This window comes from Hemicordylus capensis, chromosome 1 (genome assembly GCF_027244095.1).
Source record: "Hemicordylus capensis ecotype Gifberg chromosome 1, rHemCap1.1.pri, whole genome shotgun sequence".
Lineage (NCBI taxonomy): Eukaryota > Metazoa > Chordata > Lepidosauria > Squamata > Cordylidae > Hemicordylus > Hemicordylus capensis.
In genome coordinates, this window is record NC_069657.1 from 70662485 (window position 1) to 70734573 (window position 72089).

Below are 72089 nucleotides of genomic sequence, written 5' to 3' on the forward strand. Positions count from 1 at the left end.
CTTTGTAGGTATAGACACGTTACGGCATCTAAATATCCTTTCCAAGGCCTTCATTGCAACCCTAACAAGTGCTAGTCTGTGGCGTATTTCTTGACTGCTGGATCCTTTACTGTTGAAGGTTGATCCTAAAAGGCAGCAGCTATCCACCACTTCAGTGTCTTCATTATCAAATCTGAGGCTGGTTGCTGTACCCGTTGTCATTAGTTTGGTCTTCTTTACATTTAGTCATAGTCCCATTTTTTCACTGTGCTCCTTGATTTTCATTACTGGAGCTTGTAGATCATCCGTATTTTCAGCTATCAGAGTGGTGTCATCAGCGTAGTGCAGGTTATTGACGTTTCTTCCTCCAACTTTAAAACTACACTCATCTTCTTCCAATCCAGCTTCTCTCAGTATATATTCAGCATATGTTGAATAAATAAGGAGAAAGTATACAACCTTGTCTTACTCGTTTGCCGATCTGGAACCAGTCTGTTTCACCATGTTCTGTCTGGACTGTGGCTTCCTGTCCACTATATAGGTTTCTCATGAGAACAATGAGATGTTCTGAGACGCACATTTTCCTAAGGATATTCCACAACTTGACATGGTTGATGCAATGGAAGGCTTTTCTGTAGTCAATAAAGCATATTGATTTCTTTTTGGTATTCTTTGGCTTTCTCAGTTATCCAGCATGCATCAGCAATGATGTCTCTTGTTCCTTGGCCTTTTCTGAAACCAGCTTGAACATCTGGCATTTCCTTTTCCATATAGGGCTCTAATTTGTATTTTGAATGATCCTGAGCATTATTTTGCTAGTATGTGAAATTAAGGATATTGTGTGATGGTTTGCGCAATCTGTTAAGTCTCCTTTCTTTGGTATGGGTATGTAGACTGACCTCTTCCAATCTGTTGGCCACTGTGTTGTTCTCCAAATTTGCTGGCATAGTTTGTTTAGAGTCTTGACTGATTCTTCTTCTGTTGCCTGCCATAGTTTTGTAGCTATTCCATCAATTCCTGTAGCCTTCCAACTTTGTAATAAGATGTGGTATTGGCTATTAGTTTGGAAGGCTTTAAGAGGGGTTTGGATAACTTCATGGAGGACAGCTACTTAGTTGGAGGGCTATAGGCCACCTGCAGCCTCAGAGGCAGGATGACTCTGAATACCAGTTGCAGGGGAGTAACAGCAGGAGAGAGGGCACGCCCTCAAGTCTTGCCTGTAGGCTTCCTGTGGCATCTGGTGGGCCACTGTGTGAAACAGGATGCTGGACTAAAGGGCCTTGGACCTGAACCAGCAGGGCTGTTCTTATGTTATGACCAGAGTGCTGATCTAACTTTGTAGTGATCAGTCACTGAACAGCTCCTCCTTTCCTCTAAAGAGTGAACTGGAAGTGAACTCTGTCCTGACTGACAGGTGGTAACCTCTAGGGATCAGCCACTCTGTACACGGTGGGTGGGACCTAGAGGGCCGTGAGGCAGGAAGTGAAGCCTGTCTTCACTGAGAAGCATCTAGGTGGGAGGTGAGAGGGGATGGGCAAAAGGCTTAGTGAGGAGCAATGGAATTTTGCTCCCTCATGGTCAACAGCTAACCTGGAGAATTCTCTCATGGAAGGACATCTGCAGATCCTTGACAGACAGGATTGCAGGAAGCTTGAATTATCTCCTGGAGTTTGGGGTGAGTTCAAAGGGGGAAGGAACCCAGGGCTTCTGGCAATTTAGTCTAGGGAACCATTTGCTAATCATTTTGTGTCAGAAACTTATTTTTGCATTTGTATGCCTTGCATATCCTTACAACTGTTCTCTGGTGTTTTATCTGTAATGCAACTAAGCTAAGAAATGCTGAGCCTGCACCATTCCAACTGGCCATTGCAAAAGTCTCTTAAAGGTGCTTTTTCATTTTCTTACATCTATGTACTTTGCAACTGGGTAACCACAATTTTTAAAGTGTGCCATCCCAATATCATCTGAGGTTGCATTTAGAAGTATTCTTGCAGCTACTGAGTGTTCCTTTTACCTGTAACTAAAAGCTGGGAAAGCCTCAGACAGAAACAGTCTGCAGTATTTTGAATAAAGTTTATTTTTATTTTTTTGTTCTTTACAATTTTATCCAGCCTCTTTGAGTGGATTTTAACTCAGGAAAGAGGGCTGGCAATGGGTTTTCTCTGGTGCAAACACACCTCAATTTGATTGTTCGGCAACTCTACCAAGTCTTCTCATCATGTGTAGGCTTGCACATGGAGGTTTTTGTGAACTTTTCCAATAGTAAAGAGACGGAGAGTTTCCCTGGAAATTCACCCAAGCCAGGGGGGAATAAACTCTTGATAAGTGGGTGTGGTGGCAGCGTATTATCTACCAGGAAGGTTTTGAGGAGCAGTCTTTATGGGTGAAAGCAAGAGAGAGGATGATTCAGCTTTTTTCTTCCCCTCACGTGAGCTTGCTCTAAGACAAAGGCTGGGTTAAATCTGCTACAAACTTCATCTTCCTGTACTAGAGGTTCTTGCAAGTAGGGAATATCTTCTAGAGTATCTTGGATGTTGACGTCCCTGCTGTACAGATTTTCAGTATATTCCTTGCATCTCTGTGTGATCTTCTCTGAGTCAGTTACTATCTGTTCTTTGGCATCCCTTACCATACCAATTTGAGGTTGGAACCTCCTTCAGAGATCTTTTGGAAAACTTCCCTTGTTTTTCCGTGTCTATTTCCATCCTCAAGGTCTTTAAAGATGCCATTGTAGTACTTCTCCTTGTCTCTTCTAACAGCTTTCTGAAATTCCGTATTAAGTTTCTTCCTAAGGTCTTTATCTTTCTTGACTTTGGCTTCTCTCCTCTTGGCAACTTCCACCATCTGTTCTGACATCCATTTTGCTTTCTTCTGTTTCTTGGTCTTTGGCAGTCTCTTTTCACATTCGTCCTTAACAACTTATTTGATTTCATTCCACAGTTCCTCTGTTTTCCTATCAATCCATCACAGAGACCTTTAAAAACATGTGTCACATGAAAGTGTTTTATTCTGCATTGGACCCTTGACCCATTAGGGTGAGCATGGTCTGTCATAACTGGCAGTCACTCTCCAGGTCTCAAACTGGCTCTACAGAAGAAGGGCTGTAGCTCAGTGATAGGGCAGCTGGGCCCAGGCTCAGTCCCCAGTGTCTCCAGGTAGGGCTGGGAACAGAGGTGCACATACAGTAGGTAAGTTCGGAGCCTAGACCTGAAGGCCTTTGGAGGCCCCCCTGATGCAAGGTAAGCATCATTTTTTAACACATAGGTTCTTGAGAGCACAAACCACACCATCCAGAACAGACTAAAGAGGATTTGAGGCCCCCCAGGGTGTGTGGAGGCCCTGGACTTTGGCCCCATAGTCCAGGGCTAATAGCGCCTCTGGCTGGGAAAGACCTTAAATTGGGGGAAAACACATCATTTTACACTTGCTTAAAACAGAAATCATTTAACTATTGAGAATAGTTAACTTGTTAAGTTGGCAAAGAGACACCTTTTAATGTGGTGATTCTCTTTATTTAGCAGGGGGAGAGTAACTGGCCCTATCCACCCCTAGCACAGTACCTCCAGTGACTGTTGCTGGTGTCTATCTTATGTTTCTTTTTCGATTGTGAGCCCTTTGGAGACAGGGATCCATCTTATTTATTTATTATTTCTCTCTGAGCCATTTTTGGAAGGGTGGTATAGAAATCAAATAAATAATAATTTTAAAAAATTAAAAAATAAAATATGAAGATTCACTTGTAAGAAGTGTTTTTAGGCACCAAACAATACACAGAGTTCTGCTGGATCATATAGAAGGTCCACTGAACCCAGGATCCTGCTTCCACAGGGGATAGCCAGATGCCTCTGGGAAGTCCACAAGCAGGACATGATGTCAGTAGCCTCTCCCACTGTAGCTCTGCAATTTCGTTTCTGAACCTGGATATTCTGTAGAGTCATCATGACTAATAGCCATCAATGGGCATATCCCCCACTAATAAACCAATTTTTAAAAAATCTACACATTATTTCCAGGAAAGGGAGGAAAGAGCAAGACGGGGCTAAGGTGTCAACGCTTTATTATTTTCTCTTCCCTTCCCAGCCTGAAAAGGTTTTCAAAGTTCAAACATTTTCAGACTGGGGCTTTCTCTCTCCCTTTATAGGAAAGCCTCTTTCAGCCCGAGCCATCCCTTTTTCTCTCGCCTAGTCAAAGTAAATAGGCGCAGGCAGGGCTGTGTCAAAGAGCCGGATTTCACTTCCTGCCACCTGGAGTCTTCTCTTTTCTTCCTGGACGCGAATGAAGGGCGCACCTGAAGTTCAGCAGGCTGCAAAGGCGGAGTTAAAGGCAGATCCGTTTCAGCGGAAGGGCAACACCTTGACGACTACAGAGTGGCCTGTGAGTCAGTTTCACCTGAAACTCTACAGGTAGTGAAGAGAGGAAAAAAAGAAAAGAAGCGTCGGTCTTTCGGAAGGGAAGCAACAGCAGGGCTCCTGGGGAGAAAGAAGCCACGCGGAACCCGAAGGAACCGTGCGGGGAATCTCCGGTGCGCAGCACCTCTTTCTCCTTGCCTCTCCCAGGAAGCCAGAGGCGGACGCTGCGTGAAACAAGGAAGCGTCCCGTGTAGCCACCTGGAACTGGCTTTGGGAACAGGCGAGTCAAATCTGAGGGATTTGGAAAGGGTTTATTAGGGTCACTTAGGCGTTTGCCAGAAAAGCGTTCGAGTTAAAGGGAACACAGCAGGCGAAACCCTTTGAAGGAAGCCGTTCTTGAACCAACGACCTTTCCCAGCGCCTTCGATATTCTTTAGTTTATTTGTGCATCTCTCCTTTCGCGTTCTTGAACTTTAGAACAAACGGCAACAACTGGGGAGATCTTTCGCTTGGAGCAAGAGGGCTGGGCGTGTGCCAAGATGGCCAGAAGCAGACACCACCTCCAAGTCGGCCTCCTGATGCCCCTCGTCTTGGCTGTGCTGGTTCTTGGACAAGAAGCGGGGCCAGAGGAGCCCTCTTTCGGAGAGGCCTGCCTGTCCCACTTCACGAGGGGTTTGCCGGAGTTTGTCCTGGACCCAGACGCCTCGGTGCAAAACGGAGCCACCTTCCTGGGCTCCCCGCCTCTGGAAAGGGGCAAGGACTGCGTGAGAGCGTGCTGCAAGAATCCCCACTGCAACCTGGCCTTAGTGGAGCAGGCCCCAGGAGAAGGCGAAGACAGCATCCAGAGCTGCTTTCTCCTCGACTGCCTCTATGACCAGAGATTCGTCTGCAAGTTTGCCCGGAAGGACGGCTTTCTTAACTACGTCAAGAAGGATGTGTACGATGCCTACAGCCGACATGGTAAGGGGACGCCGGTAGTAGGCCAGGAACTGGCTGACAGGGAGACTAGGCCTAGGCCCTAAGGCCTGGCCTGCCAATCCTCCAGGCTTGGTCTGGAGCAGCAGGGGTGGCTGGCCACCCTGAGGCTCTCCAGTCAGGGGTGTAGCTAGGGTAGAGGGAGCCCATGTTCACCCCACTCCCTCCTCGTGGTGAGGGAGATAGTGGGGGTGGGAGGGAGGGAGGGGGGAGTTGTGGGGGGTCCTCAGTAGCTGGGGGTCTGCACTTATGGCTGGGGATGATGGGAGCTGTAGTGCAACAACAGCTGGAGAGTATTACCCCTGCTTTGGGGGTCTCAAGGTGTTGATCGAAAGCAATCTTGGAGATGTTAATAGCCTGATCGTGTGAAAAGTTTTTAATTGGGGGGGGGCTCCAGGAATACATCCAGTCAGAGTTGGCATCTTTAATTTAGAGATGCCAACAGTGATGAGTGGAGAGAGAAGGCAAACATCCTGCTTTCACAGTACTAAAGCTGGGTAGGTTCAGCCGGGAGGGGGGTGTTGTCACCCAGTGAAGCTGATTGGCAGTATGCTTAGGGCTGTTTACATTTATATCCCGCTTAGGGCTGACAAAATACATACTTAGGAGAAGCTGGGATAACCTGGTTGTTGTCAAGCTATCGGACAAACTAATGGGAGCCAGCATAGCGTAGTGGTTAGAGTGTTGGACTAGGACCAGGAAGACCGAGTTCAAATCCCCATTCAAACATGAAACTCACTGGGTGTCTCTGGGCCAGTCATGTATCTCTCAGCCTAACCTACCTCACAGGGTTGTTGTGATGATAAGAATAACCATGTACACTGCTCTGAGCTTCTCGGAGGAAGAGTGGGATATAAATGTAAACAATAATAAAAAATAAATAATGGAGAACAGATTTATCAATAGTTATTGATTTCAATAGCTAAAGAGAACCACTGTGTACACTAGTGGTTCCCAGCCTCGGGTGCCCAGATGTTTTTGCTGGACAACAGCATTTGTGGCTGGGGGTGATGAGAGTTGTAGTCCAACATCTGGGGACCCAAGGTTGGGAACTCTGGTGTATAGTTCATCACTGAGAAGCAGGTGCTGGGGACAGATGGGGAATACGAATATGAGGAGCATTTATATACCTCTTTTCAACAAAAGTTCCTATATGTTTACATAGAGATAGATAGATAAATAAAAAGGGCTCCCTGTCCCCAAAGGACTCACAATCTAAAAAATAAACCTAAGATAGACACCAGCAACAGTCACTGAGGGATGCTGTGCAGGGATTGGATAAGGCCAGTTGCTCTTTCCCTGCTAAATAAAGAGAAACACCACTTTTAAAACATGCCTCTTTGCTTAGTTAGCAGTGGGGCTGTATCCTTTGTATCTTGATCATGAGCACTCAGAGGCAGCTGTCTGGCTATTGTTAGAAAAAATGGTGGAATACATAGACTTTGACTAAAGTCGCAAGACAAAATGAGAGAGGTTCAAATATTACTAAAGCCCTATTTACACATTATGTTCAACGCACATACAATCTATGTACAGTTATTTCATGTTAATTAAATACAGGTACAGTAGTACACTTCCTGTTTATACTTTTAGTGTAAATGCAAGTCATTAACAAAAACATGTATATGTGTGCAAACATCTATGCCTGTACAACATCCTGTCTTAATGTGGCTATTTTATATTATATAAAATACAGGAGTAGCTATAACCCTGGGTTGTGAAGCTGAATTCTTATGTGTGCTTGCTTTGGAGTCAATCCCATTTAAGTTGGTGGGGTTTACTTTGGAGTAATGATTCTTAGGATCATGCTGTACAGCAGTGATTTTTCAATGAGAAATGCTTCCTTCTGCATATGTGGGATCCTGGTCAGTTCCTTTAAAATCCCTGTATACTTTTGCGAATCAGAGTGAGTGAAGAAGTTGGAGCCTGCAGTCCATTTTTGTCTCAGTAAATGGTGGCCTTGTTGCTATGCAACATTCAACATATTGCCTATCTGAAGATCCTATGAAAGCTATAAAACAGCTTCTGCCTGAGCCAGGATGAGGAGTGGCTGGCTGTCGCACTCTTCATCACTAGTTAATCATTCTCTGGACTCTCCCTGGGAGAGAGCAATATTGCAAGAATGTCCCCAGTTTGCTTTAAGTATGAAACTAGTCACCTCCTTCCATGTTACTACTTTTATCTGTGTGCATATGTGCAGATCCATCCACATGTCACATGAAGTGAACATGGCATGGAAGAGTAGATCTGTGAATGAGATGATCATATGAGAAATAACACTAAAGCTGCAATTCATGCTCGGCTACCTGGAATAAGCCTATTAAACGTAGTGGGACTTCTGAGGAAACATGCATAGAATTGTTCTACAAAGGTTCTTCCATACAACTTGGTCTCTAGCACAACATACATGCTGCTGTTGCTCATTTGTTGTGCATTGTCTAGGCATCTGCCCTGGAGTTCTTCTACTGCATTTTTCAAGCACTAAATGGACTATATTTTGTATCTGGGCAGAGGTGATTCTTCCCTCACCGCAAACAGTGTTGAGATTGCCTATTGGATATAGTCTGTGATTTTAGTTAGGGTCAGGTGACATAACTAACCCCTTATTTTTCTGTATGTATCTAGTGGCTGTATACTCCATGTTTTTTTCCTTAAATGAAGAGCAGCCTGGCCATCCCTTGCCTGACGAGCGATTCCCCTGCAACTGGGCCAGTCATGTATCTCTCAGCCTAACACACCTCACAGGGTTGTTGTGAGGATAAAATAACCATATATACCACTCTGAGCTCCTCAGAGGAAGAGTGGGATATAAATTTAAAAACATATAAACTAAAACTGTACTCCACAAATTCATCCATTAGATGGGATCTTGTGCCACTTGCCCTGGATTAGGGTTGGAGCATCATGTTAAAGATAAAATGTGATTCGCCACGTAGCCATGTGAAAAGACCATGGCTATGTGGATACTAACCTGAGCTCCTCAGAGGGAGGGCAGCATATATATGTGATGGGAAATTAAAGGTAAAGTGTGCCATCTCCCGCACAGTATGAGAGGATGCCTTTCAGCACCTTCCTATATTGCTGCTGCCCGATATAGGTGTTTCCATAGTCTGGGAAACATACCAGCAGGGATTCGAACCGGCAATCTCTGGCTTGCTAGTCAAATCATTTCCACTAAGGTGTCATCCAACATGGCTCTGGTAACAAGGCACCATATGGATTGGCCAAATGACATGGTTCTTTCTTCCAGATGTTGCTGGAGATACAGAGGTGTGATATTGGGTCATTGGAAAGTGCTCTGATAACATATATTTGGACCTGATCTGTGTGATCAGCAATGGCATGCTGAAGGGTCAATGAGATCTAATTTAACCCATCATCATTCTTCTGATTTCCTTTAGCTGAAATGTGTTTGACTCTGTCCGGAGTGTGGTGGGAGAGAAGTTATTTCTTCAGATCTCGTGCTCTCTCTCTCTCTCTCTAAAATAGCCTTGATATTTAAACTACTCCTTATGCATAATTTTAAGTCATTGCACTTTTAATCCTGGGTTTTAAAGCACAGTTTTATGCACTCATTGCATGGAAACATCTGCCTCAACCTATTTCCCTTTAAACTTGTATTCTAACTCTGTCAGCCTCTAGCTCCCTCCCTGTGCTCTTTGCCTGGCAACATAAGTATTTCAAAGTATTTAAAGAAATGTAAATGTAGGGTGAGAAAAACCACAGGGCTGACATCTGAGCCATCCTGGAATGCATGATCTCCTGTTGAACCAGGAAGGTTGGAGTGGAGGAGGAGAAAAACATCCTGGGAAGTTCTTTATGGATTGCCATGGCTGCCTAGAAGGCATTTAGTGCGTTTCCAGGCTGTGAGGCCATGCTAATGATTGTAAGAAGATCTGAAAGATTGCATCTTCCTCCTTTTCATTCCACACCCCCCAAGTTTTGTCAGCAATACTTCCACTAAAGAAACCTCCCCCATTTCTATCCTTAACAAAACACAAAACTCTTGAGGTTGTTTACTGTTATAATGGCTGAGTCCATACTTTCCCCCTACTCCAAGGTAATTACTGTATATCTATGTCTACTTTGGCCTTTCAGTGTTGTCAGCATGCAATAATTATCTCCAATGTAAATCATTTTCCCCTTCCTGCACTTTGTGCTGGGAATGGTGAGTTCGTTGGCATAAATGGCTCCATAAGGTGATGGATCAATTTGGAGGTGATCATCCTAGGCCCTGCTCTGAATGTCTACTTAGTTGTGGAATACTCTCCTTTAGTGCCTATTCTTTTTTTCTTTTCTTTTTTGCACCACATTAAACACTTTATTTAGATGTGCTTTTGGATATAAGTAACATGATAATTTCTCTCTCTTTCTGATCTACAATTCTTGTGTTCACTTGTGCTATAGTTTGAGTTGGATTTTTATTTATTTTTACATTTATATACAACTTTTCCTCCAAGGATCCCAGAGCAGTGTACATGCTTTTTTACATTTATCTTCACAACAACCCTGTGAGGTAGCTTAGGCTGAGAGAGAAGCAGCTGGCCTAGAGCCACACAGTGAGTTTCATGACTGAATGGACATTTGAACTTGAGTCTCCCCAGTCCTAGTTCAGCACTAACCACTACACTACACTCATTGCCTTGGAGATTAAGTTGTAGGAAGATGGCATCAAAATACTTTAAGTAAAATAAGAGAAGAAAGGGGATGGCAATGGGATCAGAGCCAGAAAATAAATGAATAGCTATTGGCATATGAACTAGGTTGGGAAGTGGAAATTCTCCATTCTATGGAGAATGCAGGGCTTGTCTGAGCATGACAGGCGGGTCGGGTGCATCATTTCCACTGAATGGCAGGAATGAGTGAGGTTCTATAGGTATGTTCCTAAGAGAACTGATTAGCAAAGCTCCTGTGCAGAGAGTTGACCTCACCTCCCTGGCTGATAGCTTGACATTTACCTCATTTTCTCTCTCTGACCTTCCTGGGACCTCTGCAGTTGTTCTCACTACAGTTTGACTGTGCTGTAGGCCCTGGAGGAGACAAAGTTAAATATTTACCTTTGGTCTGTTCATATCATTAAAACTGGGCTTGGCAGACAAGGTGGTATGGTTGTCTTAGGCAGTGCAATACAACACAGCTATTCAGCCCAAAGAACACACAACCCAGGAACAACAGATCCTGAGAACTTGTACATGGATTGTATTAGCTGTCCAGTTTTCAGGGACGGTGGGTGGGAGGACATTAGAAACATGTGCCCTAGACAAGATTTGTTTCTCAGTGCTGTTGTGGCTGAAAAGGTATGCAGGAGAAGCTCCTGTGCTGAGACCCAAAGCATATTTAATGAATTCAAAGGAAAATGCTGTTTCCCCACTATGGGATCCCTCATGGGATATGAAATGGAGGGGAGAGAGGTACAATTAAAGCAACTGAAAGGAAGTAGCTGAAAAGGAAAAGACAGGAAGTGGACTAAAGAAGCTACCAGTGCCAGACTGGTGAAGGTGACGGAATACTGTTTGTTACAAAGTAGCAAGCTCAGGCACTTGATTATCCTGGCTCTTAAGCTGAATGTCCTGACTTAAAGATTTTATAAGTAATTTATATAGTGCTGCCACTAACCCAAATGTATAGAATACTAGATATTGGAAAATACAGGGTATGATTGAAAATGTGGTGATATGCAAGGCTATGACCAGTCTTCTATCTCTAGGGACTTGGAGCATAGGGAAAATAATCTTAAGGAGGTTTTCTCTCCCCCACCCCCATCCCAAGAGGCAACAACCAGTCCTTGCTCATGGACTAACAGGCAGCCTGCTTGTCACTGAGGTGGGTGCTATCCTGTGTCTGGGATGCCCATTTCAATGCAAATGTGGGCTAGCATGCATGTAGAAAACTAGGCTTTCAGGGAGAGAGGTTCTAGCCAAGTATTCTTCTAGATACCTTGCTTTCTGTATGTAGGAATTAACTTGTATGGGGAAACAGTCAGCCTTGAGAACCCTGCTTGAAGTCTGACATGGCCCAGTCCGGACACAAGTTTACCATTTTGGTGAGAACTGGGCTGAAGATGGAGATTGATGGCTGATTGGATCTCACAGTTAAGAGATGCACTAGGCTGCTTGTACTGTCTCTTTGTGCTTCTCCTTTTGCAAGGAGGCTGTGGCTGGCTTTTTTCTTTTTTCTGTTTGGTTCTTTATTCTATGTAAGTGTCCAGTGGGCCAGCAGTGTACCTCCCTGCCACCACCTTCCCTCGTCGGACTGGAAGTGACAGGAAGTACCCAGCACTCAAACTGATGGGCACTGGTACTTCCTGTCACTCCTGGTCCGATAAGGGAAGGCGCTGCCAGACCCTTTTATAGTGCAGCGCCGGCGGTGGGGGGGAAACGCAGCAGGAGGGATAAGAGCACCCCCCTGCCTTGTAGAAGACATGTAGAAACAGAAAGGGAGGCAATAAAGAAGTAGGTGGCTCTGCTGTTTTCATGGCAGGTAAATGGACCACTGGACTGATCTGGCGGAAGGCAACCGTAGATAGATAGTTTGGGGTTAAAGAGTTCCTACAGTTTAGCAAGTGCTGTTCTCTGCAGTATGTCTTTTGTAGTACATATGATAGAACATGTGCACCTGACTCTTGAGCCTGATTCTTGGATGCATGATAAATCTGTAATGTGTACAGTGGCCTCAAGAGCAGTAAGGCCAAAAGAATTGCAGGAATGGGAAAGTGGGTTTGGGAATGGGAAGCTAAACAAGGATGTCCTTATGTATGGAAAAGGCAGGTTCTCTAGAAGGTACTTGTGCTTCTAGTAGGGATGTGCACGGAACCGATGGGAGCCGGTTCGAAGGCAGGGGGGTGCTCTTATCCCTCCTGCTGCATTTTCACCCACCGGTGCTGCACTATAAAAGGGTTTGGCAGCGAGGCAGCAACCTTCCCTCATTGGACCAGAAGTGACGGGAAGTACCCAGTGCCCTTCAGTGTGAGTGCTGGGTACTTCCTGTCACTTCCAGTCCAACAAGGGAATGTGGTGGCAGGGAGGTACACTGCTGACCCACTGGACACTTATACAATGCAGCGCTGGTGGGGGAAATGCGGCAGGAGGGGTAAGAGCACCCTCCCCCGCCCTTAAGGGTCTCTCATAGTTAACGTCAGAGCCCTGATAATGACCCGGTGTGTGGTTTGGGGCATGTCATTTTCTTTTTCTTCTCCAGCCTTAGTTTCCCATCTGTAAAATGGGGACACTCATGATGACTCCCAAGGCTGGTGTTAAGCATACTATAGAGATAATTGCTAATGACTGGAGTGATGTAGCCCAGGGTACAAATATGTCATTCTGGGAAGTGGACAAACCTGATACGCTTGAGCTAATAAAAACACCAAACTTGTGAGTTTGGTGTAACGTTATCTGTAATTGAACAATTCATCATGTCTGAACAGGGATAGGCACGGTAGCCCATTGGGACAATTTACTTCCTTTTCCTCAACCAAATGCCCCAACTGGAATGTCTAGTGTGACTTTAGCAGAGTGTTGATCATGTCATGCAGCACTGCAACATTTCAATATCCAATGTATTTATTAGTGATTGCTATTGACCATACACAAAACCCAGACTGCCAAATAAGATTATCCAAGAATCCTGATCCTGCCATCGATCAGTTCCAGGCATGAAGTCTCCAGTCTGTGCATGGGATTCCTCTTCTTACAAAAGCTGCCTGTTTGGCTTCCTCTGCTGAAGTTTGTTTTTTGAGTGCATTCTATAAATCTACTTCCTTCACTGAAACTGAGCCAGCGTGGTGTAGTGAGCCAGCGTGGTGTAGTGGTTAGAGTGCTGGACTAGGACTGGGGAGACCCGAGTTCAAATCCCCATTCAGCCTTGAAACTAGCTGGGTGACTCTGGGCCAGTCACTTCTCTCTCAGCCTAACCTACTTCACAGGGTTGTTGTGAAAGAGAAACTCAAGTATATAGTACACCACTCTGGGCTCCTTGGAGGAAGAGCGGGATATAAATGTAAAATAATAATAATAAAATAATAATAATAATAAATGCCGCTTCTTCCCACATCATGTGCAAGCTAAAGATCCATGTTTCTTCTGTTTAAGTGCACATGGAACTGTATATTGGGATAAAAGTGGAATATGGATATAGTTGTATAATAAAGTAGATATAACTATAAAAGTAGAAAAATAGGTACCCATATCTACTACCAAAGAAAAATTTACTTTTGCTCAGTAAGAAAGCCATGGAACAGAAAGAATATAATTTGTATACTTTGTTGCTATTAATTAATCCCTGCTAACTGGGCAAAGAGGCACCTTTTAACGTGGTGATTCTCTTTATTTAGCAGGGGGAGAGTAACTGGCCCTATCCACCCCCAGCACAGTACCTCCAGGGACTGTTGCTGGTGTCTTTCATGTTTCTTTTTAGATTGTGAGCCCTTTGGGGACAGCGATCCATTTTATTTATTTATTTATTTCACTATGTAAACTGCTTTGGAAACTTTTGTTGAAAAGCGGTATATAAATATTTGTTGTTGTTGAATGCACCCTTGAATCTTTAGTGATGGCATTTTTAGTTGGGAAGCATTAACTTGTTATGTTTCTTTCACCGTAAGATAGGAAGTCTCATGTCTGAGTTACATTGAGGGCAGGCCCCTGAGGATTTTGCTTGCAACCATATACTACTGTTTTAAATAACTACTTCATACACTTATTCTAGGTCTAGACAAACCGGTTCAGTGTGTGTAGAACAATAACCTTCTTGAACTTTTGCCTGTAAGGGCAACGCCTAATATTGTGAAATCCTTGGAAGCACAGTTCACTTCCAGTTTCCAGTTAATGCCATAGGAAGAATTAGTGCCCCAGACTGGCACAACTTCAAAAGCAACTACTGATGACTTTGAGGATGTGGTCCTAAACACCTTAACTCGAAATAACTTTCTGCTGGAATCAATGGGAATCACTCCCAAGTACACATTCTGGCACTGGTGTACTGAGTGCTTTACGTTTTTGGTTACTTAATCCTTATAACAACATTCTGAGGAAGGTTCTTACTATCCCACTTGTATAGAGGACTTGCAACACAATCCTTTGCTTTGTTACTCAGAAATAAGTCTCGCCAATTTTAGTGGGGCTTATTCACTAGTAAATGTGCAAAGAACTGTAGCCTTAAGCTGATAGTGAGAGACTCCTGGTCCTTGGGGAATGAATGGCTTTGAACTGGGCTTCCCAGGTCCAAATCCAGAACTCTGGTACTCTCTTGCCCACTCTTCATTTGAATCCCTGAAAATGTGAATTCTTTTTTTTTTCTTTTTACTGCTTGAGATTCAAAACTTCTCTAAGCTTACTGCAGAGATGGTATCAAGAGCTTTGAATTTCAGAATAAATATAGCCAGCTTTGATCCTGAAAGCAGGGCTGCTTCTCCCCTCACCCTTGCAAAAAGGGGTATGCTGCTGGCAACAGATCTTGCATATTTTCTGGATCTCTCAAAACCAGAATGTTAATCTGTGTTTGTCTTTCCTCTCTCTGCATTCTTGCCCAAATGACTGTAGATAGCTGAGCTGGAACCCCAGGTAATTACCACCCTTTCAAGAATAGGAAAAGGCTCAAGACAGAAATTCCTCAGTTGTCTCCTCAGTCATTAGTTTTTGTCTCTGCTCTTAACTTCTGCTCAGGATTGCTGCTTTAGCAATTGGCATGTGATTAAGAGCTTGCAGGCAAGATGCAAGAGGAGATAAGAGCTTTTCTTCTGAATTGGTCTTGGATACACATACCTGCATACCTACCTGCACTGCTCCGCAGTCTCCTCAGCAGTGGAGGCGCCACCATTTTGTGCTACTTGCTGGTACTTTGGCCCATGAAAAGATACCCTAAAGTACATTGTAGGGCATTGTAGTCTCTCTTTCCTTCTGATTTGTTTGCCCTGGGTAGGGTCAAGTGGGTTGTCAAATTTGTTTGTTGGGTCCTGGGGCAGCTTGACAAGTTTTAATTTTGATTTAGCAAGGCTCAGTGTAACACAGAGACTCTGCTGTTGCTTTATTGGAGATGTTCTGATGCCTTCCCCAGTATTTTTGCAGGACAGTTAAAATTCACTTACTGCAATGACATAAGATTCAGATACTGATTTGTTTCATAACAGTTAAAACCCTTCAACATTATGTGGCCTCTGGCTTTGGTAGATTTACAGAGGAAACTGCAGTATTTCCCCCTGAAAACCAAATTCATAAAGCACAAGCTAAATCCTGAAGATATTATTTTTCTGGCCAAACTAGATGTTAAACTTAGCCAAATAGTAGCTGGGTCAGTACTAGGGTGGAGGTGTAGCAGGGGCTTTAAGCCTATTCTTGGTTACAGTCCCAGCTCAGGTTGCAAGTTCTGGCTGAAACTATTCCTGGAGACTCCACCCACCTCCAGTATTTCCCCCCAATATTTTTTTCATGTTATCAAGCCATGAAAAATGGCTATCAAGCCATTAACATCTCCAGGATTGCTTTTAGTTGTCATTTGAAGACTGACACCAGCTGATATACAGCACAATGGTATGTCAGCCTAGTAATGCTGCATGCACACAAGCTGAACATATTGTACAAATGTTACACAAAAGTAAGTCCATTTTCAGTGAGCTTGCTAACATGTAACACTATTTGCCCAATTTTTGCATTTGCATAACTTGCATGCATGCAATGTTCCTAGGCTGATGTACCATTGTACAGTATGTCAGCCAGTCCTGGAGGGAGGCCGCCCTAGGTTGAGCTCAAATTGGGTCACCACAAAACTGCCTTTTGCCTGATTGTGGGGGGGACCTCTAATTGGTGCCAACAAGGTGTTGCCTCAGTGAAACAGTGCAAAAGAAATAATAATTAAACCGTTCCATGAGTTCAGGTACATGTTATACAAATGCTGGGTTGGAGAGTGCAATGAGTAGATAAAGGTAATTCACTATCTTCGCTTGCCAAGGGGAGTAAGCACAGAACTGGGGATTATGGCAGTCTGGGTTTGTATAGACTTTGGTGCGGGTGTAGGTCCCTGTTCAAAAGAGAAAACTATCTGCTATGTGGAATGGAGTTGTAGCTTGTTGGTAGATCGCATACTCGTATAGAAGACCTTAGGTTCAGTCGTTGCCATATCCAGTTAAGGAATCTTGGGTCACAGAGCAGGTCAGTCGGTTTAAGGCAGCTTTTAATGTCCTCATTTTCTAAAAAGACTTTCTGATATATATCTAGGTTATAAGCCTTTCATAGTTTAACTGTCATGGATTTACCCCTCTCTCTCTCAATGGACCCCTGAGAGTTCTGGGATCAGGCTATGGCTTTTAAACAGAATTAATTCTCAACACCTTTGCACAACTAGAACAACAGTACGTTTTAGACATTAGTTGGTTCCGATAATTATACAGACCTCTACCCCACTCCTGCTGGACTAACACAGCAGGCAAGATGTTTATTTTCCGTTGTGTTAATTTCTGTTTTGCAAATGAATGCTCCTTCTAAAGTAAAAGTCCAAGTTCTTTTGTAATGCTCCTCCTGTCCACAAAGGTGAAGGAGTAGACTTGGTGTGCTCAAGTGCCATCAGTGTGAATTTATTTCTGTAAAGGTTGACCAGATGTGGAGCTGAATGTGTTTTCAAAGATGAGATTTATGGCTATGCGTTCTGGTTTATGTTCTTCCTAGCATAACTTGAGCAGAGTCCATTGCCTGGACTCATGGGTAAACTATATTTAGTCAGTCAGGAGTGTCTGCCTCTGAAAGGCAGGACTCTCAGGGTTACCAGTCTATAGCTGTACTGTGACAATCTTCAAAATCTTTGAAAATAGACAGTTTTAACTGCTTGGTCAGATTAGCCATTTGGTCTGACCATATTGGGCTTCCCTTTCCAGGTGGGTGAGTGAAGGCAAGCAGCAGTAGAAAACTTGTTATGACATCTTTTGCTGTTACTTGCCTTGACTGCTATGTATCTTGATGACCACAAATACATTTCTGGCATGAGAATAAAACACTATTGTGAATTTGTCAGAAGGCTGGTATATGCATTGGGGATAATGAACCTAAGCCCTCCAGCCGCTGTTGGGCTATAACTCCCATCATCCAACAGCTGGAGGGACTCAGATTGGCCACCCACAATAGATGAATGAAATTCTATATTAGCTGTTAGAGCTTCCAAACAGTCATCTGGGGCAGCCTTGCAGAAACAGTGTTACAGCAGTATAGACTCAGGGTTTTAGACTGGTTTTCAGCTTGGTCTGGAGATGCAGCAATGGTGGTGACAGAGATGGCTCCACCAAGATAACTTCTAGAGATGTAGGTGTTTTGAAAAAAAAACTAAGTGAAAATTTTTCCCCCTCCTTTGTATAAAATTTGATAACTTTTTTCCTTGCAAAATTACAAACTTTCCTGATGCCCTAAACAGATTTTGATCTGATTTGGCACATTGTTTGATCTGTTTATACAGGGGGTGGGTGGGAACATACCTCCACCATATTGATTTCCCCTCACTGTGTATCATAAGTTTTTCAAGTAACAAAGTAGAAATTCTAGAAATGGAAAATTTTCCTCAAAAATAAAATTTATTATTATTATTTATTCAATTTCTATACCACCCTTCCAAAAAATGGCTCAGGGCACTTTACAAAGAGAAATAATAATAATAATAAAAAGATGGCTCCCTGTCCCCAAAGGGCTCACACTCTAAAAAGAAACATAAGATAGACACCAGCAACAGTCACTGGAGGTACTGTGCTGGGGGTGGATAGGGCCAGTTACTCTCCCTCTGCTAAATAAAGAGAAACACCATGTTAAAAGGTGCCTCTTTGCCAAGTTATCAGGGGTTATCTAGGGAAAAGAGCTAGAAAAATTTCCACTGCACATCTCCAATAACTTCCTACCTCTACTGGATATAGACAAATGCCTTGGAAGATTTCTCATTTCTAGGAGACAGTAACCTGGACGTACATGTATTCCTATGCTTTTTCTGGTTTTATTATGAAGATTATTATGGAAAGTATGTTTGTACTTGTTTTGCAGTGAAATAGTCCTCTGGGTATATAAACTTATTCTGGGAAGTTATTGGGGGTGGATTTTAATACGAGATGCCTACAAACAAAAACAAATGCTTCCCATGTTAAATCTAGTAGCAACCAGTGTAAGTGCAGCCTCCAAGCTCAATGTGATGTTGTCTAGGTTAGTATTGAAAGTTGGCTCAGGCCCAGTAACTACAGGAAGCTAATAGAATAATTTTACTACTTGTAGCACTTCCTGTAATTAGGGTTGAGAAAATGACCCTTAGAGGTTGAGGTTACCTACTGAATACCCTTAAAGAATGGTTCCACACTTTATTTCACCAGTTGTATTTGCTGCTGGTAGGTAGTGTTGCCTTTGGATCTCATGTGATGAACAGTAGGCACACTCCCATAAATACCAGTGTACACTTATTTGTACACAAAAATATACATGTAAACTTATATTTAGCAGTGGGAGAGCAACTGGCTCTCTCCAACCCCAGCACAGCATCCCTGCCATGGCTGTTGTTGGTGTCTATCTTATGTTTCTTTTTAGACTGTGAGCACTTTAGGGCAGGTAACCGCCTTTATTTATTTTCTACGTAAACCACTTTGGAAACTTTTGTTGAAAAGCAGTATATAAGTAGTAGTAGTTATCTGGGAACCCTGATTGGGCTGCTGATTGGGCACCTTTGAATGGGAACATGCGTTCATTTGCTGCTGCATGTAATGCTGGAACATTATTGTTGCCTAACGTGAAGCTGCTCAAACTGTACCAAATGAGCTAGTGTAATATTGACGTCCAGGGCTGACATCAAGACTAATGCTGCTCTGGTATTATGTGAGGAGGAACGTTTTCACACACACACACACACACACACACACACACACACACACACACACACACTAATACAGTGCAGCATTTGACTGACATCCAGGCTGTCTCTTTAGAGGTTATTCTTAAAAGTCCAGATTTTTTTCCACTGGGTCTAACTGTTTCTTCCCAACCCAAGAGAGTTCTCTGCTCGGCTGTAGCCTGCTTGTGGCTGAGAGAGCAGCTGGCAAGCCACAATTCCATTCCGACTAGGCGGCGGCTGCAGTGGGAAACCTGTCCATTCCCATGTTGTCCTCCTTCTCCAGCTTTGGACTGAGTGGGCTGTCAGCAGGTCACATGATGCTCCCTGCTGCTGTGGAACCTCCTTTCTGGCTTCCTCATTAGAGGATGCTACCCAGGAAACTGTAAGTTTTGTGGAGTACAAAATGTACTGTGAGGTATTCCTTTCTTTTAAGCCATTCGCTTTGTTTAAAGGGGGGAAAAATCCACTGGCCCCAGTCCTGGACAAAACCCCATCTTGGACAAATTCCAGACAGGAATTTTTAAAAAGATGACCGCAGTAAGAAGGCACTTGGCCACCCCAAGCTTGGTATAAGACAGTAGTTTGGTTTAAACTACACATAATGTGGAAAGATCCATGACTTCTCCCCTGCCCTTTTGCTGACATACAGGAGGTACAAATTTGAGCACAACTCCAGTGGTTGAAAGGGCAGTATCAGACTTTTACCCATGCACAACTTCTGCAATCAAAACTGCTTTCTATCTGCAAGGAAAAATATAAGGGATTCCTATGGTGCGGGACTGGGAATACTGGAAGACTGATCACCCATCTCCTGGTGTTATGTGTAGTTTGAGCCTCTGTATGAGACCACATCATGTGTACAGATCTCTCCCTTTGTGACATGAGAACAGCCTGTTGCTATGGCAAAACTGATCTAATGAGCTTCAGGATGGTATAAACACAAATGCACCCAGGGAGTAATTTGTTGCTATGTTTGCTCCAAGTGTTGCACAGTCAGAGCCAATTTAATGACAACTGTGATGTACATCACAGATATGTCACGTCTGTGTTGTTACATCATATGTACCCATGGTGCATCTGTTCAACATCCCACACAATGATACCTTACAAATCTACCTCTCCCCATTTTTTACTTCCTCTGCTGCTTAATGCTGTTAGAACAGAAGTTCATCATAACTATTCAGTGCTATTTTCATTCGCACTGAATTCAAAAGAAACAAATTTTGGCTTTATCCTTTGCTTTAAAAATATAAAACAAAGCAGGATTGCAGTGCTTGCTGCGAAGAGTCTTTTGAATTGCGTGTGATTTGTGATGTAATCCAGAAAATGATAGAGAGTGAAATAAATACAACTTATTTATTTAATTGGCAATGTTGGTGAGGATGGCAACCCTTGCTAACTGGGCAAAGAGGCACCTTTCCTGTGGTGGTTTTCTTATATTTTGTAGGGGGAGACAGGGGTGTAGCTATAATTGAGCAGATGGGTTCAAAGAACCCGGGCCCACAGCTCCACCACTCCCTATTTTCTTATCTCTCTCACCCCAAGGGGCCATCAGGGAGAGGGGTGAACACAGGCCCCTTCTCCCCTAGCTATATCCCTTGGGGGGGAGAGCAACTGTCTATTCAGCCCAGCATAGCATCCCTCTTGTGACTATTGCTGATGTCTTTCTTGTACACAGGTGGACAAATGTGTTGGTACCCCTCCACGAAAAAAGAACCCACAATTGTCTCTGAAATAACTTGAAACTGACAAATGTAATTGGCACCCATCATTGTCTACTCCGCATTTAACAAAAATCAGACTTTGCTTTAGAGTTTTGATGCAACAGAATATTTCAAATAATAACACAAATGAAAATGGCATGACAAAAATGCTGGGACCCTTAACCTAATATTTTGTTGCACAACCTTTAGAGGCAATCACTGCAAACAAGCGATTCCTCTCAATTAGACTTCTACACCTATCGACAGGTAGTTTGGCCCACTCTTCCTGAGCAAATGGCTCCAGCTGTGTCAGGTTTGAAGGGTGCCTTCTCCAGACTGCATGTTTCAGTTCTTTCCATAGGATTCAAATCAAGGTTCATTCAGGGCTAACTGGGCTAACCTGGCTCATTCGATAGGATTCAAATCAGGGCTCATAGAAGGCCACTTCAGAATAGTCCAGTGTTTTGTCCTTAGCCATTCTTGGGTGCTTTTAGCTGTGTGTTTTGGGTCATTATCCTGTTGGAGGATCCATGACTTGCGACTGAGACAGAGCTTTCTGACACTGGGCAGTATGTTTTGCTCCAGAATGTCTTGATAGTCTTGAGATTTCATTGTTCCCTGCACAGACTCAAGGCACCCCGTGCCAGACACAGCAAAGCATCCCAAAAACATAATTGAGCCACCTTCATGTTTCACTGTCGGTATGGTGTTCTTTTCTTTGAAAGCTTCATTTTTCGTCTGTGGACATAGAGCTGATGTGACTTGCCAAAAAGCCCCAGTTTTGTCTCTTCTGTTCAAAGGACATTCTCCCAGAAGCATTGTGGCTTGTCAATATGCATTTTAGCAAACCCCAGTCTGGCTTTTTAATGACAAAACTGAAGCTTTGTCATTTTAAAAAAAATTCTTGTTCTCTTTGTGAAGTCAAACTCTCACTGTACACTGTACTTTTTACCTTGGAAAGCCCTAAATGGGTTGGGCCCTGGGTATCTTAAGGACCACTTTCTCCCAAGTGAGCCTACTTAACCATGAAGAAGGTCCTGCTCCATGTGCCACTTCCTACAAAAGCTCTATTATCATGCATGCAGTGCAGAACCTTCTTGATAGTTGCTCTGGAGTGGCCTGGAGAGAGTCGTACAGCCTCCTCTTAACCAGTACACCTCTTAAGCAGTTTTAAACTCTCCTGTTTATCACTTCCTGAAGACCTGGATATGGAGTGGTTGCTTTGTACTAGATTTCGCATTGGATCTCCTGTTGGCTGTGTGTGTGTTGAATTTGACTTTCCTTTCTATCTTCAATTCTGTCTAGTTGCTGTGGTTTATATTTAATTTTTACTGTTTGTTTATGATGTGAAACATTTGGGGGTCTTGGGACAAAGGCAGTCTAGAAATATAAAAATCAATAAACTTTCCTCAGCAACCATTTAACGTCAGGTTTATATAATCAGTAGAATCGAGCTATAGTATTTCTTTCAGACTGTATCACTGTGGCTACAGATAGGGCATTGAATGCTTCAGTGTTCCTTTGGAGAAACAGCTCCCTGCACTCAGCCTTGCGTTTTCCTTCACAAACTCTTTCTGTGCTCAGAGAGCCCCCCCCTTTTTTTAGTGGGGAACTGTACTAAAAAAACACTTCTGCATTTTTAAGTAGTATTAAGAGAAAATGTTGCCACTGACATCTGAATCATCTTCATTTAGATAGCAAGTCAGGAATGTAGGCTTGGCAGCCCCTTATAGAATGAAGATTTCTGTAGAGAGAACGCGCACACACACACACACACAAATATAAACCGCCCCAAACCTTTGTCTCTGGGTCATTTACAGCAACATAAAACACAATTTTAAAGGAATTAAAACCTTAAGACAATTGAAAACCACAAGTCTAGTGTTACGCTTTGGTGTTAAGCTTTGGTCTCTAGAGACTTGCAACTGTAGACAAATCTCCAGAAGATCTCAATAGGTGAAGGGTCTCATAGTGAAGTCATCATCCTAAATACCCTGGGCCTAAGCATTTAAATGCTGGAGATCTCAGTTTGACAGATGAGTTGTTACACTGCAGAACATTTATTGTGGTCAACTGACCAGGCATTTCTATAATGTCCTGTACAGTGTGAGGTCAACATGGGGAACTTCAGTGTTAATAAGCTGTTCAGGAAATGGAGAAACACTTCAAAACTTTGCTTTGTAAGATGTTTGGTACGTTCCTGAATGGACTTCTGAACCCAAACAACTGCACAAACAGCTTGTTTTACAATGGAAAGTCCCTGCAGATAAGCAAATCCAGTATTTGTACCTTCTGTAATGAAGTGTGGCCACTTAGTTATAACTAAAGACTGGAGAGCAGGTGGAAGAACTCTGTATTGTGCTTTTGCTAGATGTGGAAAGTGGCCAGTGTTGAATCCTAGCCCTTAGCAAAAACTGCAGAAAGACTTGGGCTTAGGGCCTATAGATATTCAAGATACACTGGCTTGTATTTGTAGTTAACAAATACAAATCCACAGAACATGAATGACTCTGCTATTAAGTAGTCCCATGGACATTTATTTTATGAGCATATTTATTTTGGTTTTTTATTCTTCTCAGCGTTTCTTTGTTTTGCTGCCATCATTGAATGTCTCTATATGACTGTACAGGATCGAAGTGTATAATGGTCTTCTATTGAGGTAATGCAGTGCTGAAGGCATGGGAGTACAGATGAAGTTACTCATAGATTATTTACTGATCAATAAAATAGAAGTTTATTAATTATGAGTTATGGCATTAGCTTGGTTCTCTTTGGAAGTAGGGTTGCTGGTTGGCTTGGTTACAAATCTGTTTTGAATGTTACAGAAGCTTTTCGTACACTTCAGGCATATAAAACTTTCATAAGAATCTTTGTTTTTTAAACTGTTTCTTTTCACAGGTGTCAGGGTCCCACCCTGATGCAACTCTCAATTCCAGGGAGGAGATTTGTGTTTATTGTTCTATGACAGTTCAGTCTCCAGGTTCTGGGAATTCATTCAGCTTTTACTTTCCCTCGCTGCCACCATATAAATTCTTCTGCTCTCAGTACTCAACACCTTTGGCTGCATAGCTTCGCGTGTGCAGGATTGGTGTATGTGTTCAGGATATAAAATGAAACATAACTTGAAGTATAAAATGAAAAACGAGAATAAGTTTATTATTTACAGATTAGTAACTTTAAGCCCGTTAAATTAACGGGCACTAGTAGACCGCTATTGCGTTCTCTGGTCCTCCTCTGGGTGCGGCCGCGGCTTCGCCGCCGCCTCGCCTGCTCTGTGTCCTGTGGCCCTCCTCTGGGTGAGGCCGCGGCGCCGCCGCCGCCGCCTCGCTCGCACTGCGCGGCACCGCGTGCTCTGGTCCTCCTCTGGGCGAGGCGGCGGCTTCCCCTCCCTCCCACCCCACTCTCTCGCCCTCCCTCCCCTTTCTACCCCCCTCTCTGGCCCTCCTGTGGGTGAGGCCGCGTCTCTGCCGCTGCCTCGCCCGCACCGTGTCCTCTGGCCCTCCTCTGGGTGAGGCGGCGGCTTCCCTCCCCTCCCACCCCACTCTCTTGCCCTCCCTCCCCCTTTCTACTCCTCCCTCTCAGCCTCCTGCCCCAGTCCCTCCTGCCCTCCCCTGCCCCACTCCCTCTTGCCCTTCCCTTCTCCCTCCCCCTGCCCCACTCCCTCTTGCCCCTCCCCCTCCCCCTTTATTTTTAAGATTAGTAAGTGGCCGGGCCGGACCCGCTGCCGCCTTTTCCCCCCTCCTCGCGGTCCGGCCAGACCCGCCGCCGTCGCCATTGCCTTCCTGCGGGCCGGCCAGACCCGCCGCCTCTGGCCTCCTGGCCGGGTGGAGAATTCCACCGCCGCTGTCAAGAGTGCCACCCGCCCCCGCTGTCTTTCCCTTCCCTGCGGCCGGTCCGGACCCGCTGCCTCTGCTCTCCTTGCGGCCGGTCCGGACCCCCCGCTGCCGCCGCCTCTCCTCTCCCCGCGGTGGGGCTGGACCCACTACCGCCTCTGCCCTCCCCGTGGACGCCTCTGGCCTTTCCGTGGCTGGCCCGACCAACCGGCCAACATGGCCATCTGGTGCCGGCGGTCGTGTCTCCCTCGGCGCATGCCCAGAACAGCCGAGGGAGACACAGACGCAGACACCAGCCTTACAGACACGGACGGACACGCCAGGCACTTTATTATATAAGGATTAGAATAAAGATCTCTGCAAAGCAGGGCACACAAGCTTCTTCACTAGTGCATTAGCTGTTCTGGATAAAATGTAACATATAGGGAGGTGAGATAACTGGGGCAGAGGTAATTAAACTTGGGCTGGTAAACTTAGTGAATTCCTTCAGACCTTCTTGTCTGTTACTAGGAGCTGCCCAGAACACTGCTGATTCTCCAGCCTCCACACATTCACCCTTCAAGTTCCACACAACCCCCCTGAACAATCTCTCCTGCTCAGAACACACCAACCGATCTCTTAACCCTCAGCCCAACACACCTCCTACTCCCATGTAACTCAATCCAACTCTCTCTCTCTCTCTCTCTCCACTGCCTTTCTTTAAACCCCTCCCACTGTGAACTTTCTGTGCCTGGTTACTAGGGTAACACGCACACACACTCACTCACTCACCACCAGCTCCTATATACCTTCCACCACAACAGCTCACACAGCTGATCCTCTGTAAACATAAGCCACACAAACCATACTTTGTTCTTTACCCCCCAACCTTTTAACTTGTCTGTACATCATACATTTGTATTACAATGAACCTTCAGTTCCAGTTGCTCACTTCAGCAACTGAACTCTATTTGCTTTCTAACTGAACATTTTTAAAATGCCCATGACTCTCTCTCCACAAGGGTTTCCCAGTCTTTGCTACAGGGCTTTTCTCTGTTGGACTCTTAGTATGGGCTTTAACCGCTTCTTGCCCAGATAACATTCCAAGCTCAAACAACCATGTAGGACTATACATTATTTAAACATACATCAAACTTCGTATCATCACCAGCATTAAAATTGCAACAAATGTATTGTGACGGGAAAATAAAGTCATTGTCAGAATGGCTAGAGATTATTCAAGTGGTCTGTAAAAGTGCATTACTATTAATTCCCTAATGTAGGCGTTTTCCATTTGGCTACAACTAACTTCAGCAGTGTTTAGGTGACGTTTAGTGATCTTCCAGCTGATTACATCAGATGAAGAATTCTTCTATGTTGCTATGCTGTGCTGTTTGTATGAGATAACTGTGTGACTAGGAATTAAGAGCTTAGCAATCCAAAATTAAGCCCAGCGATTACTCTTGCCTCGTTGATGGTGAAGAGACCACTTTATCCTTTGCGCAGTTTAATTGAAGTCTAATTGATACCACTCTATCCAGGGCTGGCCTGTGTGACTAGTCTGTGTCTGAAATGGGGTGCCAAATGCCATTGTCCCTGCTTGGAAGTATACAGCACTCTGGTCTTTCTCCACCCTCCAGCAATGCACAGCACCTTGCCACTGCCCCCTACCTGGTGACCAAAGCAGGAGAAGCTGCCTTCTGTGCTCCTGCTCTTCCTGCCACTGCACTCCCTCTGTTTAAAGGAAGAGGGGAGCAGGACAGAGGTGAAAGTGTGGAGTAGAGAGAACTAGAGTCCTCTACAATAAATGCTAGCTGGGGATGATGGGAGTTGTAGTTCAGCAACATCTAGGGTACCACACATTGGGGGCTACTGCTTAGTCCTCTCCTCTGCTTCATTCTCTTTTTGTAAACATAGCAAATATGGGAGGAGTGAGAGACAGCTAGCAATGGTCAGTGATCCCTAATCCACCACCTCAAATGACCGCCTCAACTGGCCTTATGGATAGCTACACACCTGAATGATCCAGGAGAAATGAATACCAGTTGCTGGGAAGCAACTATCGGGGAGGGCTATTTACCTACATGTGCTTCTTGTGGGCTTCCCACAGGCATCTGGATGGCTGTTGTGGGAAATGAGATGCTGAACTAGCTGGACCTTTGATCTAACCAAGCAGGTCTGTCCTTGTGCACCTAAACCTGCTTTCTTCCCTTGGTGACCCCAATATTTGAAAATGAAGTGTGCTTTTGTCTCCATGCCCCAGCTTGGCATCTCTCCATCTTAAGTTGTTTTTTGGTCACACTAGAATGTGACGTATGGCTGAGACTTTGCTTTTGTATAATCTTATGCAAGTTATTTTATACCCTGTGGAGGACCCAGCTATCCCATCAGACTATCAAGTGTGAGGAACAGCCCTCTAGTCCTCCTGACTCCTTCACCGCTGCCACCAAGTGGGGTTTTAGTAAGGCTGAGTCCATTGCAACAGCTCTTCCAGGAATTTAAAAACAGAGGCGTAACTAGGGAAAACAGCGCCTGGGGCAAGCACTGAAATGGCGCCCCCCGCCCCCCCAACACATATGACATTATACTTAGGTTTTTCCTCACAAGCGCCCGCCGCCGCCGCCAAGCCAGGCCACTGACTGGCTGCCAGGTGCCAGCAAAGCAATGGGGGGGCCGCAGGCGGCGCGGAAGGGACCGCTCGTGGGGAAGGGGGCACCGACGCGCTCCCTTGACTGCTGCAGCGCTGCTGCACTGAGCAGGAAACATTTGTATTAACAAAAAATTTAAAAAAAAAATTTTTTTTAATTTGGTCATGGCGGCGCCCCCCCACGTGACCAGAAAAGATGGTGCCCGGGGCACGTGCCCCCCCTGCCCCCCTATAGTTACGCCTCTGTTTAAAAAACCCAAACCAGACCTTAGCAGAGTGAACATAAGAACAGCCCTGCTGGATCAGGCCCAAGGCCCACCTAGTCCAACATCCTGTTTTGCACAGTGGCCCTCCAGATGCCGCTGGAAGCCACAGACAGGAGTTGAGGGCGTGCCCTCTCTCCTGCCATTACTCCCCTGCAACTGGTACTAAGAGGCACCCTGCCCTTGATGCTGGAGGTGGCCCACACAGCCCTCCGACTAGTAGCCATTGATAGACCTCTCCTCCATGAAGTCATCCAAACCCCTCTTAAAGCCATCCAGGTTGTTGGCTGTCACCACGTCCTGTGGCAGAGAGTTCCACAAGTGGATCACGCGTTGTGTGAAAAAGTACTTGTGTTTGTTGGTCCTAGACCTCCTGGCAATCAATTTAATGGAGTGACCCCTGGTTCTAGTGTTGTGTGAGAGGGAAAAGAATCTCTCTCTCTCCACTTTCTCCACACCGTGCATGATTTTATAGACCTCTATCATGTCTCCCCGCAGTCATCTTTTTTCTAAACTGAAAAGCCCCAGGTGTTGTAGTCTTGCCTCATAAGAAATGTGCTCTAGGCCCCTGATCATCTTGGTTGCCCTCTTCTGTACCTTTTCCAGTTCCACAATGTCCTTTTTAAGATGTGGTGACCAGAATTGTACGCAGTACTCCAAGTATGGTCGCACCACAGTTTTGTATAAGGGCATTATAATGTTAGCCGTTTTATTTTCAATCCCCTTTCTAATGATCCCTAGCATGGAATTTGCCTTTTTCACAGCTGCCGCACATTGAGTCGACACTTTCAATGAGCTGTCCACCACGACCCCAACATCCCTCTCCTGGTCAGTCACCGACAGCTCACATCCCATCAGCGTATACTTGAAGTTGGGGTTTTTCCTCCCAATGTGCATCACTTTACACTTGCTGACATTGAACCGCATTTGCCATTTTGTCGCCCACTCCCCCAGTTTGGAGAGATCCTTTTGGAGCTGCTCACAATCCGTTTGGGATTTCACTACCCAGAAGAGTTTGGTATCATCTGCAAATTTGGCCACATCGCTGCTTACCCCTGCTTCTAGATCATTTATGAATAAATTAAAAAGCACCGGTCCCAGTACAGATCCCTGGGGGACCCCACTTCTTACTTCACTCTATTCTGAAAACTCTCCATTTATACCTACCCTCTGTTTCCTGTCTTTCAACCAGTTAGCAATCCACACATGTACTTGTCCCTTTATCCCATGACCGCTAAGTTTCCTCAGGAGTCTTTGATGAGGAACTTTGTCAAAAGCTTTTTGGAAGTCCAGGTAGACTATGTCAACTGGATCACCTTGATCCAAGGTGTGGGGTGGAGACAATAAACAAGCTCTACTATATTAACAAGAAAGCTTTTACTAAAACAAAAGTTCCAATTAAGACATTGCTTTACAGAAAATCACAGAGCAAGTCAGGGTAACTAACAATCTGTAGGCTTTTAAACACTCCTCCATGCTATACAGGCTCTCCTTCAGAATCTTCCTCTTTACTTTCTTCTGGCTGGCTGGGCAGACTTCTTTGTCCAAGGGATAGCACAGGTCTGGCTCAGTCCAGCCTGGTTACTCCCCCACTTTCAGTTATTTCAGCTCAAAGTCCTGGCTTGCAGGCTGGCAACTCCAGCAACCACCAGTTCTCTGCTCCCTTCATTCTCTCCCAGGTTTCTTTTGCCAGCTTTTCTTTCCAGATTTCTCTCTCCAGTAGCCTTTTGACAGCTCTTCTTCTGTAGACTCTCTCAGCCTGACTCAGCTGGACTCCAGCTCTTTTTACCATCAGCTCCAGACTGAATTTTTCTAATTCCACTGCACTCTATCCCCCTTAAACTTCCCCAATATATACACCACTTCCATCACACCAGTTACTTAGTTCAGCCAATCAGAACTCAACAAAATATTCCTTCCATAATTTTAAATCATTTTTTCTTCCAAAGCCCAACTGTTAGATTTGCAAAAACCAAAAGTGAAACAAGAAAAACACAACTGAACTTTTACCCTATACAGAGGCCAACTATAATACAAAACACTTTTACAAGGGAGAAGGGGTCTGTAAGCATAAAAATCAGTGCAGGTTTACAATTCATTTAAGTGGGCTTATTTACAAAAAAAAGACCCAGGAGATCTAGGCCTTGGCAGCAAAGTGCCTGGCATGACAGGAATATGTGCACATGTTCTTTTGATGCCATTTTGTTTCTGTATAAATCATTGATCTGCTAGATCTTATAGTAGGAGAGTGCCAGATAAATAACTGCCTGACCAGCCCACTAGTGGGTCTGGATATGGCAGCTGACTTGGGTGACAGATTGTCTGTCTCTTTCAACCCTTAAGCTGCTGCCCTCCAGAACATCTCCTGCTGGCTGTTACATGTGCATGTTCTATCTGCCACTCTCATCCTGCTCCTCCCTCTATCCTAGTCATGTCCTATCCTGGTTTATGAAAAGGCAGAGGGTAGACAGGGAGTGACAGGAAGTGTCTCGAATCACTTCCTGCCATTCTAACTCCCCCCCCCCCCACCTTCTGCCTTTTCAAAAGATATGGTGGCACACATGACCAGGGTGGCTGGTGGAGAGAGGAGCAGGACTAGGGCAGCAGTAGCAATGACTGCCGCTGCCACCAGGTCGAGTGAAGTAGGGAAGATCGTAATGGGGGGTGGTTCAGGGAAGGTTAAGGGGGTCAGGAGGGAAGAGTGAGGGTGGAGGGGAGATGGAGATGAATTGGCACATGGCACTTTTTGTGTGATCTGGATATAGGTTGATGTGGGTGGGGTGCAGGTAAGATCAGTTCTGGGAAGCATTGGGTAGGGGAAACAGTTCATCACCCTACCTCGGGAATCAGGGCAGGAGGAGCTTGGGTAGGGCCTGAATTATTCATTGTTGATTGTTTACCTTAGGACATATTTCTGAATCTCTCTTCTACCCTTCGTAGTCCAAACAAATATAACATACATCCATAAGAATCCACCCTGCCTTCTAGGAAACCATTCTCTTAATGCATTTTGGCCTCACTGATTCACCTACTCAGTGATGGAGGTCTCAAAATGGCTAAAGTATCTCCATAACATGGGAAATGGGACACTTTTTTTTTTAACCTCCATCTTTGGTCATAAAAGCCCAAAGAATATCTTTTTATATTGTGGTCTGGCTACTATTAAAAATCAAAGTTGTATAATAGCTTCCTGTGTAGTTCAGCAATATTGTATTTTTTAAACATTTCCTTAAATAATGCTAAGTGGCTCACAAACACTTTGGGGGCGGGGGAGTACCTGATCACAGGGCTATAACTTTCTGCAGCTGCCACACCAGCTTGCTGCGGCTACTGTCACCACCTAGTAGTTGTCAATGGCTTGCAGAGTTGCATGTTTCCCTTTCCCTCCACTCTTACCAGCAATACTTGATGTCCAAAAGTACTTTGTTGGATTTGGCTGCAGCCCAGATTCAAGCATGTGTCATAAGGCTGCTGTTCTGCTTGACCTGTTGGTTGTCATTAAGCCCTGACACCTGTCCTACTGTTCATCTGTCCCTTTGAAAACGTATCTGATTGCTTTAAATGGACAATAAAATGTTATATAATGTAACACTTTAACAATTGTGAAGTATCCTGCCTCACCTCTGATGCCCATTTTGCTCCCTTATCCAGGTGGCCTGTTGGGCAGGAACTATTGCTCCGCCTTAGGTGATTGTTGCCTTTCATTTTCAGTCTGGAATGAAATCTCCTATGCTCTTATCTAATTTTCTTTCTTTCTTTTTTGCCTTTCTTTCCACCAGGTAATCGGCCCCCAGGTGACCGGCCACCTATTGCTCGTGCTTGGGTGGACATGAAAGTGCAGCCTGGTGAGGCGGTGACATTGAGGGGTACAGAAAGTTCTGATGACCATGGCATTGTTAATTATGAATGGACGCTTCTCCAGGGCGATTCCTCAGTGGAGATGAAGGTGAGGCAAAACACATTTTAAATAGCATTCCTTTGCACAGCAGCTTACAGGGTCTTCACGAAGATCACGTAGCAGTGAGTCCTTTTGTCATTTTGGCTCCACTATGGTTTCAAAAGTTGCTGATCTGCTTGCTCCTCCCTTTCTTTTAGCCAATTACAGGTGATGATATACAAAGAAAATAATTCTATAAGAATAGCTGTATGCTTGACATTACTTTGATCCTGTCCCTATGACCTCTTTATCACCATCTCCTGCTAACTAGATTTTGCATGACCTTGTATGTATTCATAACCTTGTATTTATAGGTGGTTTCATTAGCATTCTCAATACCCAATGATATAGTATTAAAAGTGGATGAACTAAGAGATGAGAAGCTTGTAGTCTATGTTAGAAAAGGGAGAGATTAAAATTACACATCGACAGGAAATCAATACAGTTCCATGTGTACTTAGCTTTAATGAGTACAGTATTAGTATTAAAATATTTATATATTACTTCCAACTAAAAAACATTGCCAAATGGTTTATGTCGCAGTAGCAGCAAGAAGATGGTTCCCTCTCCCCCCCACCCCCCGCCCAAGGGCTTGCAATCAAAATGAAAAACACAGAGGAGACACCAGCAACAACCTTGCTCACATGGTGGGGGCAGAGGGAGAAGAGGTGCATCTCAGTGGAGTGAGGAAGAGGAAATGAGCAGCATGTTACAGTGGGGTGAGGAAGGGTGGTCCATGATGTGAACCATGAGGTGCTTGCTGCCCTCTCTGCCCCCTCTTTGTGCCCACACCCAAGGCAACTACTTGACTCTGCCTCCTAAAAGGCAACCCCTGGTCATAGAAACGTCAGTAGCAGAGGCAGGGCTAGAGCTGCAGGGAAGGGTGTGGGTTTGAAGTCATGAAAGGGCTTGAAGGTAGGTTGAAGACATGTTGCATGTCTTGTCAGTTTGAGTTTCTGCGTATCTGCAGAGTGGAATCCCTCACCTGAATCAGAGCAGGTAAATCCGGTTTCAGCAGATTCCAGACATGGCTGCAAAGCAATACAAAGAGGCTGGGCTTTGACTTTTGGAAACTGTCAAAGTGTTTGAAAATGAGCAGTAGATACTCCAACATTATGAGTTGCTGGGTCAGATCTGCTGACTCTTCTAGCTTGCGTATTCCCAACCTTGTTCCCCAGATATTGTTGGACTCGCGTCATTCTCAGCCAAAGGCTATTTTAGTTGGGGTGATCAGAATTATAATCCAACAACATCTGGGGACAAAGTTGCGAATCCCTGTTCTACCTCCAGGGAGACAATAATGGGCTGCTTTATCTCAGCAGCCCAGAAGAGCTATCCTGGGTGCTGCCTGTGGCCATCACCATCTTGAAACAAGATGACAGACTGGCACAAAAACCCTTTTCAAGGTCCCCTAAGACACCCTGCCTTGTGCTGTGAATTAGGGTTTGTATTGAATTGTAAATTGTATTGAACTGAGAGCCAGCGTGGTGTAGTGGTTAGAGTGCTGGACTAGGATCAGGGAGACCCGAGTTCAAATCCCCATTCAGCCATGATACTAGCTGGGTGACTCTGGGCCAGTCACTTCTCTCTCAGCCTAACCTACTTCACAGGGTTGTTGTGAGGAGAAACTCAAGTATGTAGTACACCACTCTGGGCTCCTTGGAGGAAGAGTGGGATATAAAATGTAAAAATTTCAAATTATATAAATAAATAATATATAAATAAACAAAATAAATAAATAAATGCATAAGTTACTAGAGGGGTAGGGACATACCCTTCATACGCCTCCTTCCTTTCAGAAAGTAGGCTGAATATGATACCAGAGCCAGTCCCAGGTAACACCCTTCTGGCAGTGCAAGAGCAAGATTACGATGTGCATATTATGGGGTAATACATACTTATATAACACTCTTATGAGGCTCTTTTGCAAAGCTGTGGTACCACATTTTCCCTCTCCCTTCAAAACCTACCTCTCTATGAACCTTTTGACTGCTAATCTTGTAGTCCCATGCCCAACAGAAAGGAAGTCTAAATACACAGAACGGCATTTGTGTGTTTCTTGGGACAGGAACTTGTCATTGTTCTCATTGTTGAGGAAAGGACCATGGATGTCATATGGTGTTATATAATGTTCTTCAGAAAGGATTAATTTAACATTGTGTCATAGCTAGATGTGACATTAGTTATGAATTATGTGGTAAGTGTAGTGCACCTTCTAATTCCCTATAGCTGGATGGAATATTGCTGTTATCGCCTGTTAAGCGAACAACCTTTCTGCCGAGTGAGTGTGGTTTTGGCTCAACTGAGAGAAAAACAAAATGCCCATCCCCTTTATATTGCTTAGTCTGGAAGATGGCAAACTACCCCTTTTTACATGAGGCCAGAGGTGGTGTTGCTAGCTTGTGGAACTAGAGGTGGTGTTGCTAGCTTGTGGAACTAGTTTAGCAACCCTATTTAGTTTAGTCTCTTTGAATTCTACATAGTTGTATAATGTCACCTATGGTGACCCAGAAAAATCTCATGACACAGAATGAATCTGTTCATCAACAGAGTTAATACCTCGCAGAGTTCCAGCCTCTTATCCAGGGCTGCTCAACTTTGGCCCTCCTGCAGATGTTGGCCTACAACTCCCATAATCCCTGGCTATTGGCCTCTGTGGCTGGATTATGGGAGTTGTATTCCAAAAACAGCTGGCGGGAGAGGCTAGGTTGAGCAGGCCTTCTCTTATCTGTCTTTTCCAAAGCCAGTGTGAGTCCTTCGGCAACAAAAACAAGCCAGTTGAGAAGCAACATAAGCACTGAGTGATGTAAAGCAGAGCTCAACAAAACATCCTTTCTGCATGGTGTTTTTGCACTTCTAGTATATACTTGTATAGTATAAGCGAAAACACGTCCATTTTATTTATTATTTCTCTGTGTAAACCGCCCTGAGCCATTTTTGAAGGGCAGTATAGAAATCGAATGAAAGAATGAATGATTTCTGTCCTCTAAAGCATGTGTGACAAAATGTGTGCAATGCAAGGAACTCCTGATTGGCTGTGGCTCTCTGTAGTGTGTGTCCATGTGGAATGACATGCATTTTCCTGATGTGATGTGATCAGCATCCCTCTGAACCTTTTGGATAAAAAGCACTTTTGCTGGAAGAAAGGACAACATAAAATAACTAGGGATGTGCAGAACACCCCCCCCTCCCCCCAAAATGCTGCTATTGAAATTTGTGTAATGAAGCTCTTTGGTATAGTATGGTGTGGCTAAGAAATTGAGCTACAAATTGGTAACTGCTAGTTTGCATTTCACCCCAGCCCTGTGTAGAATCCAGAGAATTAAGGGTTGGTGAACAGAAGGACCTGGCAGTAAAGTAAAATAAACACATTTCAAATTTAATAGAGAGTGTCCTTTATTATTCCATTGGGAATAATGGAAGACCCATCACAACTTCGATGACGTAACGCTTAGTAAGAATGGAGTGGCCAGCCTCCTCAGTAGTGCAGACATGCTTTGTAAAGCCCTGCAGCAGCATGGCTGGCTCTCGAAACGTGGACATTTCTCCGTGTAGTATGTGAGCCAAGGTTCTTGTAAGGATTACAAGCAGCTAATACACGTGAAGCACTTGGAAGACAAACATTATACTAATGGAGGCACCTCCAAATTCATCCTGCAACTTCATTTTAGGTGAGGTTATGTGGCAAACCTCTGAACAGAATCACCAGGCTTCCTGAACTAAGCTAGGGGAGTTGCTGAAACTCTTGTCCTTCATGTCTTCTAAAAGAATTTCCCTTTCCCTTGATGGGTTGCATTTTCAGAAAGAGGAGGATCGGGTGGTGCTCACCAACCTGCAGGAAGGGGTCTACGTCTTCCAACTGACTGTGACTGATGCTGCTGAGCAGCAGGACTCGACCACCATCACTGTCACTGTCCTCAATGCTGAGCAGACTGCAGGTGGGTCATTCCAAAATGCACCTTCTGGACTCTTTAGCTTAGAAGAAGCAAGCAGCTAGAGGTGGTTTTGAATTGATCATGGAGCCACTGGGGAACAACATTATATGCAGGTTGAAGCCGTGAAGAGATGAGAGAGAATGGTCCAAAAGCAGGTAGCACGGCTCTACTGTTGAAACTAAGGCTTTTCTCTCCCAGCATTTTTAGGAAGGCAAAAAACATCCTGTGATGTTGCTGTTTGCAAGATCCCATCCCATCCCAAACTCCCCCAGTAAGCAGCAACTAGTGAAGTGGAGCAAGGGTGGGGAAACCTGCCTTGGTAGCAACCACTAATGCTGATGCCTGACAGTGGATGCCATAGCAGCTGTGGCCCTGAGCGCTGCTTGGATGCGAGACTGCCTTCCAGGCAAATGAGGCTAGAAATTGGGTGATTGCTGGTAGAGAGAGACCCTCTCCTCTCCTGCCCTTCTTTAAGACCCCAGGATATCTGCATTGAAATAGATGAGAATGATATATTGATGCAGGGTATTAATAGGGCATGGCAAGCACAGATGATTCTCCAAACCTGTTTCCCTCTTGAATTTAAAAGCGGGGAAATGCAGAACTTGGTTTCTTTCCTGGGACAACATAATGCCTGCATTTTTGGCTTCCTTTCCTACTGATGAGCCCCTGGTGGTGCAGTGGTAAAACTGCCGCCCTGTAACCAGAAGGTTACAAGTTCGATCCTGACCAGGGGCTCAAGGTTGACTCAGCCTTCCATCCTTCCGAGGTTGGTAAAATGAATACCCAGAATGTTGGGGGCAATATGCTAAAATCATTGTAAACCGCTTAGAGAGCTCCGGCTATAGAGTGGTATATAAATGTAAGTGCTATTGCTATTGCTACTTCTCCATATTTTCCTGTAATGATATCAATTCTAATGCTATCAATCTCTCCTCTAATTTGGAGAGGAGAGCTGATCATGTGCTAGCAAGCATGACTTGTCCCCTTAGCTAAGCATGGCCTACCCTGGTTGCATTTGAAAGGGAGACTAGAAGTGTGAGCACTAAGAGATTCCTCTCAGGGGATGGAGTTGCTCTGGGCAGTGCAGAAGGTTTCAAGTTCTTTCTCGGGCTTCTCCAAGATAGGGCTGAGAGAGATTCCTGCCTGCAACCTTGGAGAAGCCGTTGCCAGTCTGTGAAAACAATACTGAGCTAGATGGACCAATGGTCTGACTCCGTATATGGCAGCTTCCTATGTTCCTAAGACCACTTGCTTTTATACTGTATGGTATAATGTTTTGGTCTAGAAGCCATATCTTATTCCTGGAGTCCATACCTTTTGACACAGCCTTTCTGGGTGTTGGGTGGAACATCATATGGAAGCAGATGGTGTTGATGATCTCCAAACAGAGAGTTCAACTAATGCATCTTTAAAATGTATCTGCTGCAGTGTAAAAGGCATTGGTAAGAGGGTAGGTCATTTTGACTATCAAATGTTATGGCTTAAGATCTTACCTGCTTTCAAGCCAGATAGCAGTCGTAGTCTCAACATTCAGCAAGGCAGAGCCTGAACTGTGAAGTCAGGTGGGTGGGTGTGGTTGCATCCACACTGCTGCTTAGTTCACCAGACACTTTTGAACACGGAACACCTTAACTAAACTTGGATTGGGCACTTCCTTCAGCAAGAGCTATAACTCTGTTGCTTAGGTATGATTTTAGACAATCTTCAGGGGGAATACTCTCATTCTCAGTATAGTCTAATCAAGAGAGAACTTGCTTTAGGTAACCGCCCATGAAAAATCAGCTCTCTGGCCTCAAAGCCTGTTAAACTGGTGGTGTGCTACTCGGTCACAGCTTACCTGAACAAACTCCCCACCACCACCACTCCTTTTCCCTAGAAAACTAGCATGACCAGCCAGCGGCATACAAACTGGGGAATAAATGAAGCCTCGCCTGTACCTTCTCTGGCATGTATTGCATGTGCTAAAATTGCTGCCTTTCTTTTGCTCTAGAGCACTGCTTGGCTCCCTCCAAGGTGGGGCGGTGTCGGGGATCCTTCCCCCGCTGGTACTACAACCCAGCAAGTCAGCAGTGTCAGCGCTTCATCTTTGGAGGCTGCAATTCCAACAAGAACAATTACTTGCGAGAAGAAGAATGCAACCTTGCCTGCCAGAATGTTCAAGGTTTGTATGCTTCATGAGAAAATCCCTTCTTGCTGGATTTTGGAGACTTCAGTAAGGAGAGTTTGTCACTTGGTAGATGTCATCTAATAATTTAACAAATGTGAGATGGACTTGATCTATCAAGAACTGATGTGCTCATTCCTTGACCTACTAGGTTTGAGTCTCTCCCATTCATTTGAGAGTAATGGATTGCACTTTTGAGTGGTGGTCTCGTATTTTCAATGCTGAATAGTGCCTAAATTGGGGCAGCTTCTGCGGAACATTTCTTCTGTGTGCAAGCACCTTCTCCCACCTCCCCAGTCTTTCCAGCTGTAGCTGATCCTAGTTTAGCAAGAGATGTGTTCAGTTAAAACCTGAACAAGGTCCTAAATAAGCCTCTCTTCAGTGTTGTAGCCAAACTGCTTGCAGAATTCCTTCAGGATTTAACCAAAAAATGCGGAATGTTTTCAATACACAAGCTACATTTCCTTTTCCTTGCTTCTGCCCTCTGGCATTTTCTGGCATTAACACAGCTGAGTTTCTTAATAGCTTTAAATCCAGTCAATTCACTGAGTTTCTTCATGTGTGACTAAGCTCTTACTAAATGAAAAATTAGACCATTGAACCCGGAAGGACTTTTGGCAATTGTTCCACTAATTCAGGGAAGGCGTGGAGGGGAATTTCACATCAGTAAATGTCTCTGCCTTTCTCTTACCCTTCCAACTCTGTAATTTAAACTTAACTAAAAATGTATTGTATTTTTTTAAAAAAACCTAGAGATTAGCAAAGAGTTTGCATTTACTTACTAGATGAAATTCAGAGGTTACTGTGAAACAGATTTCTGAAAGAGCCATAGTCCCAACTCCTCCAATTTCTCTCTCTTCAGGTGCTGTAGAAACACCGCAAGAGCCAGGTAGGTGATTCCCCATACGACGTCCTCATTTTCTTGCTCATTTAAGACTTAATCACCAGAGATGTGCAAATTCATTTGTGCTTGAAACAGGACCTTTCGAGCTCAAAACAAAACACCCTTAAAATAAAGAGCCAGTTGACACCAACTCAACGACACAACTTAACTTTACTTTTTTGATCTTGAAATGAAATGGTCCCATTTCGAGTGTTTAAAGTATCATTTTTGAGGCCTGTTTGTCCAGCGAGAGCTGGTCTGCTGGTTGGGATTGGCTAGTTTACCCGCTGCATGAGGTGGGTAGACCAGCCTTCTTCCCTGGACTTAAGATGTGGGCCTGCTTCAGAGGACTTGCCAACCCCACCTGGCAGACCAGCTCCCCCCCCGGAAAAACAAGCTTCAAAATGGCACTCAAAATACTTGAAACGTTTCAAGGTTGATTAGTCTAAACAGCCAGCTTGGCTGCTGTTTTGACAAATTGATTTGCAGATTTTGCAATTTGTTTTGAGCTCGAAAACAAATTGCAAAACCCGTTTTGTGCACATCTCTATTAATGGCCTCACTTTATCTGTGCCTGCAGCATTTCAAAGAAGTAACTTTTTTCTGCATTAGGAAGCACTTGCCTTTACTTTGTACTACTTTCCTTAGAATTGTCCTCAGTTCATTGATCTACCTATTTAGTCCTACTTTGCTTAAGCAAGATTGGTCAGAAGAAAATCCTTGAAGCACCTGAGAACCATGTATACTGAGAGCTGAATGGACTAATCTGTATTTCTCATACAGTATGCAGTGGAAACTGCCTACCCTTCAATTTCAAATGCGAAGATGGCTGCTGCATTGATAACTTCCTGGAATGTGATGAAACTCTAGATTGCAAAGATGGGTCAGATGAGAAGTTATGCGATTCATGTAAGTAGATAAACTTCAGGGTTGGCACTAGGTTGCTCTGGGGAAAGGCTGGACCTTGGAGTGCTTCCCCATAGTGCAATGGGAAAGGGAACGAAGTAGCTCCCAGGTGCTCTTCTGCATCTCCCTGACACGTGGAGAGGGGTGGCCTTTAGCTGGTGATTATTTACCTGGACCTTTAGCTCCTTGATTTGATCTACAAGCACCTAGCAATTATAGATCTTCACTATAGTTAGGACTGTGCATATGCTGTGATTCTGTCAAGCACAGAATGCTATATTTCCTGAGAAATCTCAGATTTTGTTGAAGAATGATTTTTAAAACCTACTGTCCTCTTGGCTGTGAAGATATGTTTGAAAATGTGTGGGCAGCACCTGCTAAAATTTCAGAATCCAGAGAGATGATTAAGATTTCCAGTGGTACTTTTGCCATGACGAGCAGAACCAAAATAAATTATGTCAAATATGGTATATTATTTTTTTAAGCAAAAGGTATAAGAAAATGGTTCCTTGCCCCATAAGGGCTCACAATATTAAAATAATAATCTGCAGAATACTGCTATACTTTGTGTAATCTTGCAAAATTAGCAGATTTGCATGCTCTCAATTTGCATAATCTTATTTTCATTGCAGAATGTAGTTTTGCACAGAATTTGGATTGTTTGAATGCTAAACTGTAACTTTTTTTAGCATGATGTACGCAGTCCTTGCTGCAGCTATCTAATATATACCTAAAATTATGAATGAAAGGGGTAGATAAGGGGGGGAAGAGGAGGAACTAACAAAAGATAGAAATTAACTAGCTTTCTGTTAGGTAGGGAGTTGCCCATTTCCATGATTATTCCTTGCACTGTGGACTGAGTGACAAGATCATTTATTTGAGCACTCCCCCCCCCCCCATTTGGTGTCTTTTGCAGATATTCAAGGATTCAATAAATTACGCAACATCAATGCTTCATTCAGCCAAGGTAGGTATATCATGCATCCTCATGGACTGGCCTGTACTTTGGACAAAGTTGCTAATGACCACCTCTGCATTTCCTCAAATGTCACTGGAGCTGGAGAGGGTTACTTCATTCTAGCAAAACTAGAATTGGGGTGTTGTTATGTGGTTCACACTTGAGATCAGGATTAAATAGCACAGAAGGCTTCCTGGTTATGAATGCTGGCAGAAGTGTTACACTATATGAAATGTGTAGTCCTCTTGATCAAGGCCGCCTATTATCTTTTGGCAGGCCACTGTGTGGAGAAGCCAGACACTGCACGGTGTGATGAAAGCCTCATCCGCTGGTATTACAATCCATTCACTGAGCAATGTGATCGCTTCACCTATGGAGGCTGTGAAGGCAACAAGAATAATTTTCAGGATGAGGAAGAGTGCATGAAATCCTGTAAAGGTATCACAAGTAAGTAGAAAAACTTGTTTGGTGGTGATTTGTGGTTGGGCCTTCTCTGTAGCCACCCCAGGCTCTGGAGCACACTTCCTCCTGAGATGCATGGGCTGACTTCATTGTTGGCCTTTAGGAAGATCTTAAAAATTCAGTTCTTTAATCGGACCTTTGATGCTTTTATTTAACTGTCTTTGCTTTAATTATTAGTTTGCTTTTAATTACTACTTTTTAAAAAAGCTTGTTAACTGCCCTAATCAATTATCTCTAGGCAGTATAGAAATGTAATGAATAAATAATGGAGGTGGAGAGGAAATATGGCATCTTTTCCTGAGTAAATGTCTCCAGTGTAATTTCTTGGCACCATCTTGACTGGAGATCAGCAGAATAAGGGTACATTGTCCTGTGATGTCTGTACTGGCAGGGAAGGCTCTTATATATTTTTAAGAGGTTTCCTGGTGGTTAGGAGCCATGACAGCCAAAAGTACAGTCTCTTGGTTTGGACAGAGTGGTAGGGCTTCTGACTATCAGATGCGTGTAACTACCAAATGGTGGTACTTAACATGACTTGCTCCAGAACTTCTGTATGGCATTTTTCTGGCTGATGATCGGAAATGGAATGCTGTTTCATGTGCTCTTGATCTGTCTTCTGCTATGCCAGACCAATGTAACCATCTAGCCTGTTACTGTTCACCACTGACTGGCAGAAAATGTTGAATCACTATTCCTGAAAGGAATCCTATCCAGATGTACCAAACTGAAGCACATAACTAGATATGCCAGGAATCATACCTGGGGCCCATGCATGCAAAATATGCCCTCTACTGCAGAGCTATGAGAAGATCTTTCACAATGAGTTCTGAGGAACATGGGTGTACAGTCTGTTGGGAACGCATCTTTTAGAATGCAAATTGGATATTGCATGTTCACATACTCCCTAGCATTAAAAACAAGCTCCTTTCACATAGAAAACTAGCATGCCAGGGAGCAGTTCTGGCTAGTATGTTCTCCTTAGCATGTTGGATTTTTCATGGGCTGGGATTTCTTTACCTGGGTGTGGAGCATTCAGTCATAGGATTTCCCTCATCCATGTGTTGAAGTGATACACTCCCAGAAAGACTGTAGAAAGTGCTCTTTCTGTAGACTGGTCCTGGATCTCTCATTCCAATGCTTATAAAGCAGCTTTGAGGTCTAACACCTGCTGCCTTAACCAAAGTTTTTAATTGTGAGGAATTAAAGGGGCAACACACAAAAACAGAGCTTTGCCTGTTGAACACACAGTTCCAAATAGGAGTGTGCCTCTTAAGGGTAGACTGGAAATTGTATCTATTGCTTATGGCTTCACTGCACCTTATTTCTCTCCCCTCACCCTGCTTTTTCTTTGGTAATCTGTGTTGGAAGAGGAGAGGGAGTAATAGAACATATAAATCTCCTAATCTTTTTCTGAGAGTGGCAGTATGAGATGACTTGTGTGAAATGTTTTGATGCCTGTTGGACTAACTTTAAATGTTATAACACTGTTTAAAGTCAATAAAATAATAATTGTAGTAGTCCTGTCTCTGAAACTGCATTGCTGAAGGGCCTCTGCCATTATTGTCAAACATCATTTACTGTATATGCAATTCTGTCTTTCTCTTCTCTGCAGAGGCAGATTTGATTGGCCTGAGATGGAGAGGAGCCGAGGCTCAACGGGCACATTTAAGTAAGTTACTGAACTCCATGTAGATGTTCTTTAGGGGTGTGCATGGAACTGTGGTTTGGCTGGTTCAGTCTGAATCTGGACCGGATTCTAACCACCCCGTTCTGGTTTGGGGTCTGATTGAACTGGGTCTGGACCAGGCTGAGCCGGTTCAGGGATATACTTGTAAAGAGGAAGCTGGTAAGGATTCCCCTTTACAAGTAAAGGGGGATTCCCTATCATGAGGTGTGTTGGGTGGGGAGAAGGGTACTCAGTACCTTCTATTTTCAGGCAGCAGCGGTGGAGAGTCTCCGGAGACATTGGAGATGGCGAGAGGAGTTCCCCAGAACTCCAGAAACTCTCCTCTTCTTCCTTGGCCTGAAAATAGAAAGTACTGAGTACTCTTTCGCTCACTCCCACCCCACCTTATGATAGGGAATCTCCCTTTACTTGCAAAGGGGAATTCTCTCTCAATTTCCATTTACAAGTAAGTATATCCCCAGACTGTTTCTTTTAGAACTGGGGCCGGTCTGGTTTGAACTTGGACCGGCTCACACATTCCTACTTTTTTGGGGTCTGCTATATTGTCTCCTCCCAACCCCCATCCCCTGCACTTCTGCTATCAATTGTTAGGCACTAGGAAAAGAAGGTGGGGACAGAGGATCCTGACATTTCTACCTAAATAAATTGCTGCTTGCTTTGTTACCTCAAAAATTATCATGAAGAGAAATTATTTTATAAGGAAAATTGCATGTGCACACTTATCCACTCTCTTTTCTAATACTGGACTATTGAGTAGTGACGGTGTCAATTTTGTTACTCTAGAGAGTGTTTGTTACAGTCTTTAACCAGGGCTAAAGTTAACTAAGCATTAAGATTAGAAGTGATGTTGAAAAATAAAAGACCCATTCACTGGGAGAAACCTTTAGCTCCTGAAAAACAATTGAATATTGCTGTGTGACTTTGTTTTTCTAGAGTGTAATTAGCAACATATGCCATAATTATTTTTAGTCCTAGCAAAAATTTGGATATCTAGAGATGTCTCCAATCTTGTACTTTGGACAGAGTCCCAACCTTGGGTCCCCAGATCTTTTTGAATTTCAGCTCCCATCATCCCCAACCACAATGACCAAAGGATTATGGGAGTTGTAGTCCCAATGTCTGGGGGCCGAAGATTGGGAACCCCTGACATAGTGTATATACTCTTGATTGCAGCTCTTTCTTGATTGATATTTCTTGGGTACCTTTTCACCAATTATAGGTTCGTTTGAAACTGCCATTGCTGTGCTCCTTGTGGTATGCATCTTGATTGTGCTAGCAATCCTTGGCTACTTCTTTCTGAAGAACAAAAAGACTTATCGCCGCAGGCGTCAGCCACCTACGGCAGCCAACTCCACCCTTTCCTCCGTTCTCTCCACCACTGAGGATACGGAGCACCTGGTTTACAACAGTACTACGAAGCCTATTTGAATCTGAAGAGCTGTACTCCACTTCTGGGAGTGGGACAGCTTTGCTTCCTGTTGATGGCTTTTCACATAAAGGCCTATGGCTGAAGGATTCCCCCCACCCCCTTCTCTCAAAAGACAGTCCTCTCACAATTTTCTGCCCCTTGTATTTATCCTAAATAAGTGGCAGCTCCTGAAGAACAAGAATGACCAGGAGAATAGTCCCCCCCACCCCCCATTTCCTTGAGGCAATAGATTGATAGCTCTCTTTGTTGCTGTTTCACTTAGTTCTCTCTGTGTGGTGGGGTGGTTCCATTTTAAATAGAAGGACTTGCTGTACCTACTGAAGGAGCTATAGTTTGAATTTAGTATGGGGTTTATCCTCAAACCTGTTGAAGTCTACATTTCTTTTTTTATCAATTTTTTTGCCTGTTCCCTTTTTTATTTCTCTCAAAAACTGTGCCACCTTAAACCCACCCATCCCCAAGCAAGGGTCTAAATAGTTGAGACACAATGATACCTCTTACCATTGTAAAATTGGAATGGTGCACAGCAATCTTTCAAATACCACCACATGGAATTAGAAGGGTAGTGGACCACTGGAGTGAAACCAGCCTGATTCCATGCCCCCCCCTTCAGCCTATGGGATAGTTGGGCCATACCAGTGCATCTTAAATATTGTAAATAATGTTGTGATGGTATAGACATAGCATCCGAATGTATTTTATGGCCATTGGCTTTAAATTTGGTTTTGCCACAAGAGAAAATGCATCTGCAACATGTTGGTAAATTATTGAAAATCTGGGTATCCCCCCCACCCCCCGCTTCCAGGCTTGCCATTTCTTCTTTTAATGTTCAATGACTAGTATTGACTTTCACTTGCATATTTATTTTAAGAACCAAAATGTGACTTGTTCCTGACTTTCTAGCTTGTTGCTTGCACCCTGTAGTAGGAAAACTTTTTTTTTTTTGCTGCTTCACAATGATGTGCTACTTACTGACTCCTTGTACTTTTCAGAAGAAAGACAGTAGCATCATGAAGAAGAGTGGGTGTTTGGAGGGCAATAAATAGGTAGATAGGATATTATAGGGAAAGTATCTCTGTCTCACCTCAAAATGGACAGAGAGAGAGGAGCTGGGAGAAGGAGAGAATGTTCCAGGCTTTTCTTTCCCAGATGTCAAACTAGAATATGTCAAGCTGTACCTGATGTCCATATTCTAATATTTTGAAGTGACTGATAAAGCCAAGCCTTTTGCTGCTGTTCATGGTATGGTATACCAGACCTGTCTTCCTTCTCTCCACTTGCTTGGAATCTGGAGTGCCACGTGGCTTTTAAGATCTGGTGATTTTATAACAATTCCTGTGACTTGGTGTCTCTGGCTACCAGTTGGAGGATGCTGGAAACAAATTGCAGTTTCTGCTCTAGTCTGGGTATGTGGATCACTCCTCTCTTTTGTGGAGAGATGTCATGTGACTGCCAGACATTTCTGGTGATATGGAGGTTCTCCACCTGATCAGGGTGATGTGTGTGGCGGCTGGCTGCTGTCGGGAGCAGTTCAGTCAGCTGCTAAATGGTGGTTGTAATGAGTAGACTGGACTCTTGGTTTGCTTCCATTCTGGCTGATCACCGAACTCTTCTCCCTCCAGAGAGAGCAGCACTTAATTCAATAACCTAGCTGAGTATAGCTTTTGGAACCAAGCCACATGTCCTTTGTCTCTTTCTGACTGTAGGACAACAGGTGGAAAAACTGTACTCTGAAGTACATTTGATGCTTTCATATCCAATACTGAGAAGGAGAATGTGTGTGTAATTCTGTCAGCTGCTTTGGAAATCTGCCACTATGAGAGTGAGTGAGTTGAGAGAGAGAGAGCGCAGACAATACGTGGATTTTCCTTTGTATTATGAAATTGTGTGTGTGTGTGTGTGTGTGTATATATATATATATGACTTTTTAAAAAAACAAAACAAATGCAAGCTTCTGCTGGCTGAAGTCAACAAGCACCAGCAGAACTAAGAGAATGGTGAAATGATTCTACTCTGAGGGAAGGTAGGAGTTTTTCCGGGGGGTAGTTCTATTTCTATTTTCCCCTTCGAGAATAATAGAATGGGATGGAGAAGATGATGTCAAGGTTTGCAGTTGTGCCTTTAAGGGAGGGGACAGAACAAGAGATAATTCATCATCTCCTACTGCAGTTAGCAGGTTACTCCATATTTCTTTTTTAAAGAAAAGTGCTGTAACAGAACCTTCTCTGTTCCTTCCTGAACACTTGTTGTACCTTCTGAGCCCTTAATTTCTGGATTTCTCTCCCTCAGTATATGTAGATTTTAATAAAAGATTTTGTTCGTAACTTACTTGAAATTTGTTTTCTTCCTACCCCAGAATTGCTCTCATCATGTCCTTCAGTTTAGTTGACTGGAAAGGGAAGGAGTTGCAATTGTGCAAGTGCTTTAAGGAAAGGAGGTGTAAAATGCATTTCTCCATATGATGACATCACTAGCTCCTGTAGCAGGACTATAATGGAGGATACTCCATTAACTAGGTAGCAATTAAGTCAGAGGGACACTGACCTGAGATCACTTCCTGTACACAATACTGAGAGAGAGCAGAACCTGAAATAACAAAGCCTTCAGCTAATTCTACCTGAGAACCCAAGACGCTGTCTTGTTCATACAATTCCACTTATAACCCTATGGCCACAGGTTACTGTAATGTAAATACTTTTTCTTAGTGACTAGTTTGAGCAAAAGCCAGCTTAATTTTACCTCATTCGTACACATCGGTTATAGTCGGTCTGTCAGATGACACATTCAGTGGTTTTGTGTGAACGCTTCCATTGATGGATGTTCACATGAAAGTTTTGTCCTCATAGGTAGACTTTCTGTTTATGGAAAAATTGTTTCAGGCACACTTACCAGGGAGTAAGCCCCACTGAAGAATGGGACTTGTGAATATACATGCATAGGATTATACAGCTAGTCTGTTGCTTGTAGACATTTGCCTTGAGCAAGAAACACTATGTGCAGTGCCTTAACTGGAATCTGTTAGAGCCTAGCCCCAGGCATTTTGGTGTGAGCCATGCCTCACAGAATGATGACACATGCCTACGTAGGTGTGGCCCACATTTTCCCCTCCAGAGTGTAACAAGGTTACTATAGGCCAGTAGTTCCCAAGCTGGGTTCCTCCAGATGTTGTTGAACTACGAAATAAGAAGTCCATGCTAGGCAGGCAATTGAACTGTATTCTTAGTGCCATCTGCTGGCACTAAGTGAAACAACCTTTTCAAGTTAAAAAGTGTGTGTGGGGTGTGTGTGTGTGATTGTTTTATGGATTGCCAGCAGATGGTGCTGGCAATCTGCTTGTTTCTAGATGCTGATATATTCCAACATTACCACAAATTATCACATTAAACACACACACACACACACACACACACACACAGAGGGAATCCACATGAAGAAGAAAGAGGTCATGTTATGTTCTTAGTGCCATATGTGGCAGTTGTAAAACAAATATGAAAACTGCCTTTTTCTGTATTCCTTGTAATCTAACTTGAAGAAAAGCATTTCACAATTATTTCATGGATCGCTGCAGATTTCCAGCAGACAGCACTAGGAATATAATGCAGCCTCTTCTTAGTGTGGATTCTGTGACCCCACCTCAAATAATCTGAGATGTTTGAAAAAACCCTCTGGTTAAATTTCAGCCTCTTTACCCACATCCAGACCATTACTTATTTCAAACCCCGATTCCCATAGCCTGGATGGATGGAAAAGGGTGTTGGGATTCTGTGGCACTTTTTCAAGCCACTGCACTCATGGAAATTGCTATCTGCTTGTTATGGCTGGATCCATCAATGGACTGGGTCAGATTTTAAATACTTCCATGTCATTGCGCCCTCAGGAATAGCCAGGAAACTATACATGAAAGTGAGTAATAGAAACTGGCCAAATGTGTTAGAGCTTCCCTGAAAATCAGGCTGCCTAGCATGACCTCTACTAAATGCTTTTCTGTCTTCTGTCATCTCTTATCTTCTTCTTGTATTCCCCCCCAACCACCGCCACCTACCTTAAAATAGGAGAGGGCTCCATGCTTTATGATGTTTCCCCCATGTTCTCTGATGTTTAAATGCAGCAATGTCACTTGCATAACTCTGTGGCAATAATAGTAACCACCGCAGCAACAGGAGGAGCAGAGATTGCTCCGGCAGAAAGACACTGACATCATTATAGTGACTGATTGGCAATAAACCTGTGCCATGACTGCTGAAGGCAACAACATTGCTTTCTAGCTGGCTATTTGTGGCCCTGCCACCACTCCTCTGTTAGCCTTGCAATCGTGGCACGAAGCATTCACTTCATGGAACAAACAGAGGAAACAGCTTACTATATTCATCTGTGTCATTTTTTAAAAAAGGTTTATTTGTTTATTTTTAAAGCAGAAAAGTATCATTTTGACCTTTTTGCTTGAGATGTCTATTGACCCTCTCCCACTCTTCCTTTCACAAGTAATAATTGTTGGTTAAGAAACAAAGGCTGAGGTAGTGCCAACAGAGTTATAAAATCTTTGACACTCATGCAAAAAGTCATTCTCAGGAGATCACAGCCACAGACAAGTGTTAAAATGGCCAGGCTGTGTCAAGGAACAGAAGTTTCCAAACTGACCACATGGTGTCAGTTGGATTTGGTTGCATATATGGGAACAGCAATTGCCACGTTTCTCCCGCTTTCTCTTTTGGTCAAGCCTAAACAATAATCCTCAGAGGATTTGGTTCTCACTAGTTTTGCTTCTTACTGTTCTTGATCATACAGAAGTGGCTCTGATAACACTATGGGAACCCACTCTACTGGGATCACAGACAACCGGGGCTCCCCTCTCCCGCAATTCCCCACAGTGACAGATCTGCATACTGTGCAATGCTGATCTGACCCGGGAATTTGAATGACAGTAAAGATCCGCCACACTTCCCAGTGTTTCCCCAATCTGCCCACCTGGCTACACCTGTACACATGGAACATCGAAAAACTCATTTATTTATTTATTTTTACATTTTATATCCCGCTCTTCCTCCAAGGAGCCCAGAGCAGTGTGCTACATACTTCTCCTTCACAACAACCCTGTGAAGTAGGTTATGCTGAGAGAGAAGTGACTGGCCCAGAGTCACCCAGCTAGTTTCATGGCTGAATGGGGATTTGAACTCGGGTCTCCCTGGTCCTAGTCCAGCACTCTAACCACTACACTATGCTGGCTGCATGAAAGGCTTCCCTGAAGAGGAGGGGGTCACTGTGCAAAAGTTATATCATTAACTGGAGAGAATGGGGGCCCCACACAAGTGGGGCTCCCCTTCATTTAGTTAGCTCAACTCGTGAGGGCAACATCTGACAGAACACCAAAGCGGGGTGAAGCGAAGGTCCTCCCCAGTACACTGGTCCTCCCCAGTACACTGGTCCTCTCATGAGCATGCTAGTCCCCTGGTGGTAAGCCATCACAGGGACAGGAGCATGGTTTCGTCTCCATGAATTGCTTTCTCAGGGTGAGCCATTGCAAAAGCATCCTTGGTCACAGCAGGTCAGACCCCAGGGTCCTTTTTCTGTCCTCATATACATATCTCTGCCTAGGGAGTTATTCTCCCCAGAACAGGAGTCTAGTGGCTGTTGTTGGCAGGGGCGGAGCTACCACTGGGCGAACGGGTTAAAAGAACCTGGCCTGCTGACCCCAGGGGCCATGCCTCACGGCCCCAGACACACACGCTGCGTCTGATGTCAGGTGTGTGTGTGGGGGGGTATTTTACTCCCAAACTGGGCCGCACGGCCCCATTTGGGACTGAAGTTGGCCCATGCTGCCCAACACAGCACGGGCCGATCTCCCTTCTAAACAGGGCTGTGTGGCCCCGTTTGGGAGGGATACCAGGCCCCTGTGCCTGATGTTGGACACAGGGGCATGACTAGCTGGCCCACTGTGTCTGACATTAGACGCAGGGCCAGGGTCAGGTGGCCATGACAGTAGCTGACCACGGGCTGCCGCCAGCCTCCCTCAGCTCCTGGTTACTACTGCCAATCTTGTATCTCATTTTTAGATTGTGAGCCCTTGCAGGGACAGGGAGCCATTTTATTTATACATTTATAAACAACTTGGGGAACTGTTGTTGAAAAAGCAAGATATAAGTATGTGTGTGAATCTTGTTCCCTTCCTTTTCATAAGAACATAAGAATAGCCCTGCTGGATCAGGCTCAAGGCCCATCTAGTCCAGCATCCTGTTTCGCACAGTGGCCCACCAGATGCCGCTGGAAGCCACAGGCAGGAGTTGAGGGCGTGCCCTCTCTCCTGCCATTGCTCCCCTGCAACTAGTACTCAGAGGCACACCCTTGAGGCTGGAGGTGGCCCACAGCCCTCTGACTAGTAGCCATTGATAGACCTCTCCTCCATGAAGTCATCCAAACCCCTCTTAAAGCCATCCAGGTTGTTGGCTGTCACCACATCCTGTGGCAGAGAGTTCCACAAGTGGATCACGCGTTGTGTGAAAAAGTACTTCCGTTTGTTGGTCCTAGACCTCCTGGCAATCAATTTCATGGAGTGACCCCTGGTTCTAGTGTTGTGTGAGAGGGAAAAGAATCTCTCTCTCTCCACTTTCTCCACACCATGCAAGATTTTATAGACCTCTATCATGTCTCCCCGCAGTCGTCTTTTTTCTAAACTAAAAAGCCCCAGGTGTTGTAGTCTTGCCTCATAAGAAAGGTGCGCTAGGCCCCTGATCATCTTAGTTGCCCTCTTCTGTACCTTCTCCAGTTCAACAATGTCCTTTTTAAGATGTGGTGACCAGAATTGTACGCAGTACTCCAAGTGTGGTCGCACCATAGTTTTGTATAAGGGCATTATAATGTTAGCTGTTTTATTTTCAATCCCTTTTCTAATGATCCCTAGCACGGAATTTGCCTTTTTCACAGCTGCCGCACATTGAATAGACACTTTCAACAAGCTGTCCACCACAACCCCAAGATCCCTTTCCTGGTCCGTCACCGACAGCTCAGATCCCATCAGCATATACTTGAAGTTGGGGTTTTTCGTCCCAATGTGCATCACTTTACACTTGCTAACATTGAACCGCATTTGCCATTTTGTCGCCCACTCCCCCAGTTTGGAGAGATCCTTTTGGAGCTGCTCACAATCCATTTGGGATTTCACTACCCAGAAGAGTTTGGTATCATCTGCAAATCTGGCCACATCGCTGCTTACCCCTGCTTCTAGATCATTTATGAATAAATTAAAAAGCACCGGTCCCAGTACAGATCCCTGGGGGAACCCACTTCTTACTTCCCTCCATTGTGAAAACTCTCCATTTATACCTATCCTCTGTTTCCTGTCTTTCAACCAGTTAGCAATCCACACATGCACTTGTCCCTTTATTCCATGACAGCTAAGTTTCCTCAGGAGTGTTTGATGAGGAACTTTGTCAAAAGCTTTTTGGAAGTCCAGGTAGACTATGCCAACTGGATCACCTTTATCCACATACTTGTTGACATTCTCAAAGAATGCCAAAAGTTTGGTGAGGCAAGATTTACCTTTGCGGAAGCCATGCTGGCTCACTCCCAGCAGGGCCTGTTCTTCTAGGTGCTTTACAATTTTATCCTTGATGATGCTTTCCATCAATTTGCCTGGAACGGACGTTAGGCTAAGCGGCCTGTAATTTCCCGGATCTCCCCTGGATCCCTTTTTGAAAATCGGTGTTACATTTGCTACTCTCCAGTCCTCTGGTACAGAGCCCAATTTCAGGGATAAGTTAAATATTTTAGCAAGGAGGTCGGCAATTTCACATTTGAGTTCCTTGAGGACTCTTGGATGGATGCCATCCGGCCCTGGTGATTTGTTAGCTTTCAGTTTTTCCAGATAGTTTAGAACATCGTCCCTTGTCACTTCTATCAGACTCAGCTCTCTAGCCTCCATCCCTAAAAAGCCTGGTTCAGGAACAAGTATATGCTCAGTATCCTCTGCCATGAAGACAGACGCAAAGAACTCATTCAGCTTCTCTGCAACCTCCATATCCTCCTTAATAATCCCTTTCACTCCCTCATTGTCTAATGGCCCAACTGCCTCCCTGGCAGGTTTCCTGCTTCTGATGTACTTAAAGAAGTTTTTGTTATTCTCCTTGATACTTTTGGCTAAATGTTCCTCAAACTCTCTTTTTGCCTCCCTTATTGTCACCTTGCATTTCTTTTGCCAGAGTTTGTGTTCCTTTCTGTTCTTTTCCTGAGTAACACAAAAATAGTGCCCCCTACCACCACCATCACCCCCACAAATTGTGCTTGTGTATGAGTTTTATTTAGGAGCTCTTACGAGGGTGGCGCTGCAATCTTTGTCAGAAAGGCTTGAATGGCATGGCATTTAAAATTTATTTAAATGCCTTTTCCCTGCCAGGGGCAGGCAGACCATTCTGAAAAGATACGATCGTGTTCAGCACAACCCTTTCAAGATCATGGCCAATGGCTGCTGCCCTGGATACATGCTGATGTCTTGCCCACAGCCTGGTGATGTGAGCGCTAAGGAGCTTGCTGGAATGCAACTTCAGCAGACCAGGAAGTGGGAGGGGCTCCCCTTCCCTGAATACAGAGGGGGCCAGACTGCAGTTGGATGAACACCTACAATGCAATTCACGTGTTGAAAAATTAAATGTGGGTTTGGCAACCTCTGGTTTCATGCTATGTGCAGATGTGATCTGTGTATTCTTACTCCTTTTGCTTTGAAATGACCACCGGTACCAGAACTGTTAGTGAGTTTAAGGAAACATTTGTTTAGCTTCCTGAACTCACCCAGTCAGAAACTCATCTCAGATAAATGGCCTGTCATTTAACACACTGATTTCCAGCAAGTCCACAATTAAGCCAGTTGTACTCATGTGGGATATTCACTTCAACCTCCCTCCCCCAGAGATTCCTGGTCTAGCTAGGGCCATTTTGAATTCATGATCTGCTGTCCATTTTTTCTCCATAAATGTCCCAGTAGACCTTTCCTACTTCACAGAAGTGTTGACAAAAATAACATGTTGGGAATTCCTAGGTACAGATCCCACTGCAGAAGTGGGCAGTAGTTACTAATTTCTTATGCAGGAAGTGCACACAAGGTTGGTGGGTGGGAAGCATCACTCCAACAGGAACAAAGGAAGAAAACAGAAATGGTGCACTGGCAGTTTATTAAAAGGTAGGTCCTGACGTGTTTCAAGCAGAACTCGTCTTCAGGGGAGAACAAATGGTAAAATAAACCAATTAAAACAATAAGGAATACTGTAGATGTAAAATCAAAAGGACTATATAACACTGAATAGTCACATTGAACAGATTAGAACCAAGATAAAAATAAGCCATAGTTGTAACCTTTATAAAACAAAAATAAGATAAATCTTCTAGTATGTGGAAAAGGAAGGCTATGGTAAATAACTTCTTGCAAGCAAGTTGCCAAGCTCAAACATGTATAGCAGTGATATTAAAACTACTTAAATCATGGTAGAGAGAACACATGAGAAAACTAGCCCACTTACAAGTAATGGAAAATAAAAACCGCCACATGAATAGAATGATATGCAGCAAATAAAACCAAAATACAAAAACTACAGAAGAGTAAAACATGAGGAATATCTCACAGTGATTCATAATGCATGAGGCACATCTTTTCAGCAGTTACTAGCTATTCTATGGAGAAGTTGCTCTCATGTTATATAAGGTAAGAAGACTATAGGTGCATGGACAGCCTTAGTAGAGCAGCAGGTCATAAGTAAAACTGGACAAAGCTGACTTAACTCCAAAAGAAAGGAGGCTCTCTTTATGCTAGTTAGAACTCTTTGTTAGTCCTCCACCTACCATTTTTTTCCATAGAGCTGTGCACATTTGTGAGTGGCTTTTTCACATTTTAATCTGTCCTACAGAAGTGTCTCTTTGGTCAATGTTAACAGGCATTGGTCTCCTTATTTGCTTTTTTCTCCTCCCATGTTGTATGGCCACTTCCTTTACTGTCCCCCTGCTACTCCCACCTTGATACGTTTTGAAACTGACACGGTCAGAAGAAAACATCAGTTTCATGTTAACTTCCTTAGCCCTTCCGTCTCTCTCCAATACCCAATGAATTTGACACAATTGGGGGAAAGCCTTCTCAATTTTACTAGCAAACGTTTGTTCTTCAGAAATTGCGTTATGTCCACCAATGCTAATGCATGTAGTAATATAGTACTTTTCATTATTTTAAGAAAATCAGATAGTGGTGAAATTGACAAGCTTTCCCGCAAACCCAATCACTTTCATCAGAGTTTGAGGCAGGTGTGGGGACTGTCTGTGAAGGAAACGGTGAGTAAGGCGAGTAAAGCAAAAGAGGGTTTACAGAATGTCAGACTGTTAGCAGCCACATTGTGGTGGGATTGCATCCAAGCCTAGTCACAACAAGCTAAGCAAGTGGAGGAGTGTTTTCTTCTTCGTGACCTGAAGGGGGCATGGTGACACTTAAAGAAGAAGATGCATAACTTATAAACATGTTGTAACATTAAGGGTAATGCAGATTCATGCTAATCGCTGAATCTTTCCCCGTTTCAGTTAAAAGTGCTAGAAAGTACACACATGATTTTGTTCTTTCTGTGTCAAGCCCTCAGGGTCATCGAGCAACAAATCAGCTTGTTTATAACATGGGATGCTGCTTGTAACCTTTCCTAAAGTTTGTTGGTGGGTGGAGTTTCTGTTGAACTAGTTTAAACTGGCTGTCCCTAGAGGATAACACACCAAGGGTGTTCTCATGAGCAGCCTAACCCAGGCATGGGCAACCCAGTTTGGGTTAGGTTCAGTGCTATCTCTAAGGCATGCACATGTGCAGGCGCACACAAGTGTCCCCCCCCCCCCAATGTCCACTCAATTAATTGTCAATCCTGCTCAGGCTGAATCAGGAAGGCCCCAGTCTGAATGCAGGTACACAAACACTGCCTTGATACTGCCACCCAGACCAAAACCTGGAGCACTGTAGATCATCTGGGAGCATGAGCTGCATTCACAGCAGCATTTGTTAGTCATCTGAGGCAAAGGTAAGTTGGACCCTGGCTTCTCCCCATTCTGCCCTTGTGATTGTGTGATTAGCCTTGCTGTGTGTTGATATTCAGCTGATTAACACAAACACAGACCAGCTTAGCTGCCATAACCTCTTGTTTCCATTCCTTTGAAAAATCTGACAATGGTCTGATTTGTGATAATGTGTGCTAAAACATACTTCAGAATCTCTTGTCACTGTATACACAACATCCTCAAATCTTCTATGCTTTGTGACTTTTTCCTCCCTATTCTTAACTTTTCTCAGACCTGGCGCTATAACTTTTCTCAGACAGGCGCTATAGAAATATGATGAATAAATAAATAAATATGTCCCTGAGGGTCATGCAGCTCTCAGATACATATTTGGGGGGGTCATTTGGGGGGGCTTTAGAGGAAAGAGAATATAAACGAAAAGCAGAAATCATCCCTCTCTTGGAGTATGCAAGAATGTAAGCTGCAGGAATGCTTCCTTAGTTTGGGTACCAGCCACTGAGGCTGTTCACACAACCAAAAACTGGGTAGGACAAGTGTCCTAACCAGGTTTGGAAATTGTGCACACTCCCAATTTTTGGTTGTGTGGGAGCAAAAAAAACTAGGTAGGAGGAAGGATAAGTGATTGTGTGGGAGACAGGATTGGGATAGGGCAGCTTTTCTACCTACCTTGGTAAAATGCTGGGTATGAAAGCTGGGTCGGATGGTGCTGTCCTATCCAGCTCCTGTCTCCCACACAGTCACTTATCGCTCCTTCTACCGAGTTTTTTGCTCCCACAAAAACAAATTTGGGAGTGTGTACAGGTCCTAAAACTGGGTAGGACATTTGTCCTACCCAGTTTCCAGTAATGTGAACAGCCTTGCTGTCTGTTGCATCTATTAGACAGTAAAACATGTTAGACAGCAACTCCTCAGAATTACCATCAATAAGTAAGGCAAACTCCAGATTTGATTTAAGTTTCACATTCATTGCTCTTCCATATCATTTCTGGTGGTATTGAAAAATTCCTCTAATCTTTGGTTGCTCATTTTGGCACTCTGAAAAATACCTGCTTATCCATTTACATTGTTCTCTCAAGTGGCATCACTTCCCTGCAGTGTTGTAACCGCACAGCCATATTTTGTTTGCTATAGAGCATAAGATCATACTTTATACTGTATTAACCCTGTTTGGGATTAATATCACCCCTATGTGACTAATCCAGGAAGTGTTGCTCTCACGCTCAGTTGCCCTCATTTGCCTGTAGTGGGGTAATCAAGAAACAATTCCTGTTTGGTTACACAATCCTTGATTGGATGAGATAACCCTTGTTGTTGTTCCAGGAAGGAGGAGGCAGCAGCAGCAAATGGTGAGGGGAGTTATAATAATGCAGATGCAGAAGCTAGGGGAAACAATGGTACCAACCAGGATGGGGGGCAGGGAGGTGAATATTCACATAATCAATGAGGTTATTCATGCGACCAGCCTACCTGGGCAGAACAGGGCTAGCCCAGATAGGGCTGATTGTGTGAAATGCTGGGACCACTCCTCTCCTGGGTAGCCCTGCTTTTAAGCCTCCCTTGGGTAACCCAGGCTAAAAGTGACGTAGGACAAGTACATGCCTTCTATATTACTATCTGGTTATTTATAAGTATATTATATTATATTATATTATATTATATTATATTATATTATAAAATAATTGCGTGAGCTGTCATACTGCCAGCAGCCAGCTTGACCATAGAGCCCAAGGGAAGGAGTGATATGCAGTCGGGAGTTTTCCCAGTGCATAGTGCGGTGCGCGGTGCATTGTGGGATATCTGGCAGCCCAGCTTCTTTCTGATTGCCCTGCTACCTGTGTGGGCACATGGGCAGTGGAGCCCTGATCAGGCTCTGGTGATGTGGCAGAAGGCAGGTAGGCTCCTGACATCACGCAAGCTAGCTCCCCCCACTTTGGTCGTGTGATCAACCTTAATATGTTTTTCAGGAAATATTTCTATCTCACCCAAATTGTTGTTTTCAAACCAAAAGCTGAAGCTGGAGAAGATCTGGCACAACCTTGGTTTTGATAGTTTCTTATTAAGTATTTTATCGAAGTATGCAAAATCATGACCCAATCTGCAAAATGCACAAGAAGCAGTGACTCCAAGAACACAATTGCCAAAGAACAAAGGAGGCCAGCTTCTTAGATCACGCAAATGTGGATCTGGGAATTAGTCTCCTTGACCAAACATCAACACTTTATTATATCTAGACCACCCAAAACTTGTGTCTCTTTGTTCTATGAATTTGAAAAGGCAAACTAATTTCAGGTCCTGTTGCAGATCAGAACAGATATATGTTGGCCTGGATGCAAAAGGATGTCCAAAGGATGTGTGGATTAACAGCAGCACTGAAAACTACCTGCAGCTCTGTTGGTTGTTTAAAATAAAACGTTCTTTATTTTCAGGTCAGCAAGTTCGCTTCCTCATATGTTTCTCAGCTTTCAGTGAATTGTGTGAAAATGGGGAATTCCCAGAGTTTCTGTTTCCCAAGTGCAGTTTATTTATCTTTTAATATACTGAGTGACACAAGCAACATATGTGGGAAGAACCTGTTATTAAGACAAGTGAATGTAGAAAGAGCTGGGGAAGCAGCCTTGCCTGGGGCTCTTGCAGCACTGCAAAATAGCTGATGGTCCTCCTCATATTGATCTAAGGTACAGATAGTCCACTTTTCCAATACTCAAAGCACCTTCCACAATGTGCACTAAAAACAATATAAACCCAAACTATCAACTAACAAAATTCTCCTTCATCTGGAATGCTGTGAATAAGTGTGCCCTCTTGATCAATAGCATTGCCAATGTGTTCTCTTTCCTTATTTCTTTGGGGTATATGGCTTGCAGAGAAAAAACTTGTTGACCTCCTTGCAAAAATATATAACTTTCCCCTACAATCAGGCTCCATACCGGAGGACTGGACAGTAGCAAATGTAACACCGATTTTCAAAAAGGGATCCAGGGGTGATCTGGGAAATTACAGGCCAGTTAGTTGAATGTCTGTTCCAGGCAAATTGATGGAAAAGTACCCTCAAGAATAAAATTGTAAACCACGTAGAAGAACAGGCTTTGCTGGGGGATAATCAGCAAAGGTAAATCTTGCCTCACTAGCCTTTTGGAGTCCTTTTGAGAGTGTCAGCAGGTGTATGGATAAAGGTGATCCAGTTGACATAGTATACCTGAAAAAGCTTTCAACAAAAAAAACCTTAGCAGTCATGGGATAAGGGGACAGGTAGTATATGTGTGGATTGGTAACTGGTTGAAGGACAGGAAACAGAGGGTAGGGATAAATGGAGAGTTTTCACAATGGAGAGAAGTGAGACGTGGGGTCCCCCGGGGATCTGTACTTGGATTGCTGCTTTTAAATTTATTCATAAATGATCTAGAAGCAGGGGTAAGCAGCAAAGTGGCCAAATTCACAGATGGCACCAAACTATTTAGGGTAGTGAAATCCAAAACAGATTGTGAGAACCTCCAAAAGGATCTCTCTAAACTGGGTGAGTGGGTGACAAAATGGCAAATGTGGTTCAATGTTGGCAAGTATAAAGTGCTGCACATTGGGACAGAAAACCCCAACTTCACATATACGCTGATGGGATCTGAGCTGTCAGTGACTGACCAGGAAAGGAATCCTGGGGTTGTGGTGGACAGCTCATTGAAAGACATGATAGAGGTCTATAAAATCATGCATGATGTGGAGAAAGTGGATAGAGAGAAATTTTTCTCCCTCTCTCTCACACACAACACTAGAACTAGGGGTCATCCCATCAAATTGGTTGCCAAGAAATTTAGGAACAACAAATGAAAGTACTTTTTCACACAATGCATACTCAACTTGTGGAATTCTCTGCCACAAGATGTAGTGACAGCCAACAACCTGGATGGCTACTAGTCTGAGGGCTATAGGCCACCTGAAGTATCAGAGGCAGGCTGCAGTTGCAGGGGAGTAACAGTAGGAGAGTGGGCATGCCCTCAACTCATGCTTGTAGGCTTTCAGTGGCATCTGGTGGGCCACTGTGTGAAACAGGATGCTGAACTAGATGGGCCTTGGGCCTGATCCAGCAGGGCTGTTCCTATGTTCTTAACACATCAACACTATAGTTGACATGGGTGATCATGATGCAGAACAACTTCTGACAGTCTCTAACAAAAGTGTCCTAGGAATCCCAAGTTCACATATACACTGATAGGATCTGAGCTCTCCAAGATAGAACAGGAGAGAGATTTTGGAGTCATGGTGGACAGCTCGTTGCATGGCAGCTGTGGAAAAGGCAAATGCCATGCTAGAGATCATTAGGAAGGGGACTGAAAATACAACTGCTAATTTTATAATGCCCTTATACAAATCTATGATGCGGCCACATTTACAGTACTGCATACCATCCAGGTCACTGTAATTTAAGCAGGACATTGTAGAACTGGAAAAGGTGCAGAAGAGGGCAACCAAGATGATCAGAGGCCTGGAGTATCTTCCTTATGAGTAAGGCTACAGTACCTGGGACTTTTTAGTTTGGAAAAGAGGTGACTATGGGGAGACATGATAGATATGTATAAAGTTATGCATGGAGTAAAGAGAGTGGACAGAGATAAATTTCTCTTGCTCTCACAACACTAGAACCAGGGGTCATCCCATGAAACTGAAGGCCAGGAAATTTAGGACCAAGAAAAAGAAGTACTTTTTCACACAGCTCATAATTAATCTATGGAACTCTCTGCCATGGGATGTGGTGATGGCCACTAGTTTGGATGGCTTCAAAAGGGGCTTAGATAAATTCATGGAGGTCACATCTATCAATGGCTACTAGTCTGGTGGCTATAGGCCACTTCCAGCCTCAGAGGCAAGATGCCTCCAAATACCAGTTGCAGAGGAGCAGCACCAGGAGAGAGGGTATGCCCTCGTCTCTTGTCTGTGGGCTTCCGGGAGGCATCTGGTGGGCCACTGTGTGAAACAGGATGCTGGACTAGATAGGACCTGGGCCTGAACCAGCAGGGCTGTTCTTATCTAACAATGGCACAACTGCACAGTAGTTACAGGTGTTCTTTGAATATAATCATTCTTTTTAATATATTTTATTTCAGACAAATAAAAAACAACAAACAACGCCACACAGAAAAAACAAAACAAAACACATATGATATCTCACAATTAACTAGTAAATCAACTTGGATTCTATTCCCCACCCACCCCCACCTCATATCATTTCATCCTAACTCAGTAACAATTAAATAATATATCGACATATTTGGATATACCTCAGAATTGAAAATATAGAACTTGTGGCCTTATGAATATAATCATTCTTTCTTAGGATGCATTTTGTTGTTGCATGGTTTTTAATCAAACATCCTTTAAAAACAAAACAAAACATTTTCTTTGCAAACCACTCTGGAAATCCTTGGAGGTATACCTGAGAACATTTCACAGTTGCTATTATACTTTTTTACACGTCCCTTCTCAATATGCTCTTTATATTTCAGTTGTGCCTCTTGTGTTTCTTACATTTAAGCGTAGGGCTCTTTTCCTGTGCTCCAACAGTAGAAGTCAACACACACCACAAGCACTCCCTGAAAATAGCATTTTACACAGCTATGAGGAATGAGAACTAGTGTGGTATACTAGATAGTGAGGCGGATCTCATGATCCGTGAGACCCGCTTTTTCCAAAACTGCAGGGAGAGCAGACTAAGCCCACTCTCCCCACAGACGATTGGGCAGGGAGCCCTGGGTGGCCGGATTGGCCGCCCACACGATTGCCGGCTCCGTGACGTGAGTGCGCAGGGCATGGTGGCGAGACCCCCAGAGCCGGGAGGCGGCTTTCCGCCTCCCCTCCGTGGGTCTCCTTGTGAGTAGCCGTGGAGCAGAGCTGCGCTGTGGCTACTCACGATCCAATAGCCCGGGTTTGCGGAGCACTAGCTCCGCAAACCCGGGCTATGGGGCGGGCTACTTGAGCGGGTTAGCTGCTCAAGAACCACCGGGCCGGTGGTTCTTACAATTAGCAAAAATCGGGCTAGGCTCTCCCAGCCCGATTTTTGCTAATCGTGTGAATAGCCCCAGTGTGTTGCAGTGTTGGGCTTGAGCCAAGGAGGCAGTCTGGGTTCAAATGGTGACTCAACCATAAAACTCACTGCATGACTGTGAGCCAGTCTCTAAGCCTAATCTAGTTCATAGTGATGTGAGGATAAAATGGGGAAGAACCTTTTATAACTCCCTGCACTTCTTGGAAGAAGGACCCAACATGAGTATAGTAAATAAATAAGTAACCATATGATAGAGAAAACAGTCATGACTCGGTTATTTAATAGGCAGAATATAACTGTTCTTTTTGGTCCCAAAAGGCAATGCAATATTATCAGTGTGTGTTACACATGTTCAGATCTGCTAAAACATAATACATGTCCTCATTGCCTTTAATGTCTCCATGCCAACACAATTAATTGGTTAACTCCAGTGTGGTATCAGTTTGGAAGAGTGGATGGACTGGAAAGATCTATGTTCAAATCCCGGCTCAGCTGTGCAGCTCCATGGATAGCCTTGAGCACATCACTACATTGCAGCCTAACCTACCTGGCACACATACTCCCCACCCCCACCGCCGACCTTTGCAGCTCAGTTCAAGTATCTGAACTTGGAGCTATATTTTTGATCTGGCAGATCTTGTTCCTAGAAGAGAAACAAGAACTAAGCAAGACATTCTTCATCCAGATCCTGAAGTAGCATGGGCCCATCATTAGGGATGTGCACGGACCGGTCCGGAGGCCATTCTACAGGCCTCCAGACCAGTCCAGACACGGGGCGGTTTGGTTCGGCAGGATTGGGGTGGGGTGTTCCATTAAGGGCAGGGGGGCTTTACTCACCCCTCCCATGTTTTCCCAACTCCGGCGCTGTATTTACTTGAGAAATCGGGCGGCAGGATACCTCCCTGCTGCCCGCTTCAATCCCCGCTTGGCTCCTTTCTCCGTTAAAAATCAGGCGGCCGGATACCTCCCTGCCGCCCCCTTCAATCCCCGCTTGGCCGCCCCCTTCAATCCCCCTTCAAGCCCGTTTTGTCCTTAGAAAACGGGCGGCAGGATACCTCCCTGCCGCCCCTTTCCCTGCTTGGCTGCAAAAGGCTTAAAGCTTAAAGCCTTTAAGCTTTAAACGGCTTAAAGCCTTTTGCAGCCAAGCAGGGAAATGGGCGGCAGGGAGGTATCCTGCCTCCCATTTTCTAAGGACAAAACGGGCTTGAAGGGGGATTGAAGGGGGCAGCCAAGCGGGGATTGAAGGGGACGGCCAAGCGGGGATTGAAGGGGGCGGCAGGGAGGTATCCTGCCACCCGATTTCTCAGGTAAATATGGCGCCGGAGTTGGGAAAATGCGGGAGGGGTAAGTAAAGCCCCCCCGCCCTTAATGGAACCCCCCATCCCAGTGCCGGACCGCAGCTCCACGGTTCCGTGCACACCCCTACCCATCATGCACATGTCCACTGTTGTGGTTTTCAGTACTGCACTGTGGAGCGATCCTTCAACAAACTGCAGGATGGGTGGTTCAACAAATTGTGTGTAGCAACAGTGAACTGTTCTTTCTCACCTTCCCATGACGAGTCATTCTAAGTTTTCATCTGCTGTGGCATAACTGTCAAGTGTAAACAGTCTCATTCTCAGTTGTGTCTGTTGCCAGGGCAGGTCTCCTTGGCTAGGTGATGAATGCACTCATCACACTGGCAAGGTCACAGCTCAGCAAGCGAGCCTTATTCTTCTGTTCCTGGGTCACTCCAGTTCTTATTACAGTTTCTGGGTAGACTGATGTTTTAGAGCTGCTTCCCTCACACACACAAGGAAATCTTATGTAAATTAACTACAGGTTTATTCAGCAGCAACTCCATTTTCTCCTCTCCTTCCCCTCCCTTTTCCTTTCTGACTCCTCTCTCACTCTCTCTACAGGGTCCTACCTGGGACAAATGTCCAAAGAAACAAACAGCAAAATATTACTGGAGGGAACACAACAGTGGTAGTCACACCTGGAGCAAAAGGCATGTTTGGACTTGTACCAAGAAGAGCACTTCTTTTCGCTTGTTAGCCCCTCCCCTCCATTTAAGAAGTCTATTCTCATGAGCAGCCTAACCCAGGCTAGGGCAGCCAAGCTGTTCCCAGCCCTCCCCATCCGCCCAGAAAGAGGTCGTGTGCACAATCTCAATATCGCACTCTCCATTTCCATGCATCTTTGCCAGTGAAGAAATAACTTTGATACATCATGCAACCGTATGAAATCACTGATGTTATCAGAGGAAGCTGAAATCAAACATATACCAGACACCCTAACTGCATCTCATTAAGGGAGCAGGATTAAAACTTTGCTGGCTATAGCATGACCTCATTGCCCGCTTAAGGGATGAGTAACCAAGTTCCGATACATCTTCCTACATGTTCCCTGGGTAAGGCTCTGACCCACTGCAGCAAGTCACTAGAAAGTTGTTGCTGCTTAGGCCATGCATATTTCCTCCCATCTTTACATCTTCCCTGTGGCTGCATCCCTTAGCACAGAGATCTATCTCTCTGTACAGGGAAGAGAAATGGTTTTGTGGCAACAAGCATGAATTGCCCTCTTTGTTAAGCAAAATCTACCTTGGTTTATATTTGGATGGGAGACTACACATGAGTGCTATAAGATATTCCCCTTAGGGCAGGGGTTCTCAAAATTGGATCCTCAGATATTGTTGGACTACACCTTCCATTATACCCAGAAACAACATCTGGGGATCCAAGTGTGAGAAACTTTGCCTTAAGGGATGGGGGCCATAGCTCAGTGGAAGAGCATCTCCATGCTTAAGGTCCCAGATTCACTCTGTCGCAGCTCCGGGTAGGACTGGGAGAAACTCCTGCCTGAAACCTTGGAGAGCTGCTGCCAGTCAGTGTATACAATACTGAATGAGATGGACTAATGGTCTAAGAACATATTGACAGCCCTGCTGGATCAGGCCCAAGGCCCATCTATTCCAGCATCCTGTTTCACACAGTGGTCAACCAGATGCCACTGGGGAGCCCACAGGCAGGAGTTGAGGGCATGCCCTCTCGCCTGCTGTTACTCCCCTGCAACTGGTATTCAGAGGCATCCTGCTTCTGAGGCTGGAGGTGGCCTATAGCCCTCCAACTAGTAGCCGATGATAGACCTCCATGAAGTTATCCAAACCCCTCTGAAAGCCATCTAGGTTGTTGGCTTTCACCACATCTCGTGTCAGAGAATTCCACAAGCTGCTTATGTGTTGTGTGAAAAAGTACTTCCGTTTGCTGGACCTACATTTCTTGGCAATCAATTTCATGAGATGACCCCTGGTTCTAGTGTTGCATGAGAGGGAGAAGAATTTCTCTCTATCCACTTTCTCCACACCATGCATGATTTTGTAGACCTCTATCATCTCTCCCCACAGTCGTCTTTTTTCTAAACCAAATAGCCCCAGGTGTTGTAGCCTTGCCTCCCAGTTCTACAATGTCCTTTTTTAGATGTGGTGACCAGAATTGTATGTAGTACTCCAGATGTGGCCACACCATAGTTTTGTATAAGGGCATTAGAATATTAGCAGTTTTACTTTCAACTCTCTTCCTAATGATCCCTAGCATGGAACTGGCCTTTTTTCACAGCTGCCACACACATTGCCTGACTCAGTATTCAGGACTATGTTCCTGTGTCTTTTCAGGACCTCTCTGTGCCACTAATGTTGCCAAGCACCCAGTGCCTGCTCAAGGGGTTGTGGCGCCCTTGGCCAGTTTTGCTCTTCTGCCCCTGCCCTTGCCCATATACAGGGCAGAATGGGTACTGTTGGTCTCTTCTTGCCGAGAATGAGGGGATATTGAGGAACTCATGTAAAATGGACCTTCTGAAAGAAGGACACTTGTTAGTATAGAAGATTTGAGATATAGCACATACAAATGAAGCTGGGAGCAGGGACGTAGCTATGATTGAGCGAAAGGGTTCAAAGAACATGGGCCCCCAGCTCCTGAGGAACCTCCAGCTCCATCCCTCCCTATTTTCTTCATTATCTCCCTCACTTTGGGGGGCTGCCAGAGAGAGGGATGAACACGGGCTTCCTCTTGCCTAGCTATGTCCCTGGCTGGGAGAAAAGGACATGCAAGATTAGTACTTGGGAGAGCTGCATCAGGGCAGGTGGGATTAATACACAGGCTCAAGATTATGGTTCTTGCTAAAGCTGTCAGGCCAGAAACACTAGGCATGATAAACTAGGAACTAGAGAAATGGAACCTCAAACAAGGTCCCATCTTCTGTACTGATGGCATCCTCCTGCCAGAAGGTCGAGACTGCAAAGGGTACAAACTGCCTCCTTCTACTGAAATGATTAAAAAAAAGAAAAACTTTGGTTAAGAAGGACTCAGGCCAGCAGAGGCCAGCAGATGTTCTGCACAGACAATACTAAAGACTGATATGACTAATGGAGAACTGTATATGAATATAAAATACATAGGAACATAGTACATAGGAACATAGGAAGCTGCCTTATACCAAGTCAGACCACTGGTCCATCTAGCTCAGTATTGTCTACACAGACTGGCAGCAGCTTCTCCAAGGTTGCAGGCAGGAATCTCTCTCAGATCGATTTTGGAGATGCCAGACAGGGAACTTGGTGCCTTCTGCTCTTCCCAGAGCAGTTCCATCCCCTAAGGGGAATATCTCACAGTGCTCACACATGTATTACCCCATTCATATGCAACCAGGGCAGACCCTGCTTAGCAAAGAGGACAAGACATGCTTGCTACCACAAGACCAGCTCTCCTCCTTCATTCTTTCCAAGGAACTATTGGACAGCCATTTTCAATATTCAGCATAGGAAGGAAGAAATCAGAGAAAACTAAAAGTAATTATATTTGGGATAATGAGAGTGCAAACACAGACACACAGCAGTTACCAGGAAAGAATGAATGGGTAGAATGAACCGAAGTCCTCTCTTAAAAATAGGGAAATGAGAATGCAGCCTCAGATGCTAAGAAAAGGATGCTGCTGTATAAATAAATGTTGCTTATCACTACTACTAACACACAGAGCCCTTTCTCACAATCAGTGAGAAGGGTTTGAGGGCGCATGGTGGGGAAGGCTGCTCAAACGCACCTCCCCTGCAGACGATCCATCCGTCCTTGCTGGGCGCACTCCCCGCACCCAGATAATCGTCTGGGTAGTGCAGACGACTAGGGGCTGGGCCACATTGTCCCAGCCTCCAGAAACCCCATAATGCACTGTCCGAGTGCATTGTGGAGATCCCAGCAGTGATGGGTGGGTGCCCACCACTGCTACAGTGCCTGCTAAAAGCACTGTAAAAGCACGGTAGATGATCAAGAGGCACGGTAGACGATCAAGACAAGAAAATGGGGATAAGGGAGCACTTGCTCCTTAATCTCATTTAGGAGACTGGCTCTGCAGGCGGGTTTGCCGCTGAAGCGCCCCTGGGATTGGGCATGATCTCAGTGATTCTTACAAGCAGCCAAGGTCAGACTTGGCTTCCTTAGCCCGTACTTGGCTGCATGTGAGATCAGCCTCACTGTCTTCCTTGGAATTCTGTATAAAGGGTTTTTCTATTGAATTACCTGAAATGCAGGTATGAGAATACTTCATCACTGATGCTGGCATATGTTGGCAATCAGATCCTTGGTGCAATGTACGGTAGTTAAGGGAAATCCCTGGTTCAGATTTCACCTTGGCTATTAGCTCTATAGCTGGTCTTAGGCAAGTCACTCTCTCTCAGTCTCAGCTCTCCATCTGCAACAGGAGGATAATAGTGATCTGTTTTATAGGATTAAGGATAGTTGGGATATTGTATGTGAAATGCTCTGAATGATAACAAGCCTTATGTCATGCTCATTCATGCATTGCACAGAACAGCAATCCAATCATGGCTTCTTTCAAGGTGTACCTTGAAGTAGTGTAATATGCTAGGTGGCAACTGGTAAGCTTTATTCTTAAGACAAGCTGACATTTCTTTCATAGAAAGAAGTAGGAGGTGCTACAATGTAAACGTTAGAAACCATATATGTGCTTGTTCATCAATATGCCCAAGGAATAGTAAAAGAAGTTGCTCATTTTAACCCATAATTTCCCAGCCAGGAAATGAACTCAATTGGGGATGAAATGGCCTTGGCTGAGGACCATGTTAGGGAAGAAATGGAAGGAAGGCATCTTACCCCAAGATTCCTGTACCCAGTGGCGTAGCTATAATTGAGCGAAAGGGTTCAAAGAACACGGGTCCCCAGCTCCTGAGGGCCCTCCAGCTCCATCCCTCCCTATTTTCTTCATTGTCTCCCTCATTTTGGGGGGCTGCCAGAGAGAGAGAGATGAACACAGGCGCTCTCTCTCCTAGCTACACCCCTGCCTGTACCAAAGACCCTAACCCTGCATTTGCATTATCTCGGCAAACTTAAGTTTGGGAGATACACTTGCTGAGCTATGAGGCCATAACTTCTAGAATGTTGGTCTAATCTGTGGCTCAGAGGGGTTCAAGTCTGAAAGAGATGTACAAATTCACAGAATATTGAAATGATTAGTGGAAGCATTGTGTGGCTAATGCAGTTAATTATGTCAAGCATACAGGAAAAACACAAATAGTTCTAAGTAATGCAGCCTACTTTGTGCTTCTTTCAACAAACAAGTAACCTTAAATAGAATGAAATCCATTCAACAGTATTTGATTACAGTTCTTAGAAACAGGACTTATTTGTCCACTATTGTTGTTTATTCATTTTAAAGAGAATGTGCTTATAATGTATGTGACCACCTCCTGATGTCAAGATTGCAGACCGTAATGAAAAGACCTCTTCAGGAAATTCTAGGCCCTCATGTGCCCACTAGGGTACTCTAGGCCCCTTTCTCATGATGCAGATTTGCTTTGTATTGCACTGTGTAAACACATATGTTCTATAGGTTAGAATGTGCATTACTGCCAACTGATTTCAAGATGGCTGATTTTAACAAAATGTATGATGGGAGTTGTAGTCCTACAACTTCTGGGGACCCCAGGTTGAGAATCTCTGGAGGAACCTCTTTGCTGTCCAAGATCAAGCTCAGAACATTTTCATTGAAAAGCAGTATATAAATAAGCATGGCAATAGGAGACCCAGAGGCGATTCTCACGATCGAGAGAAACCAGGCTAAGGGAGCCCCGCCTGACTTCCTCCCATTGTGAGAACCACCGGGCTCGCAAGCAAGCCCGGTGGTTCAACGATGGCTAGCCCACCTAAGAACCCCTCCCCTAAAATGAAGTCGGTGGAGCAAGTGCTCCGCTAACCACGTTTTACTGAGTGTATGCTGACACGGCATGGCTCTGCACCGCAGTGACAGACTCTAGAAGCCTCCCGACCTTGGGGGTCTCCCCAGGATGCCTCATGTGATTGCACGGGGCATCCTGGGACTTCCAGGGGCCGGGCGGCCCCCGATCCCCACCACCCCTACCAGCTCGGTGATGGAAGGCTCCCTGCTTGTCTGCGGGGAGAGCGAGCTAAGCCCGCTCTTCCCACAGAGCCCAGTAAGGCTCTACACACCGATCGTTTGTAGAGCCTCACAGAGTTCTTCTGGCCGCAAACCATGGATTTCTTCAAGCTATGAGCGATGTTTTATGCTGCCTTTTTTCTCACACAAGGACACTGCAATAGGCAGAAATCCAACATGTACAGTTACTTCTGTGCATGGAGATGCATGTGTTGAATTTCTGCCTGTTGTGCACCAAGAGCCTCCGTTAGAAAGAAAGATAGGTGCCCTGTGTCATTTTGTTTTTGTTTTTGTTTTTTTCAGTGGATCTATGCCAAAGCCCACCAGCTGACAGCATTCCTTTTGGTGAAAGAAAATTTATCCCTTAAATGCTTTTCATTCTCCCAAAGGGAAATGGTGTGTAAAATATGGCTGATGTTGGATTGGCTCCTTTAAGAGAAAATAGAGTAACAACAGCAGCTTCCAGGAACTGGTGATTCATGCAGGGACACTCTCAGCCTTGCAGTGAAGCAGAGAGAAGCAGGAGGTTAAAGCCAACCAACCAGACTTATATGTTAAAACAGTGAAAAAGGACATTTCACAATGCCCTTGTTCACTAAATATCCTACCTGCCTTGATTCTGAATAAGCAAGTAAATGTGCTTTAGAAAACATATCCTTATGTCACTCATCCTCACAGTATTCCTATGAAATAACTTACAGTGGCCACATTCACATGTAACGCAGAACTGGAGTTTCATGGGGCAGAGGTATCCCTACCGTTACATCTGAATGTGTGCAACTCTGGTCTCGCTCATTCAGTGACCCAAAGTTTTGCTTGGCTGACTTCAGTTGGAACCCTAGGTGTGTAGTGAGTTCCACTGCTCATAACTGGGGTTCCATTCTGCCTTCGTTATGTTCGAACGCAGCACTGGAGGCTGCATTCCGTTGGACCAGAGTTAAGGGAGGAAGCTCTTCCCTCTGTGTGTGTGTGATTGGCTATGCAGGCTGTCCTTCAAGGAACAGGGAAGCCACACAGCCATTTCCCCCTCCTCTCTGCTTCCGAACTGCAGAGAGGCTGCTCTCCATTTCATCAGAATGTGGACAGGAGAGCGGGGAGTGAGGGGAAGTGGAACCATGGATCCAGGTTCTGCTTTACATGCAAATGTAATTATCACTGTGAGATATTAGTGGGGATTGCTTATGTCCCCAAGTACTTCATATTGTTGTGTGCCCTCCTCACTTTCCCAGGTGGTGAGGAGTCCTCAATCTTGAGTGCTGCGGCACTTCTCAGATTCTATGTTCCTCTGCAGGAGAGGCTTATGGCATCCAGGGCCGACCCAGTAAGATGTGTCTTGTGATTTCTGGAAGTTCATGTTTGCTATTAGTACCCAAACAAGCTCTAGAACTTGGAATAAAATACTGACAACTGTTTTTTTCATCCCCAATTCACTGCTGATAGTACACTCAGCAGTGAGCTACCAAGCTCAGCTTGGCATCCTCTTCAACAAGGGTGGCTCCAGAGAGGGGCAAGGGGGTGAGTGCCCCCTCAGACAGGTCATTTGCCCCCCCCCCCGCAACTTCCTCCCCTTCTGTTTCAGAAATTGACTGTATGGGACATAGCTTGCTCACCTAGAAATGCACATTGCCCCTTCTATGTCCCTCTCAATGGTTTTTCCAGCGCCACCACTGCACGTAGGTGCCCTGGGATGGCTTGCACATCCCTGATCCTCATCTGCTCTGCCCCGAGCCCAGCAGGCTGGTAATTTGCCCAGTTGGAGAGTGGTAGTTAAAAAAAAAAATCCAAACCAAACCAGCAATGGTGGCTGATATTCCATGCAGCTGTGTTAGGGACCCACCGGGGCTGCTGTGCAGTGTGAAGAGCTCTCCCAGGGCAGAAATGGATCAACTTAAAATAACTGCTGGACAGTTGCATGGTGCTACTTCCATGCTATGGAAGTAGTGCTGTGTTTTAAATCATTCTGCAGCTGCCCTGATGTGCAAAACCACCGGGGCTGCTCTTCACGTTGTGCGGCAGCCCTGGAAGGTCCTTAACGCTGGCATTTCATGGCACAGGCTGTTGGCCAGTGTCTTTTGATACTCTGCCTTAGGGTTACTTTTAAAATTATATTTCATTTGGTTTTTTTACAAACACCAACACACCTTGCATACATATTCTTACATGTACCATCACATGAATAAACAAATTGAAAAACAAGTTTCCCAGTGTATTATATCTTGTTACGTTTCCTTGAAAATCCAGGTCAAGGTAGCTTGTGATTTTACCACATTATGGATGGGATTATGAGAAGAATAGTTTAATATGTGCAAATCAAGGCAAATGGCAGCAATTTTACTACATCACTAGTGGCTGAGAGAATTAGGTGTCTGTTACGGAAGGGTACATCCAGATAGCAGCTTTCTGCACTTTCAGTGTGTCACCCATGTGTGGAGTGAAAGAAAGAGGGCACCCCTGTAATGTTCCTGCAGATTCATAGTGGAAATTCCTGCCATGGTGACTGCAAAGTCTGCACGGATACAGCAATTGCTGCTATCTGCAGTGAGCCTAGTGAGGGAGGGCAGCATGAAGTGAATCATCAGTGCGTGGGAACGACGGGGCTGGGTGTGCATTTGTTCCCCTTCAAAACTGCAGTGTGAATGCACCCTAAGACAAAATTGAGGACCCCTAAAGTTCCTAGCACAATGATAAACCCATTCCCAAAGGAGACAATGGGTTTCCATGCTGTACAGCAAATAATTTTTCCCAAATAGCACTGGATTTCAAAAAGGATCTGGAGTGGTTTGGTTTATTTCTTAAAGGAGTGGGTTTTTTTGGGTTTGTTTTATGTTTTTGCACAGGACTGATATTTTTGTCCCCAGATTGACTGCATGGCTGCATATACTGGCATTGTTCTCGAAGAGTTTCAAGTGTAGATCCCTTGTGCTTATTAAAGGCTTTTGGATTATCTTGTGAAATCTGCATTGTGAGTGCTGACAGTGACTGAAGTCCTGGGAGAGTCTCACTGACTCTTTCTCTTCTCCTCTCTCATGAGTCTATTCCCATGAAAGTGATGATCTAAGGTGGGTGGTGAGTCACAGCACTGCCTGAGGCATCTACCGACTCACTGGAAGAGAAGGTGAACGCACAGTTCAGAAGGCAGTCCTGGACATACTTAGGCTTGTATTTCTACAACCTCAGATTGCAACATGTTTCTGTAACCTCTTGAAGTGTGGGACATAGACATATATCTTCAGCCAAATATGGTTTTGAGTGAGCATGGAGAAAAACCGGTATATCCTTCTAACTCATCCTACAATTACCCAGAAAAGTCCCTATGCATTGTCCCAATTGTCATAATTTCCCCACTGTTTCTAGGGATTGTGATGTCTGGATAAGCACCTTGTCTCAGTAATACACACTCCCAATTTAACTGAATAGCCTGGACGGGGTCTATAAGACAATATGACTTAGCCACTGCCATGATTAAAGCCCTAAATGTCTTGGGCCCTGAATCTTTCCACTGGCTGGGAGGGCTGAGCTCCACACACTGACACCTGCTGAAGTTTGTTGTCAAGCATGCAGGATGGGGCCTTGTTGGTGATTGCCCCCAGGCTGTGGAACCCGGTCTTAGATGAGACCTGCACGACTCCCGCATCCCCAGCCTTTCGCAGGAGGTTGAAAAC

The 72089-nt window shown here is 44.5% G+C and overlaps 1 protein-coding gene across 1 annotated transcript; it reads left to right on the plus strand.

The window, feature by feature from the left end:
• The first annotated feature begins 4148 nt into the window (after window positions 1-4148).
• SPINT1 (serine peptidase inhibitor, Kunitz type 1) lies at window positions 4149-46252 on the plus strand. The gene is made up of 10 exons (XM_053285539.1): window positions 4149-5288; window positions 31344-31510; window positions 35304-35439; window positions 37430-37600; window positions 38466-38492; window positions 39270-39395; window positions 40309-40359; window positions 40627-40797; window positions 42425-42481; window positions 43719-46252. Exons 1-10 carry the CDS (start codon window positions 4868-4870, stop codon window positions 43925-43927), a joined length of 1536 nt encoding a protein of 511 aa, XP_053141514.1. The 5' UTR covers window positions 4149-4867; the 3' UTR covers window positions 43928-46252.
• Window positions 46253-72089: the final 25837 nt, after the last annotated feature.

Excerpts from the sequence above, each read along its gene's own strand:
- SPINT1 (XM_053285539.1), top strand. The coding sequence starts at position 4,868 with ATGGCCAGAAGCAGACACCACCTCCAAGTCGGCCTCCTGATGCCCCTC. Across the intron at positions 40,360-40,626 it reads CAATGCTTCATTCAGCCAAG|GCCACTGTGTGGAGAAGCCA; the intron begins GTAGGTATATCA and ends ATCTTTTGGCAG. Across the intron at positions 42,482-43,718 it reads GGCTCAACGGGCACATTTAA|GTTCGTTTGAAACTGCCATT; the intron begins GTAAGTTACTGA and ends CACCAATTATAG.